Here is a 71,194-nt window from a genome sequence, read left to right as displayed (position 1 = left end):
GACTGAGCTCTCCTTGCCGCTAGCTCAACCCGACCTGCTAGTGTTCAGGTACATGAGTCTGAGGACTTGTTTTTAACCCGACAAGCTGACTTGGTTATACTAGAACGCCAGCAAACTTGAAGAAGGGCGATAGAAAAAGTGGCTGGACGAGTTGTTAGTCCATCCACCTTCCTGTCGCTTTGTCTATGTCTGCTTCTATTTTTTTTCCCCTTCAAGTTTCCTGGCATTTTTCTGGTATAACCATGTACCAACTAGCCCAACAAGCCATTCTTGTGAAGCTAACTTGACCCACCTTTGTCGGGCTCACATAAACATAGAAAATGTGAAGTACTCGCACGGTCCAAAGATGTCAAGTGTAAGCCATCATGGTTGAACAGGTGCCTAGAGAAAGCTGTTCATAAGGACCACCTGCTGAGCTGTCACTGCGTAGTATTACACAAGTTGTAAATGTCTTTACATTTTTTTCCCTTCACATGTGATGGGACCCTAGAAAACTGGCCTGCCCATGCAAGTCTGTGATGTCGGATGAGCAGCACAAATGGATGCTGCTTGGACTAGCACGCACTAGTGGGGGAGTGCGAGTTAATGTGGTGGATGTTTGCAGAAGGCTGAGGTTATCAGATTTCCGCTGTCTGGAAGTGTGCCTTAGGCCAAGGTTGCTCGCGAAGGTTTTAATGTTTCTGCTGAGATGCTGAATGGGTGCCTGTTTCCGTGCAGCCAATCGGTACTCCTGCCTGATTCTGCCTCACAGTCCAGGAGCAGTCCATGACCTCTGCGAGAACAAAGACTTGGGTCACATCCTCAGGCATTTCATCCAGGAGAAAAGTGAGTTCCTTGCTTTGGATTTGTGCTTAAACTTGAATGCCAAAGAGGGGCAGTGGAGGACACTTGAATGAGATTTATCCCCTTGTGTGTATCCTTTTATCCCAATAGAAAAAACAGTGGAAATTGGCTGCTGTCGGGGTGGATCGAGTTCAATAAGAATAGGGTATCTCTGTTAGTGTTCCTATCAGACACGGAAAGTTGGGTCATGTTATTAGTGGCCAGTAATTAAATGATTATGTGCTTTGTCACCCCATGATTCAGAGGTGAAAAACATTAGTTCGTACAATTTTTATGGGTGTTAACCGTTTTGTTGGACAACTTGGCGCCTTTGCATATGATGCATGAATGTCATTGAACAAGCACAGCAAACTGCGCACACATTTATAAGAAAATTAATAGACGTGGACAAATATTCAAAGTTTCAAATACGAATTGAATATTAAACACTACCTTTTCATATTCGAAAATGATCTATGGTATTCAGTATTTTCGAATCCTCAAAGCCAGCTGAATATTTCACAACTTACTCCTTGTCTTGCTCTGTTCTGTCTGCTAAACAAATTATTGCAAATTATCAGAAGTAAAACAATGGCAAATGTTTTGAAGCAGTGCGGATGAAAAATGTGTAATGCAAGCTTTATTTTCGGGATTGCGGTGGAGGCATGCACAATCGTAATTTTGGTTCGTAGTCAGCCTTTTAGCGTTTTTGAAATTCTACTCGTGCAGCAGTTTTTATCTTTTACGCTACAGCCAATGATGTTTTGCTTGCAACTAGCTTGTTTACTTGTGTTTGCGACAAAGGCCTTCAGCAGAGCAAGCGTGAGTTTATCTTTTTCCGCAACTCCAGATTTCTTAAGATTTTTTTTTTTTTTCGGTAACTATTTTTTCCACATTTTTGAAGAGCTAGTCATTCAGCAGCCATTTATTCTTGGGAGGCTTGCGTGTAATCAGGCTCTAAATATATTTAGAGGCCTTCATGCAGCTTTTTTAATAACAATTAGCGATCCTATGTTTAAAATTGATCCTTTGTCCCCAATAGTCGTTGTGGGATCGAATCCCGGCCACGGCGGCCGCATTTAGATGGGGCAAAATGTGAAACACCCGTGTACTTAGGTTTGGGTGCGTGTTAAAGAACCCCAGGTGGTCCAAATTTCCAGAGCCCCCATTATGGCGTGCCTAAAAAATAAGTATTCCTGCTGTAAATACTACATGCATACGTATCTGAGTATTCAACATTTTATTCAATATTTGAGACTATTTGTATTAGATTTGTATTTTAAAATGTTGATGTTTGTCTACCTCTAACAATTAATTTAGCAACATTAGTCTTGTGTAATGTATTGAATGTTTTATATGTGCAAACACTTCAGAGTAATATTATATAACCTAACAGTAAGAAGAAAACTTGTTTTATACTTGGACCAATTGTAAACTTGCAGTAGGGAAAACTTGCAATGAGTGTCAGACATTGTCATATTGTTCACACCGTGGCGTTAACACTGCTAAAAAAATGCAGAATATTTTTCTTTATCAGAATCTCAGTTACTTAGCATTACTGTGCTTCCTTTTTTATTGGGCTGTGATCTTTAGAGGCCATGCAAGGACCAAGGAAGCAAGCTTGCTGAATTTTATTTTTTATGTAGTAGACTCAGCAAAACTTTCTGTTTGGGCGCATTCTGTGAGGGAATATGGGACCAAATTTCTGTTTTAATTAATCTGATGTGAGATTTTGTAGCAGTATTTCTCTGTAATTGAGTATCACCACTGTGATGCCCATGGAAGCAGTTTGTCAGAGCCTGTGGTAACATTATAAATATGACTTTGACTAAGACTTCTTACCTAATTTCAGGTTGGGCCAGTGATTTTCTCATGTTAAGGTAATGTGTCTGATATATTTAGAAACACTGTCATTGTTGCACTGTTTTCATTGTTTGTGCTTGTTCCTAGGTATCTTGCGTTTGAGGCTGTTTTGGTAATGAATTGTGGCATAGGCTTTAGCACAAACGTCTCACTTGTTTAGGTAACCAAAGCTAACTACCTTGATATATACATGGGGTCCACCTGCTTGTGCATAAACCCGCCGCGGTTGCTCAGTGGCTATGGTGTTAGGCTGCTGAGCACAAGGTCGCGGGATCGAATCCCGGCCACGGCGGCCGCATTCCGACGGGGGCGAAATGCGAAAACACCCGAGTACTTAGATTTAGGTGCACATTAAAGAACCCCAGGTGGTCGAAATTTCCGTAGTCCTCCACTACGGTGTGCCTCATAATCAGAAAGTGGTTTTGGCACGTAAAACCCCATAATTTAATTTTAATTTTGCTTGTGCATAAGTGCTGCGGGTGGCATGGTTTTAACCATATGAATACTGTGCTAAAGCCATCATGTTACCTGCCAACCGTATTAAAGCTGTAAGCAGCCCTTTAGCTCCAGATTTTTGCTGAAGTTGTGTAGTCGTTAACTGAATTGGCCAGCCTGTAGATCCTCTGGTAACTGTAAAGCTAGCCTTCCCACAAGGCGCCAAACTAGTTGCAGCGCAGATGTGTTTCCTGTGATCATGCCATGCACATTTCACACTTTCTTTACATTTGAATGATGTCTGGTGGTACCATAAGTTTGGTAAATATGTGGAGTGGTGAAGTAGGCTGGCAGATTGGTAAAAGGGTCTGCTACACACCCTCCCTTTCTGATCCGGGAAAAACAACCCACTGTCCTTCATTTTATACTTGAGCCAGGAGATTGCCTGTGCTTTTGGGTATATGCAAGGACACTGTGCAACCATCTGCTCCTTCTGCTCTTTGTCAGAACCAATCTGTGCCATTGGTATGGGAGTTGCCGGTCTCTTCTCTGCTATGGATGACTCCGACGTGTGGAGCTTCCGCCGATGCACCTTGACCGCAGTGAGTGCCATTTCGCCCTTGAGCATATGCCTCCAATGATCAGTTATCCAGTCAAGCCATTTATCTCATTCGAATGTGCTAAATCCAATCCAAGTAAAATACATTGTAAAACGAATTAACATTGGTTTACTCTAGTAGTATGTGCCAAAGATATTTTGGTATACTGAAGGTGACGTTCATCCATTGAATAGCCGTGTCTGTTAACTTGGCTACAATGCCTTTCTGTTCTTCGTTATTACAGTCCCACTAATTATACTTCGTAAATGTGCACATGTACTCTCCGTCGACAGCTTTCATAAGCACTTGATTAGTGGTAACCGAATCTGTTGGTGTCCCATAGCACCTCTGCAGCGTTCACGATCATGCTGTCATCTCTTCACATACTTTCAGTATAGAATTTTAGTTTTTGTTTACTTCGCTGTACTATTCACTGGTGTGACCAAAGCTCAACTGGTGAGGTCTTTAGGCCTTTCCTTCAGTGCGAGAGAACATCCCTCTTCGGTTTGATGCGCAATAGTATAGGCATACATGCTGCTGCTGTCACCTGTGATTTCGAGTAGGTACCCAAGTGGGTTTTTAGCACACAGACCAGCAGTGGCATAGCCAAAAATTTTCTTTGGGGGGAAACACGCACTTGACCGGTAAGAGGGCTGGCCGTGCGGCATCCCCTCCTGGCTTACACCCCTGCAGACAAGGCACAGAGTTCTTTTGGGCACATGTTGCGGCCTTGTGAATGCACATGTTTGCACCCGTGAATGAAAGGAATGCCTGCACAGCAGAATAGATATACTTTGCTACAGAATGCACTACAGACCACAGAGTTGCAGCCAAGTGTGTGGAAAGCCGAAAGACTGCAATCCTGCTCCTTGTTTGCATGGCATGCGTTGCCGTGTAAGTAGTGCATGTGGTGGCTGGTTAGGACTCACCCTTTCTTCTTGTTTATTACATAACGAGGGTCTCGAATCTGGCAACATTGATGCCTTCATGTAGCATGTGTGGTTTTATTGACCGGCTGTCTTCACCCAGAAAGATCACATTCTCATGTGATGTTCCATTTCCGCCGCCAAGGTCTGTGAGTGGTGGCGCTGGCTAACACTCTCAGGGTTCTACAAGGAAACATAAACACCCAAGAAAGTGGACGAGGAAATGGTGCCACGATAGCTCAATTGGTAGCGTATCGCACGCGAAATGCTAAGGTTGTGAGTTCGTTCCCCATCTGCGGCAAGTTGTTTTTTCATGCACTTTCATTTCCATTAATTTATCGTTTCTTTAATTCATTTATTAAGCACAACTAATTTCCCCAATGTTGTCCTTGGTGTTAATGTTTGTTGGCTTCTTATGATAGAACTGTGGTAATGACAATTTAGATGGGAGGTGGGGGGTTGGTATGGTGGCCAGAGCATTTCACCGGAGCAACAGGCATCCTGTCCACTGGGTTAGCCAGTCAGTGTCCATTGGAAGTGGTAATCCCTGAGAGTTGACAGAGAACACTGGAGCAATTTATACTATGATCTTGGTCCTTCCCTTTTTTGAATAATTTAACTCTTCAAATAGGCAATTTTTTTTTTTATCTGGGGTACAGCAAGCGGGGCAGAACAGCAACGTAGAAGAGATGCCTGTGTTGGTTAATTGGTAGATGTAGGTAGTATGCCAAAAGTAATCCATTTTCCACAGAAAATCCTGTTCTCATTGATTGATCGCAATTTTATTTTAACACTGTTAGTAAATTTGCTTACTCTCTTTCAGATGCTTGCACACTCGCACACGTACTTGGTGCAAAAACTTAGTTCTCAGCAAACTATTATGCCATGTGGTGTTGCAGAGCCCTTGTCTGCAGCAGGTGGTGCAGTTTGGTCTTTGGTGTGCTTGTGCAGGTCTCTGTATTTGAGCTTGCCCGGAGCCCCGACTTTGCCAACCTTCCCGTGATCCCCGAGGATGTCATCAAGGATCGAGGGGCACTGTACAGCTGTGAGTAGCTTGCACGGCGTTAAATTCTGTACACTGTGTGTGTGTTTGTTTTTGTCAGGAGGACCAGCCTTGTTGTACCAGTTGTGCCTGAAATAAAAATTTAATATGTGCGTTACGGTTATATAAGTTAGAACATTCTTTTTTCTGTTCATTACAGTAGCAACATGTACACACAGACTGGTTAAACTGTATGCATCAAAGTTTCTGTTGTAGCCAGGAAGAAAGAGCGAGACGGCCAGATGAGGAGTCAGATATGCACACATTTAATGGTCTCTCAGACATGTTCTATCTCCAGAATAAGAGCACGCGCTGCCAAATCACCGACCACGAGCAGTCATGGGGAACTATTTCTCCCCGCTTTCACTAGATGGCAGCATATGCAACATCTCCCCAACACAGCAAGCAAAGTTCACTGCAGCAGGCGGCTTCACGCACCTCCAACTTCTAGTATGCATGTGGGAAGTGTCTTGGCATCATGAACGGGCGTCTGCTACACTGTCACTGATACAAACATTTTCTGCGTTGGTTTTAGCAGGGGAATAGCGAACTAGCTGGGTCCTGTTCCTGTGTACAGCACCAGTGTCGGTGTTAACCCAGTAGGACTGAGGCTCATTGGCTGGGGCTTGTACTGTCGCTTTGCACTTGAGGTCTTTCAACGAGACGTCGCCTCCGTAGAATAGCTCCGGCAGGTCGTGGACTCCAGCACGTCTGTCGAAGTCTTTCCTTTGACGTTTTCTGTACTGTTCCTTGAACTTCCGAAGGCTCTCTTGATCCGGCAGTTGGGGTGCCAGCTTGGTGGAACTAAAAGGACGCTTGGTTCTTAGCCGATGACCCATCAGTAGTTCCGCAGGGCTATACCCATTTTTCAAAGGAGTCTACCTGTAAGCTAGAAGTGTCAAGTAAGGGTCTGTCGTCTTTGTCATGGAAGTCTTGATGATTTTTACCACAGACTCAGCATGTCCATTGCTCTGAGGATAGTGAGGGCTAGAGGTAATGTGCTTGAAGGCGTAGTCGTGAGCGAAGAGTGAAAATTGGGTCGACGAAAACTGTGGACTGTTGTCGGAAACCACTTCCTCAGGAATCCTGTGGCGTGAAAAAAATGACTTGCAGTGGTTGACTACAGCTGCGGACGTAAGCTTCTCGAGCCGAGCTTGTTCAGGGTATCTTGAATAATAATCTGTTGCTATCAACCGCCACTGGCTCTTATAGTGAAACAAGTCCATTGTGATGCGTTGCCAGGTTCTTTCTGGAAATTCGGAACTTTTTAGTGGCATTTTCCTGTTACTTGTTGTTTCAATGCATTGCTGACATTGCTTCACCAGGGACGTGACATCATCTCTTATAGTCAGCCACCAGACACAATCTCTGGCTCGAGGAAATGCCTTTGTTATGCCGAAGTGTCCTTCATGTAAGAGTCATAGGACTTCGTTTTGGCAGGAGGCAGGAATGACAACTCGAGCAACATAGAGGAGTAAATCGTTCTCCAGAGTGAGCTGGTGTCGATGCTCGTAGAAGAGTTTTAGGGCCACTGGTAAATCTCGCCTGGAGGGCCACTTTTTTTCTTGCTCCACCGTTGAAGTTGTACACAAACATGGTCTGTTTGTTGGGATGCCTTTAACCACTGAAGGCAGTGGTCCTTTATGGGAAAAGAGGTTTTCAAAGAGCATACGAAAGCTTCCATGTTTTCTTCGAGCTCTGCGTCTTCTATGTTTTAGAGAGGCGCTCTGAAAAGAGTGTCTGCGGCTAGAAGGTCTTTGCCTGAAACGTGTGCAATCTCGTTCTGGTATCGCATCATTCTCATCTTTAGCCTCTGTAATCTCGGTGTTAGGTCGTCAAGGCTCTTTGAAGTGAAGATGGGAACCAACGGCTTATGGTTCGTTTCCAGCTTCAACAGCTTGCCGACAAGATAATCGCCGAACAAGATAATTGCTGAAAGCAAGAGCCTCTCTCTCGATTTGAACGTAATGCTTCTCGGTCTCTGAGAGTAATCGTGAAGCATAAGCGATGACAGAAAACTTGCCATTTGATTGCTTCTGCCGGATTAATGCACCAAGCCGAAGGACGATGCATCTTCAGTAATGATCGTTTCTCTTGATCGATCGTAAACTCCCAGGATAGGGTGAGACAAGAGCACAGACTTCCATCTGTTGAACGCCAGCTGATGTGGAGCATCCCATGCAAACTCTTGCTTCTTTGAAAGCAAAAGATTAAGTGGTTGCAGGACTTCAGAGAGATTGGGAACGAATCTGGCGAGGTAAGTTGCCATTCCGAGAATTCTCTGCAGCTCGGTCCTGTTTCTTGGGTTCTCCATTTTCATAATGGCTTCAACTTTCTTTTTGTCGGGTTGTATGCCATCTTGGTCTAGCCAGTGTCCAAGGAATGCGAGGTGCTGGACATTAAACAAGCATTTGGTTTCATTCAGTGTCAGTCCAGCCTTGACGAGTAGCTGCAGCACATTTCTGAGTGTCTCATTGTGCTCATGCTCATTTGAACCCCAGATAAGGATGTTGTCCATGTAACAGACAACCCTACTGACGCTTTGTAAAATACATGACATCTGTTTCTGGAAGTGTTCAGGAGCAGACGCAATTCCAAATGGTAACCGGTTGAAATAGGAAGCGTCCAAAAGGTGAGATGAATGTGGTGAGCTTTTTAGAACCCCTCACAAAGTGGAATTTGCCAAAATCCAGAGTTAGCGTCCAGTTTGGAGGACACTTTAGCTCCATGAAGTAGTCCGAGAGTGTGCTCCACTGAAGGGATAGGATGCGATTCTCTCAGAACGTGGCGGTTCAGTTCTGTGGAGTCCGCGCAGATTCTCACGTCTCCGGAGTGCTTTGGGACGGCTACCATTGGTGCACACCACTCAATTGGCTCAACAACAGGTGATATGACGCGGAGTTTCTGTATTCTTTGTAGTTCTAACTTTGTCCTTTCGTATAAAGAAATTGGAATGTGCCTCGAAGAGCTGAGCGCGAAAGGTTTCGCTTCTCCTTGCAGCTGAATTCAGTGTTCCTTGTGCAGCTTGCCGAGTCCCTGGAACAACGCTGGAAATTCTTTTTTTGAATTCACTTTCTCAGCACTGGCGTTTACAAGTGTCAACATCCGGAGTTCTTTGATCGCTGGCTTGCCTAGCAACTGAGTGCGGACCTCATCTAACACGTAGCCTGAACTGAAGTGTTAATTTCCTTTTCGCGTCGGAATGAAACAAAAAAAGAAATTGTTAAAGGGCCCCTCACCAGGTCTGGCCATTTTGAGCTGACAAGTGCACAGCATACAATGCGCGTTAACGAGCGTATTTGCCAAGAATTGCATCGCTACATGCCGCAGAAAGGTCTGAAATTTCAATCCGAACGCCGTTTTTTTTGCGGCAACCGCGCTCCAAGCCGAACGGTGACGTACTTGTGTCCCTGCACCTACGTACTCGTGTCTGCAGTGTGTTGTCACTCGTGGTGACATGTGACTTCGAGAATTAGTCAACATCTGTTATTTGTGTAATCTGTTGCTTGAATTGACGAATTGATGTTTAGAGAAATAATAAAACACACAAACAGAATGTCTGTGTGTTTTTTGTTTTACTTTGCACCGAAGCAAGAGAGATGTACTTCCACTTTGTCTGCTTGTTGCCAAGGGTGTGCAGTCACGTGTGCAGGTACTGAAACTATGTCATTTTCTACCGTGTTCCAGCGTATGATCACGCTCTGCAATCCACTTGTTCTGCCTCAGTATTCATGTAGCACTGAATTATACCGCTAGTCATGAGTCCTTGTGCACAGCGTGCAAAATCGTGCGCTGCGTGAAACAAGACATCACAACAGCTCGTGTGCAATGCCGTCAGCGGAAGTGCGCAGCACTGAAAAAAGTTTGGAGAAAAAAAACGCCAAGGCGGGGCCCGTGACGTATGCGTCACATGATCCTCGAGGTCCGGTATGGGAGAACACAGGGAGGGAAGGAATTTCGCTTGCGGAGGCTAGACGGGGCGAGTGGAGAGTCTCGCTGTGTAGTGGAGCTCGCCTTCTGAAATCTTGGGTTCGCAGCGCTGGTATATTTCTACCTCGGCTATTAATGAGCCGATCTGAAATAATTTTGCGGCAGGACGCTCCCTGGAGGACCCATAACAACTTCCAGTGTATAACCAAAATTTGCTATGGGGCCTAGTGAGGGGCCTTTAACTGTTTCCAGATCATCTGTTTGTTGCAATGTATTTAATTCGGGCACTGACTGCATTTGGCCTGTGAAAATTTAAGTTGTTTAATTCATAAATACAGCGGAATCATGATTATATGACTTTGAGAGGACCATGCAAAACCGTTGTATAATCCAGGTGTCGTGTAATCGAAAAACTAAGAATATAGGCGCGACGTTCAGTCTTGCCCAAAAAAGAGGTACAGATCACCTGAATACGCTTGGGGCACGAACCTGCACCGCTCCAAGGAAGATAGATTAAATAAATAAATAAAGACCCAAGCATTTAATTGAAGGTGTGAGTGAATCTTTATTCTCACCTTTAAAAAAGAAGAAAGATCGGGGATCCTTTTCCGGACGTTTGCCCAGCCATGACGCAGCAGCTTCCTTTAGAGAGCTGCAGCATCTGGCAGCAAGTTGCCAACATCGTCGTGTGCGCAAACAAGCCGCCAAATGTTGTCGACGCTACGGAACACATCCGCGTAAGTCGGAACGGATGGACAATTTGGAAACGAGTTCTCTTCACTTGGTGTCATTGTCTGAAGTAGAGACAGCTTACCTTGGGTGATATTCTTGGGCAAACTCTTTCGGAGATAGTTTCACTATCGCAAAATTTTGCGCGACTCTGTTTTGGAAGGGCCAAGCGCACTATTGGCCGTATGCTTTGAGGGGTTCGGTGTCAGCATGAGCTGTGTCTCGCGAAAGCGAAACTGCCTTTAAGTGATCACACAAGACCACGTCACCTTCAAGCTTGTTTGAGGTTATGTGCTTCTTTAGAGGCAGCACAAGCATTTAATTCGGGGATGGTACCAAACCACTGCGAGGTGCACTGAGCCCTTCTGACCAGCCTCGCATTTAAAGAGGGCCTCCTTCTGGCCCTGCCAACTGCGAATCGTTGTCATCAACATTCTTATGACGAATATTCAATATAACAAAGGTATTTTTGCGTCGTATGTGAATGGTTTGAAAACGCTGCAGTGCCTACTACAGTGTTTAATACTACTTCTGCTATTTTCACTCACTGTTTTTAACCTGGTGACTGGTCATCGAGCCACCAAGCCATGGCGGAGTTTCTGTCATTCTGGGCCATCATAATTGCTCGTCTCCTGAAGCGGGCGTCATATCAAATGCTCTCTATGTTGCCATAATGTCACGAATAAGCGAAGTTGAAACACAAAAGACCACAAGGTACTGCAGCACCGTAACCCTAACCCAAGTACAGCTAAAATGGTGTTGATTCCAACAAAAAGCAAGTTTCGAATGCGGCCAACTTGTCTATGGATTGGACTGAGACGTAAAGTTACAGGTGGCCAACGTAATGCTAAGAACTGTGGAATTTAGGATATTTGTTTTAAAGCTGTGAATTTTGCCATTATTCAAATGCAACGAGAGTTTCGAATTCAAGCATAGAAAATCATTAAAATACTCATGTTACAATTGAGTAAATACGGTATTGCACACCCATTATCAGCTGGCTACAGTGTGCTCACATGCCAGCCTGCATCTGTTTAGGGCTTTTTTTATTCTTTTTTCTTGGACGGTACCAGACAGGCGTTGTATGAGGTGTGGTCTGTTAAATTGTCGTATAATCAAGGGTTTTAATACATTATTTATATGGGGGTTTTACCTGGACCAAACCAATTTGTCGTAAAATGTGGTTCGTTGCATCACCGCAGGACGTATAATCGAGGTTCCACTGTAGAGCTTTGCAAATGCAATCTGCAGCAACACCAGAAGCACTGGCTTAGCTGTGGCTTTCGTAGTTCATTGCGAGTTAGGTACACTAAAGGCAAATATTGTCTAACTAAAGTAACAGATTAGTCCTAGAAACCTCCCAGCATCTGTTTTGCATCAAGTTGGCAAGATAATTACATTTGAAGACTGCAGATTGCCTGAGAAAATGGGTGACGATACGTCAGCCACACGTCATTTCATCGCAGGAATCTTGTAATGTGCCATGAATCTTGAAGGTCTTGCTTTGCCAGGCACTATCATTTCACATGAGGTAGAGAGTTGGCTGCAAAGCTTGGGTGGGTGCCAGAGTCTTGCAAGTACTATCGACAGAGGGGTCAAAGTTATTAGAACTGAGAGTATTTTCTGAGAGTATTTTAAATGTTGAAATGCAATTTAATTACCATTTCTGTCTGATTGACTGCTGTTCATCATTTATGAATGGGACATAGGATATCACTAAGAGTTGGTATCATATTTTCACAGCTGCGGTATGCCAGATCTGTCTCATATTTACTTCATGTTCTCACGAAAGTTCTGTTCTCAATGAAAGTAGTGCTTGGGACATTTTGGAGCCTTAATCTATCAAATGTGCTCCACTTGGTTTCTTTCATTGTTCTCGTGATTTGCGTCTATTCTGTGATGTATGTCTGACATGGATTTACCATACTGTTACAACTTGATTGTTATGCTACAGATTTGATTAGAAACAAGCTCTGCATATGCTAGCTGAACCACACCATTCTTGCAGGTAGCATGGATTAGCTAGTGTGCCTGAAGCTCATAGCAGTAATGGCAAAGTGGGAGTGGTACAATTGAATGTCGGGACAGAAAATGTGCACGTAACAAGCTATTGAATATACTGAAGTAAATGTAAAATGTTTCTCGTCGATATAAGCATGTAACGAATACATTCTTATGACGAATATTCAATATAACAAAGGTATTTTTGCGTCGTATGTGAATGGTTTGAAAACGCTGCAGTGCCTACTACAGTGTTTAATACTACTTCTGCTATTTTCACTCACTGTAATTTTAAGCTGTTGTCTTTGAAGAAGGCCCCTTGGCTTAGACACAATTCCGGCTTGTTTCCAGCGAGTGACCCTGACGAAGTGCACGTGGTGGTAGACCGGCACCTGGTGACTGGCCAGAACGAGCAGTCCACACTGACCGCAGTGCAGAACCTGGTGCTGCTGTGCAACCAGAAGCAGGCGGCCACACGCAAGGAACGGCATCAATGAAGCCTCTTGTTGTACCTACTCTACACCTCTTATCTTGTGCTTCTGAAAAATCATTCTTATCCCGTGATTTCTGTACAGTTGCCCAGCATTTGAGTCAGTGTGATTGTCCGGTGAGGTCCATACGGTGACTATGTAGAGTGGAGGGGGTAGGGCAAGAACCAGGAATTGTTTTTAATGGATCACATTTCTTTTGCTGGGTATAGCTATATGTGAGCTATAAATTGAGTTAAATGGATGGGTGGTATGGACACTTGCTTCTTGACATACTCGCATTGGGCCCGTTCTCGATGCAGAAGCAATGGATCATGTACGGGTGTTAAAACTTAACTGCAAATGCCTTAATCTTGCTGCGCGAAAGAACGTAAAGGAACAGGAAGAGAGGATGACAGGCATAAGCTGTTGTTTAGCCCTGTGGTTGCTGTTATTTCATCTATTTTGTCTTTTCTCTTTCTTTCTGGTGCTGCAAACAGTACTATGTGCTAGGATACACGAAAGTGCTTAGGACGCATGATTCACAACCTAATTACAGGCTAGGGTACCCAAGGGCATCCAGTGTGGGTGCCCTTGTGGACTGCCCCCCCGTGGATGCCCTTGCGGGTGTGCCTGTTCTGTCTCACTAACTCCCTGTGGTACAGTGAAGGCACAGGGATCGTGTGGGGTAGAATGACGAGAGCCAGTTGCTGACGAGAGGATTAGCAGCGCACAATGATCGAGCCACTCTTTCTTTAGAACAGGAAGGAGTGGCTCACCCATTGTGCGCTGCTAATCCTCTCGTGAAGCTTCAGTTCAGTTGGTGTTATGCCAGAGATTGGAGCCAGCCAATTGAGGAACCCTTCTTCTGGGCCTCTATTCTGGTTGGCTCGCGTAACCCTACACGGTGAAGAGTTGGCAAGACAAAGTATTGTATGGTCCTAGGTACCTTTGTTCACAATAGTACACTGAGAGTAGTGCGTCCACATAGCTGAATGCAGTTGCCTAATAGAAATTTTATCCGGGTTTTTAATTGCTGCCTGCTATTCTTCAGGTCTGGTCCCCTCTTCCTGTCTAGAAAGCAAATGCTACCTCCTGCTTGTGTCTCCTTCTAATTTCCCCGCATCCTGTAGACCCTGTAGTCTCTGTGCTCCCCACTGTTTGTACATGCAAAGTGCACTAATATATTTTTTTACAATTCTATCCCTCCCATTTGTTTGCTGGCTTGTTTACATGTAGGAATAACTCGGTTGCAGTTCTTCTATGCCTGTCCTGTCTTTAAAGCATTGCTGCAGATGCTTTCATTGATTGCATCGCGATGAATCAAAGCAGATAATTAAAGAGAATGGCATGAAGTGCCCTATACCTGTGTGCCAAGTGTCTTGCAAAAAGAAAGTTGAGGAAATAACCAACAAAGGTGTACTTGGTTGTGCTGGCTTAAGTAGTTACGTGCAGGGAGACGTCTATTTGGTTCTCATTGCTGCTGAAGGTGGCTTGCAGGCTGCTTGAAGAACTTCTAATTTGTTGTAGTGCGGGCACAATGACACGAACATGAAAAGCATACAAGGTAACACACAGATACTGCTTTGTGCAGTGTCGCATGCCTTCTATGTTCTTGTTGTTCTGCCCAACGTTATTAGACTAGCTTCAGTTGTAAAACTCTCCGCCCGCGCGCTTACAGCCGCTCTCGCCATAGAGTTTCCTACAAGAATTACTAGAGGGAACTCTGGCGCTAGTGTCTACGGGAGCTGCAATGGGAGCGGTTGTCCTAGCATGGGAATTATGGGAAGTACATGGATTTGCCTAAACTTCGTCCTTTTGGCTTCAAACCGGCTTTGTGACTTTGTAAGCTCATCATTTTCAACAGTATAATCCGGAATAAATAATTAAAGATAATTAAAATTGCCCTACGGGAAGATTCGAACACAGGGACTCTAGCACAGAAGCCTGATATTGAAACCATTAAGCCACAAACGCATGTATTGACAAGCGAATGAAACGCCCTTATGAATTTATCGCGGGCATGCCAGTGCCTTGAGACGCTTGGCGCGTTTCGATTTGGCCACCTGGACAAGCTCAATCGTTGCAATTAATAGCAATTGTACGCGTTCCCGGCGTCTTCTGCACTTCGAAGAATATAGATTGCGCTGAAATATACGACGATAAGATTTATATAGCGTAATATACAAAGCCACAAGAACGTTTGAATCCACAAGCACGAAGATCAGACAAATCCATGTACTTCCCATCATTCCCATGGTAGGACAACGACTGCAGTGCCAGAGTTCCCTCTAGTAATTTTTGTAGGAAACTCTATGGCTGTCGCCACTTACAGCCGCCAGATGGCAGCGCTGTTCCATCGAGCTCCACTGCAGACGCCTCGCCGCAGCCTTGAGCTCGTGCAAATGGGCAGTTTGCGCTTGTTTCACGCTCGCTGGCGTTCTCCCTGGTCCGAATTAGTGATACCATGAGAAAACTGTATCCACCTACAGCAATAAGATTTATCGGGCCATTTGGTTCATACTGAAAGAAGGGTAAACTGCACGAAAGGAAGAAACGCATGCAGTGAAGTGCAGAAGCTGCATTTCTAAATGTGTGTTTCTTCCTGTCGTCTTAACGTTTCGCGCAGCTTCTTAACATTTCACGCAGTTTAGGCTGAGGAGCCTGAAGATCTGGCCAAAGTGCGCGATTGTAGGATGATCTTCATCCCCACCGAAGCTTCTCACCACGCCAAAGAAGCGCTACAAAAAGAAAGATGAGGTCAGCCTTTGAACAGACAAGCCAAAAAAAAAAAAAGGCTTTTCGATTTCGTGAAGTTGGTTAACCAGCGAAGCTGAAACGTGCGGCCCTTGTGTTTATCACTGGGTTAATCCAGAGGGTTCATTAAAGTATTTCTCAATTATGAGGTTACACACACAGTCGGCTGCAACGGAGAACGACGTCGCTAACGGTATGTCCACAGTCCGCCGTTGTCACTTGCGTTCAGTGTCTTGAGTTTGCTTGGCGGCGTAGTTAGCCTTCTCCCACCATTTGCCGCTTGTGATTCTTTGAAATGAAATTTTTTCAAAATTAAATCTGTCCGTTACGTAAGACAACGAGTGGCTCATACTCCCTTAAGCAATGGCTCATGCCCCTGTAAACGCGGCCTCCTCATAAACGACGGCAGAAGTGGAATTCTAGGCTGCAATGATGAATGGCAACGCAGCCAGCTGTGGACGACGACGACGAACGCGGGAGCAGTTGCACGAGCGCGTGCCGTGGATATCACGGGGAGTTCCCAGTCGGCACGAGAAATCTCTCTGTTCCATGACGAGCGAGCATCGCATTGCTGGCAGCACAGAAAAAGTGGCGCACCGAACTGTCGACATCGTTCCGATAGCCGCCTATGCAGCCAGGAACGCAGCACGCCGGCATCGTCTGCTCATATTCTGAACAAACTCGGCGAAGGCTACAGTTTCGCACATGACATGCTTGCTGAAATTCGCCGTCAACAACGAACCATGGAATACACCAAGGCTGCACCGCATGCTTAGTTCGGCCTGACGTAGCCGGCTAGTGAGGAAGTGAAGCTGGGCGCGACTGCAGCGCCACGAAGGTGCGGGCGGGTGATGATTCCGCGCATCAGCGGCTAGATTTAAAACTGAAACTAGTCTAGTAACGTTGGTTCTGCCTGCATTACAACAAATTAGTAGGTGACCTACCAAAAAGTGCACATAGCTACCCTCATCGATTGCTTGAAGAAAATTTTGTTGCTTATGAAGCTGGGAAACATTTGCACGGCTGCAAATTGTAACAATGGCCTGCATGACTGCAGCCATCTAAACAAAGTGTCAGTACACTGCTCTGCGCGTGAAATTAACGAGTATGCTTTAGATGTTCCAAATGGTAAGAGCAGGTTAACCTGTTTGCTGCAGCTGCTGGTTTCTTTAGCTGCGAAAAAGGAAAAAAGGAAAGAGTAGCAGCTACTCGCAGCACATGTGCAAATATACTGGGCACTGTTTGTACAAAGGGGCCCTTGAACACTTTTCAAGCCGCCATCTTTTTGTTGCAGGTTGCATAGGCTGACGACTAGAGATGTCTTTAGCATAGGTCAAAGCACCAATATCGAAATGTTGAATATTTTAGTTACGCAAACAGATCACTGCATCGCTGCTGACTGCATCATCGCCTAATGGCATTCACCGGAAGCATCGACGACATCGCTATTCCCTCCTCTGCGATTGGTTAAAAACAGAGTTGCGGATAACCACTGCATTGCAGCAAGAACATAAATTAAGATTTCATTTAAGTTTTGTTTGCTTTTCTACTTAAATTAATGCAAGCAGGTGCAGTCGTAAAAAAGAAAAAAAAATTCTCTACAACTACAAAACACTGTAGGGGCACTATCTGTTCTCTGGCCACTGGCCTCTGAGCAAAGAAGCTCCTTTGGTGCCTCGTTTTGTGTGAGCAATACCCTCCCGAGTGTTGATCACGCAGGGCATTGTTGTCGCCGCGCGCTGTTTCTTGTTTGTGGTGTTGTGCAGAACTGAAGAAAAGAGACGTTGCACAGTCCCAGGATGCTTGACCAGTTGTGGAAAACATTAAAGGTGCACACCGGATAGGTCAAACTACATATTACACCTGAGTATCCGCCGTCGGTGAACATCGAACATGTAGGCAACGATGGAGTGCTAAGTTCTGCTATGTAGGTGCATTGAGCTCTTACTATCAGCAGCAAGGGTTTGTCAGTGGGCGAGAGAAATGGTGACAAGACTGCAACATTTGAGTTGAGAGCTTGCATATTTCTTTCTTAATTTTTTTTAATTCATCTGCCGAATAACTTCGGACTGTGTACCACAATCCTTGCCATTCTTGTTGCATTTATCTCTCCAACCGTCCGTCTACCCAACCCGTGACCTAAAAACAGTGGCTTGAAAAATGTTCAAGGGCCCCTTTAATATGCTGAATGCAAAAATAAGAGATCCAGGCATGAAGGGCTTTTAATGCGAAACCTCTGACTCGTCCTTGCTCAACTTTCACCCTGAGGTGTGGCACTCCACAGTACACTTCTTTCACTACAATGTTTGGATGCGGTAGTTGCCTGTTCTGCCCAGAAAGTCATAATCGTGTGTCTCCTGCAGTGATGCGAGTCCATGAATCAATTATCCCAATGAAGAGAATGGCAGTGCCATCTGTCACTGCTTAGACAAAATTTGGTGCGCGCCATGTTTTGCCATAAGTTGCGGCTGATGGCACCTCCACTTCGTTAGAAAAAAATGTACACTATTTGCCTACCATTTGTACAGGTAAAATGCCAGCTTTGCATGCAATTTGCATGTGTGTGAACTTAACGGTTTAGCCATATAAAGGTCAACTGAACTTAAATTTCGCTTTGGATAAATTTGTTATAAATGAGTAGTATACACCACTTAACCACTCTAGGAAAAACCACAGGGCTGATAATCGTATAGTTTTCTTGTTAGCAGCCTCTAAACAGCACCTAAGCAGATGATGTGTGCACCTGGTGCTTGTCGCTACGCTGTAAATCCCAACACGCTGCCTCCGATATTTCTCAACATGCCGAGGGCAGCTGCTAGCTCTGGGCGCTCGGGCTGGCTCGCACTGCCATGCCCCTGCGGCTAAGTCACCCACAGAGACAAAGTGGAGCATGCAGTTGCTCGAGCATCTGGTCAACAAACAGTCTCGTCACGGCACTCTGCGACGACTGCGGTATCTAGGCTATGCGCAGACGCAGCTACGCTCTACTACTGGGGTACGCCCTTGTGTGCTCCAGTCTGACCGTGCTACGTAGTGCGGACCGGCTTTGCTTCGCACAAGCTTCACTGACGGATAGTAGCCAAATTCAGATAACACATTTTGAAGCGCTATCAATGACAAAGGTGTGTTTGGACCGGGCTTTGGTAGGGTAGCCACCCCAGCTTGGGTGCCACGCGTTAGGTCATGGATCACTTTTGGCAAGCAGTAATGGCAGCATTTTTCTCGGTTTCGGTATCAAAAATGATCATTTTTGCAAGCTTTTCGTGTCATTACATGTCAAATGTAACATTTTGCACGGAGGCTCCTTTATATCTACACTACCTTAAACTTGGCTTTTTACGTGGTCCAAAATTTCGTTGCAGTTGGCCTTTTAACTTTCACGCTTAGTTATTCAACATTCAGTGCTAGTCCCTTTGTCATGCTGCTAGTAACAATATTTGGACTTCTCTGTGTCCCAGAAAGTAATTTTCATGTTTATGGCATAAGGCAACACGTTAAAGTAGTACCTTTTGCTCATAGTTTCACAGGTCAGTGTCCTCGTGTTTTTTTTTTTTTCTATCTCTTGTTTTGACATGTCCACCACATATACTGAGACATCATTTATGTTGTTCTTTAATTTTGGGATCTAAAATTTCAATTACCTGAGCAGAGTGCCACAGACATAGAAACTTCATGCACACACACTGTATTTTCATGCGTTTGACCAGCCCCTGCGTGTAACCCACTCTCTTAACTACAAAGCTTGGAAAGATCATGTGCCTGCTGCGTTTCTTTATGGTTACCAGTTGCAGCGGGACCTATTTCGTAGTGGATTTAACCAGCTGTACTCAAGGCAATTTTCGTGATGAAGATTGTTGAACCTCATGCATCAGAGGCTCTTTTTTTCAAAGCTTATTGAGCTGAGTAGAAAACTTTAGGCTCTTCGTAAAACTATTAGTTTACGGAATACTGGAACACTGGATACATACAGCATCAGCGCAGGTAGTGCCATTTTGTGACACTTTCTTCAACTACACTATGTTAAAAGCACTCTTCTATTGCATAATTTTTCTCGTAGAGCCTCAAGAAAAACGTTGCCTATACAAAGCTAATTGCTGCTGGTGCTTTTGCACCAGTGGATAGATAAGACACCATAATTGCAGTCATAGCTATGCGTGTCTAGTTTACGTTAGCACCACAAGGTGACGTAAACAGTGCTAAAGCGAATGTGTTCATGAACTCTTCTATATTCATTAACTGCTCTTGTGACCAATTGCAGATGTGTTGTGCACCTCAATGTATGCACACATCTGTGATGTCTCCTTATTTCATTATATTTTCCAGTTCTCCTGTGTTCAGGAAACATGATTTGCATTTACTTGGTATCCTTGCTTTTCTTATTTTTCTCAGGAAAATCAGAGTTCATGCATAGAAGCCATGCAGATGTCCATATACAGCTACTATCAAGCCCTTGCATAAGCATGCCCTTGCAGTTTACAAGTTCCTGAAACATCTGTTTGATTCTTTCCTCATCTGTACCTTGATGCATTACTACTGCTCTCAGTTTTGCTTCCTGCTGAAGCGTGAGGCGATTTCTTTGCCACAAGGCTCTGCGTTGCCGCGAAGCCACCCCTTCCAGAGAGTGCTTCACTGCAGTACGAGGCAGATTGCCGTGAAGCCACATGAGACAGAGTTATCATTTAAGTCGCAGTCATGGCTTTGTGCTCCTTGGAATTTCTTGTGCTGCTAACTTGTGCTGGAAATCGGTACCCATGAAAACAAAAGCAAGTTGCCACTATAAGCAGAAAGGCTGGAAAAGTCTGCGAAGTACTTTTTATTCGACTCATTAGTATTCCTGCCTTGATCGCTGCTCAGTTTTGACATCAAAAATCTGGATAATTTAGACGTGACATGTCTTTCAGTTTGGTCACCATATGGGGGTCATTTGTTAAAACTGCATGTAACAGAATCATTTTATTCTGTTATCACTTTTGTCTTTGTAACTATGCTGCCCACGTGCCTTGTGCACAGGTACAGCTCAAGGGCTTAACAAATCAGTTCGTAGAATCTGTTGCTCAAATGACGCATTGAAAATAATCAATACCGTAAGAACCGGAATATAAGTCGAACTTTTTTTCAAAAAACCATTGCAAGAAGTCGACCCTCGTCTTATATACCGGACATTGGCAGAAAAACTACGGAAGTCTTGCAACAATGGGCGGATGAAGTAAAGAGCCGCCATCGTCATCGGCAGTAGCGCCTCTTTATTCTATTACAGAGGCTAGAAGGTTTTAGCCTCTGTAATTCTATGGTAGCGCAGCGTGGCGACATTGTGGCACCGCCAATTTGCGTTTACATTGTCGCAAAGTTATATTGGTTAAAGGCTGCTTTTTCACATTTTGTTTCAAAATGAGTGGAAGCGGACGGCAATTCACCGTCGCCTTCAAGAAAAAGGCGATTGAGTGCGCGGAAGCCCACGGCAACCTGATGGCACAGTATCCGAAAAGAGCATTCGGTACTGGCGGAGCAGAAGCAGCAAACCAACAGAAAACGTCATTCCGTGGGCGGACCGCAGAACTGGAAGACAAGGTTGCGGAGTTCGTCCGAGAGCTGCGTGTAAGATCGCTGCCTGTGACTGCCGAATGCATACGTTTGAAAGTGGTAGAGATCGCGCACGCCTCTGGACTGGGCAGCGAGAAGCACTCGTCATCCGACTCTAGTTCGGACGACTCTGATCAAAGGCGTTGCTCTGATTTGGAGTAGTGCTTGCGCACTTCGTGCCCTTCTGTGTACTGTACACCCGGCCAATTTTTAACAGTATCGCGCGACCATCAACCTGCGTGTTTGTCAGCATCTTATCATCACGGCACAGAGCGGCGAAATAGCAAAAGTAAGCGCACGTGTAAACATGCACGTATCTCATTTGTTTCGCCGCTCAGCACCGTTAATAAGGTGCTGACAAGCACGCGGGTTGATGGTCGCGCGATGCTGTTAAAAATTGGCCGGGTGCACATGCCAGCAGCATTTAAATAAATACTGTCACTATTGTGCATGAGTCGCATTTGTTTCAAGGTAAGGGTGTCTTTCGGTACTTTTGCCATTGAAAAAGATATTTTTCATTTTTAGAATTCGTTAGTTGGGGGATCGACCTATATTCCTGTCTGACCTATAGTGCGGTTTTTACGGTAGTTGGCCACCCAATCTACGTAATGTTTCATGCATTCGTTTGGTATACTATCAGGCCCAGTGGGCTTTTTTTCTATTGATGTTAAGCAGAAGCAGAAATATTCCTTGTTCTGATAATACATCTGGCATGATTTACGCTTTATTAATGTTTTCTGTAGTGGGATGCACAGGAAACTGCTCCAAGGGTGAAAATACTGAATGAAATTTCAAGGAATAACTTTGTCAAAAATGTAAGACAAGGTATGAGCCACTTCAGTGATCGATTGGTGTGACAATATAACCTGCATATACCGCATGCCGTAGAGCCAGGCGTGGCATACACTGATACCTAAATATATATGGAAATTTTCACTCACAGATAACTCCGCTGACACCAATGCCAAATTTCCTGCAAAATGCAGGGTTAAAGTGCCTACGGCAGGCATTACAAAATCTGGACTGGGAGCTTACCACTGTTGTTGAAAAGGGAAAGTGTACAATCATTTACTTGCAATTTCTGAAGAGATTGTAATAACGGAGTCATCATCAATCTGTCGTACAATGTCATGCAAGAGAGCAAGGTAACGCTAAATGCATTGCAGAGAAGCTTTCAAGAGGTTGTTCAGTGTATGTGTGTAGTAGGTTTCTTTTGCGGCTACCAGTTTCTCGTTGAATGCCGACAATAGGAGTGGTATCTACTTTTGCGCTTTGTCTTCTCCTCTAGCTGTATAATTTCACAATCACCTGTATTGCTCTTTTTTTTTTTTTTCTGCTGTATAATTCATTCTGGAGCAAACTTTTCTGAGCAGTAGAATATTCTTAAATTGATCCCACAACATGTTGACGTCCGCCACCCCATCAAATGAGTATAGGCCCATTTTTAAATAATCTAGGAAGCTGGAATTGACTGCTTTGGAAAAACCTCTCGCATTAAGAGTTTCTCTCTTCCCATTTTCGATTGGCAAAAACAGTTCTACAGAAGCATTACAAGTTTGGGATCAGAAAGCTTTTCATAGACGGTCACTTCAGAAATGGTTGTTAAAGAGTCTGTATTCGTTCCTCTCCAATCTAGCACAATCTCTCCGATGCTATTCACTGCATGCTTGGAAGAAGTATTCAAGCTCTTGGACAGGGAAGGCTTAGGAGTGAGGATCAACGGCGAATATCTCGGCAACCTTAGGTTTGCACGACATTGTCCTGTTCGGCAGCACTGGAGATGAGCTACAGCAAATGATTGAGGACCTTAACCAAGAAACTAAGAGTAGAGTTGAAGATTAATATGCAGAATACTAGGATAATGTTCTATAGGGAACAGCAATTCATGATCGCCAGTCAGCCTCTATAGTCTATACAGGAGTACATTTATTTAGGTTGATTACTTGCAGGGCACCCTGGTCGTGAGAAGGAAATTTACAGAATAACAATAAAAAAAAAACTTGGAGGACGCTTAAGCTTCGCCTTTAATAAGAGTGGAGCGCGAGAGCATTCAAAGATGCCCGATTGCTTCTCGCACTTCCCGGCAACTGCAGCTTATGTAACCGTAATTTTTGCTGGTTAACGCTGCTGGCGAACGCTATGCATGAAGGCGAGCTTTCTACTAGAAACGTGTCCTCTTGCGTAGGCCGATCCCGGAGGTTGTGCACAACCACGCCAAAACAATTACATCATTTTCAGGTTTCCGTTATTGTTTCGCACTTTTAATATTCAAGTCTTGGAAGATTTAACATAAACGTCATGTGCTGTCAGTGTTTTGTTTCATGGCGTTTGTGGGCTGCAATTTCAAAATTTCAAGGAATAACTTTGTCAAAAATGTAAGACAAGGTATGAGCCACTTCAGTGATCGATTGGTGTGACAATATAACCTGCATATACCGCATGCCGTAGAGCCAGGCGTGGCATACACGGATACCTAAATATATATGGAAATTTTCACTCACAGATAACTCCGCTGACACCAATGCCAAATTTCCTGCAAAATGCAGGGTTAGAGTGCCTACGGCAGGCATTACAAAATCTGGACTGGGAGCTTACCACTGTTGTTGAAAAGGGAAAGTGTACAATCATTGCGTTCTACCAGTGCTAACATATACGAAAGAAACTGAGTGTAACAAATACATTAGAGAACAAGTTAAGGATCGTGGAAAGAGCGATGGAATGAAAAATGTTGGCCATAACAAGACAGGAAGAGAGTGGTGTGGATCGGAGAGCAAGTGGGGATAGCCAATATTCTAGTTGACATTAAAATGAAAAAATGGACATAGGCAGGCCATGTAATGTGTAGGGTAGATAACCGGTGGACCATTAGAGAATGGGTACAAGGGAAGGGAAGCGCAGTTGAGGACGGCAGAAAACTAAAGAGTGATGAAATGAGAAAATTTGCAGGTGCAAGTTGGAATCTGCTAGTGCAAGACGGGGGGTAATTGGAGATCGCAGCGAGGGACCTTCGTCCTGCAATGGACATAAATATATGTTGATGATGCAGATATCTTTTACCTAATCTAGTTGCTTTGACGGCTTGTGTGAAGTCATTGTTGAAAGCAGTTTCAGTCTTTCGCGTCGGTTACACCTGGATCTAGTAAATCCCATTTGATTCTGGGAAGGTTGAAATCACCCGCAACGATAACACATATGTTGGCTAGCTGTTACATCAGTACGAAGATAATGTTGTATTGACACGGGTGTATTGGGAGACATCTATAAACAGCTCCACTCGCAAAAGAAGTTCCACCTGACGTTGCTTCTGCATAGTCTTTTATGATAACTAGTTCGATTTCTTTTTTTTATCTATATCTTTATCTATATCTATATCTTATCTATATCCCAGGATCTTTTTATCTTTATCTATCGCATTTCAAGAACTCAAACGACGCATGCAGTCGCCGCCCGTACTTGCGCACTTCGACGAGCACGCCGATACCGAAATCCACACTGACGCCAGTAGCCTAGGCCTCGGCGCCGTCCTGGTCCAGAGAAAAGATGGACATGAACACGTGATAGCTTACGCTAGCCGGTCGTTGTCAAAAGCGGAAGGCAATTATTCTACAACCGAAAAGGAATGCCTCGCCATCGTTTGGGCTACAGCGAAATTTCGCCCTTACCTATATGGCAGGCCATTCAAAGTCGTCAGCGACCATCACGCCTTGTGTTGGCTAGCGAATTTAAAGGATCCCTCAGGACGGCTGGCACGGTGGAGCCTGAGACTACAAGAATACGACATCACTGTAACATACAAGTCCGGACGAAAACACTCAGACGCCGATTGCCTATCACGCGCTCCCATTGACCCGCCGCCGCAAGATGACGAGGATGACGACGCCTTCCTTGGAATAATAAGCGCGGAAGACTTCGCCGAACAACAACGAGCGGACCCGGAGCTTAAAGGCCTCGTCGATTATTTGGATGGGCACACCGACGTTGTTCCCAGGGCATTTAAGCGCGGATTATCTTCCTTCACGCTTCAAGACAGTCTACTCGTGAGGAAGAACTTCTCGCCAGTCCGCGCCAGTTACCTTCTTGTTGTCCCGTCAGGACTTCGTCCAGAAGTATTGCACGCCCTACATGACGATCCGACCGCTGGACACCTCGGATTTTCCCGGACACTATCGAGGATACAAGAAAAGTATTATTGGCCGCGCCTGACCGCCGACGTCACCCGTTATGTCAGAACATGCTGAGACTGTCAGCGACGCAAGACACCGCCGACAAGGCCAGCCGGATTACTACAGCCAATCGAGCCTCCTTGCCGACCATTCCAGCAGATTGGGATGGACTTGTTGGGACCCTTTCCGACGTCAATAACCGGAAATAAGTGGATAGTCGTGGCGACGGACTACCTCACCCGCTTCGCTGAAACAAAAGCACTGCCGAAAGGTAGCGCAGCCGAAGTGGCGAAATTCTTTGTCGAAAACATTCTGCTGCGACATGGCGCCCCAGAAGTCCTCATCACCGACCGAGGAACGGCCTTTACAGCGGAGCTCACCCAAGCCATTCTGAAATACAGTCAGACAAGGCACAGGAGGACAACGGCTTACCACCCGCAGACGAATGGTCTTACGGAGCGGCTGAATAAGACCCTCGCCGACATGCTAGCGATGTACGTCGACGTCGAACACAAGACCTGGGATGCCGTCCTGCTGTACGTAACATTCGCTTATAACACGGCGGTACAAGAAACAACACAGATCACGCCGTTCAAGCTGGTCTACGGCAGGAACACGACGACGACGCTCGACGCCATGCTGCCTCACGTCACGGACGAGGAGAACTTTGACGTCCGTACCTACCTCCAGTGCGCCGAAGAAGCCCGACAGCTCGCCCGCCTGCGAATCAAGAACCAGCAGAGGGCCGACAGCCGACACTACAACCTCCGACGACGCTTCGTGGAGTACCAGCCCGGTGAACGTGTTTGGGTTTGGACCCCTATACGCCGACGAGGACTGAGCGAGAAGCTTTTGCGTCGCTATTTCGGACCGTACAAGATCATCCGACGTATTGGCGCACTGGACTATGAGGTCGTGCCAGACGGTATTTCGCTATCACAGCGGCGCCGCTCGCGACCTGAAATAGTCCACGTTGTGCGACTCAAGCCCTACTACCAGCGTTAACGAACCTTGTGGCTTCGCGTAACTGACCTTTGGACTTTATTTCTTTTTTGTTACTTATGTTTAAGAAGTGTCCTTTTGTGTTTCGCTCTCTTATATTTGTAGCATCGGGACGATGCTTTTTTAAGAGGGGGGTATTGACACGTGTACTTATCTTTATCGGGCAACCACGTTTCGCCGCCTAACAAATGTAATCGCACAGCATGGGACGCGCCTGCATGTATCCGAAGTTTCTGGAAAGTTATCGATGCTTCTATCCGCTGTCTGTTGTCGCCGAGACTTATGTTATCTGATTTCATCACCTGACGCGAATGGTGTAGAACTTTGTGGAAGGCACGCGGGTCCGAACGATTAGTCTGGAACATTCGACGACTGCTCTATAAAAGCCGACCCGCTTGACCCGCAGATCAGATTTTCGACGATCGCCGACTGTGTTCGCCGCTTTCGTTGTGCTATAAGTGTAGCCTGTTTTGTGGGCACAGGTTCGCCCAATAAAAGCTAGTTTTGTATTCCACCGTACTGCTTCTTTCTTCACCGTCACTACCACGTGACAATATAAATTATTGCTACAGCCAGCATAAGCTGGTCGACTGGGCGGAGTGGACGGCTCCGCGCCAAGGCTTCGAGCCTTCCTGGACTAAGGAGGCCTCCCACCGTAGGGAGAACATAACTGTTTGCTCAGTAAAAGTTGATCCCTCAACCACCAGTGCATGCATCATCATCGCTGTGAATTGCTTAGTATGAAGGAGGGATCATTTTACACAGTTGCTTATTTCAGGTTGCAGCCAGGTTTCTGTCACCACTACAATATTGGAATCGTACCACATCAGTAAGTGTTCCATTTGACTGTTTTATTCACAAGGCTTTGTGCATTTGTTTCCTTCATGACCCTTTACTTGAACTACTCCATTGTTTTTTTTTAAACTCCCCTTCCTCATCTCTTAAGCAGTACCCCACTACTCGCTAATGTCTAAAACCAGAGACTCACCAGAAGAAGAAAAGTTGTTTAAAGAAGAAGAAGATGTTGTTTAAAGTTAGATCGCCAACATTCTGCGCGGGCGTTAGTTGTCGCGCGAATTCACTACTATTTAGTCTGGTGTTTGCATCAAGCCTGACCCTGCACACTCTTTCATTATCCCAGGCGAATGCTTCACCGTCAATAAAAATTTTATCACGCAATAGTTGCACCGTCGAGGTCTTCCCTTATCCACTTTCCCACTCCGTGTCCCGGAGATTTTTGCGCTTACCCAACGGGGTGTTTGAAAAATCGTTCGATACCAAAATTGCTCTGCCTTTCCATTTCTTGGTTATCAAAATATTTTCCTTTTTTTCATTGAAATAAGAGTCCCGTAACAATTCTAGCCGGGTCTTGATCTTTTTGCCAAGTCTGTGTAATCTCTCAATCATGTTTATACTTTCACTCCTAGGCGCTCGTCAAATAACTAAAGAAAAACCTTTTTTTCAGTTCTTGTAGTTTCAGTGCAATTTTCAAGATTTCTGAGCTCTATTAAATTATTCTGATGATACTGGTCTTCCAGGTCGGCAATCTATTAGCTGCTGTAAATGGCAAACAGTACCTAAACCTTGTACCGTTGCTTCAAGTTATAGTCTGACCTCTAATTTCCTGGACATCCTTTGTAATATTCTTGAGTTGTGATATCTTTTGAGTTTGTAGTTTGTCTCTAATCATTTGGTAGAGTCATGACTTCCTTTGGCTTAACATCTTCAGCAGCATCTGTCCCCTCAAAGAACTCGTCCAGCATCGGGATCAGGATTTGACTCGACATCGCTGGCGAATATCAACAACATTAATTCACATTTCAACACGTCGTCAGTTCCACACTTCGGGCAATGCAGGAGAATAAAAAAATATATCGCTTCTGAAAGCTTTTCCGTACTTGCTAACCTGTAGAAAAAGATAATTGGTTGAGGTACCTTCATTCTTGCGACTTCAACGTGCTCACAAGTGGCTGGGTGTCGACGGTACTTAAGTAGCCTGTACGCTCTATTGTAGTTACTGCGGAGGGCGGATTTCCGCATGCATGCTCTATTCGATCTAGAGTACAAGCGTGCCACATGTTAGAGACCGCAGCTAGGGTGGCTAGCCACCCTACCGCAGCGCCAGAGCAGGTACCTGAAGCTTGCGTTGAAATCAGTGGACAGCACAGGAAGGCCCGTAAAAAAACGGGAGAATCAGTTGAGGCACCTTGATCCGTACGTCTTTGTTGTGCCCGCCTTTGGGACTGGTCCATATTTTCTGGTTAGATAGTGGAAGAAAAACTGGTCTGGCCATGCCAAGAATGCTATTGACATTATAAAAAGAAGACATTGAGCTTACTTTTATTCGCTAAAATATTCACCCTTTATTCGTGAAATAAGCGCATGCATTGTCTTGAGAGGGTACTACACTATGCTGAACATTTTTATTGGGATAGCGATTAAATAGAGACTCCAGGTAAATTTTCGGCGCTGCCGTGATGTTCAGCACGGGTGAGTTCAAGTGCGAGAAGATCCTATTGCGCCCCGCAAGCCGTATGCTGTGGGTGCGTGGGGAAGCGTGCGACGTGAACGGAGAAGGATGGTTGTGACGTGGGGGGGGTCCTGCCCTTTATATCGGGTCGCCGTAGTTGACCGTGTTGAAACAGGTGTGACTTTTCGTCTTTTCGTGAACTTCAAAAAAGAAACATGCGCAGTTTGCCCTAGTGGTGCAAGGCTGGAGTCAACAGTGGAGCTTGTGATCGCCTAGCTTTTACATGGCTTGCCTAAGTTTGTAAGTTTTGCGAGGTTATGCTAGGTTTTGCTAAGTTGTCTCAGCGGGCTTGACGCTCGAAGTTTTCAAGCAGTCGTAGGGCGGGATCGCTTTCTCGGCGACGTAGAGCGTTCAGGCGCCGACTCTCTCGTTCCCTGGACCGAAACTCTGGATCCTCGACTCGGCGTCGCCTCTTCCCAGCCGCCGCTTCGGCGCGGTGTTCCGGATCAGCTCGGCGCGACGCATCGCTTCTCGCCTGGCAGTACGGCGCTCTTCCTGGTAAACCGCTTCTTCGGGCGTCCGGACTTTCTTCGGTGTTCCCATGGCAGCAGCACGCACGCACGCACGGAGTAGAGCAGGCGAGAGGTGTGTCGCCGCGCCGGCTGTTCCGAGCTTTTACTTGCCTGTGACGTCACGACTCCGTCCTACGCGCATGGGGGGCGAGAAGGTTACATGGCGCGGTGCTCTCGCAGCTGGTTGCTAGGCAACGCGAGGCGGCGCACAGCTGGGCTGAGTTTTCTGGTAACGCTCCACTGCGGAACTAAAGCTTTAACAGCTCCTCTGCTAAACGTTCGCACAGCCATCGGGGCAACGCCCCGTGCTGCCGCCGAAACTCGTGGCGTCTCGGTCACCTCGACCGTCGCGACTTCCTTGTCGTGCTCCGTCTTGAACCCAAATGCGGTAGGCATATAGTAGGCAGCGTCGGCCTGACAATTCGTTCAACATTGGCGTTCTCTTCAGCGCGCACCAGACGAGAGTGGGCGTGGAGATCGCGCGTCTCCTTCTGTAGCCCAGCCTCCAGCTCTGACGTGCGCAAAGGTTCGGCGTGCGGGGATTGCTGGTCGCTGCACGTGCAGTTTGTTCGCGCACAGGCGCGCGAACAAATGCTGGAGGTTGCGCGTGCTCTCATTTCGGGGACCCGTTGAATGTATAGAAGCAGCAGAAGCGTTCTCCACCCCTCTGTTCCCGTTCTTTGTTGCGCCAGCGAGTGTTAGCAGTCACCGAGGGAGATGATGATGATGCTGAACCTGTCGTGGCCCGCACCCACCAAGGGGGATAGGCCAAGAATCGGGAGGCAGCTAAAGGAAATTCTTATTTCTGTTGATGTTTGCCTGTGTGCGCGTGACACCATGCCTGCTAAACTAGTAGTGAATGGTTACTTACTATCGAACCATACCTTGTGTAGTTGTGTAATACTGTGTAAAGATTTAGGGAGCCCTAGAATTGGGGCCTGAAGCCGCGTTGCGTTGGTTGCTCTTGGGTTCGGAGGAGCATCGCAGTTTTAGAATTGGGACAAGTGCAGCGTTGGATTGCGCGCTCGGAACGCCGCAGTGCTGGAAATTGAAGCCGCGCTTGAAAGCGAAAATAGTCTTTTTACAAGCGAAACCTAAAGGAATGTATATTTAAGAAGAGAGAGAGAAAATGCTAGGAATAATTTGTAATGAAAGATAATGACTATGTTATTATTAGACCTACTTGTTTCTGGTCATTAAGAGGAAGCTTTAGCTCGGGACCAGCTCCGACGCGGCCTATTCAAGTACATGTAAAACGCAAGAACGTGTTTCTGAGATAATCCCTGGACCGATTTTAATGAAATTTGTTGCATTTGAGAGAGAAAGTTTAATTATAGTGACTGTTGGAAGCGGAATTTTGATTTAGGGCCTGAGTTTTGTTTAAGACATCTTCAAAAATTCGGAAGTCTGACAAAAATTGAAGCACGAAGTTTACAAATTGATATCTCTGCACCAAAAACAGATATCGCAGTTTTATAAATGGCATCCATTAGATAATTGAAAGCGGACAAACTCCATATGTCATTTTATCTTACGTGAATTTGTTACGTTGTTTACAAGGGTTCTGCAAAAGCTGTATTTCCGCATTACAAAATTTGTTTAGGTTCATGTGTAACATATAAATTTTGTGCGCTTTTTATCTACTATTAGGTGCAGTTCACAGAATTGTATTATCATTTTTCGTTGCTGAGTTAGAGTTGTAAACTTGCTAGTGTCGTTTTTTAAAAAAATTTCGATTTATGCCAATTTTTAATAAAAAGTTGGCGATCTAAATAAAGGATTCGAAACCAACAGTCACTAGATTTTCAGTTTTTCTTTTAAATGCAACAAACCTCGTCAAATTTGGTGAAGTGGTTGCCGAGAAAAACGAATTCTCCTTTTACGTGTATTTACATGGGAGCACCCGAGCTAAAGCTTCCTCTTAAGCCGAGGGTGGTGAAATGACGCCGACCCGAGCTCAGACAGCGTCTTCTTGCGCTTCATTGAGTCTCTTGCCTCTAAAATGCCGAAAATCACCCGGAACACGGGAAGTTTGCTCTGCAACCAATTTGACTGAGCTATATAAGATTTGGATGGCTGCGGCTCGTATGTCTAGCTCTCTTAGCTATCTCGTGATTTCTCGTCGTTGAAGAGCCAGAACGCGGGCACTGAGTCGCAAAGAATCGCGACTGGGGTATCCGGGAGTTCCTACGCCAGCAAGTCCTACGCCAATGAGTGCGGGGGGGGGGGTGGGGGGGCTTTTTGTAAATGTCCACGAAGTGGACTGTCGGCCGTCGCTGATTGGTTGGATATGAACAAGCGAGAAGTAGACTGGCTGGGGGCGACCCAAGACGGCTTGGGGACCCACGCTAGTTTTCGATTTTTGGGTCTTGGGATCAACGCGAACGCAAGAACTCAAAACGGGCTTCGGATATGGGCATGTGCACTTGCGGCCCGCAATCTTCTTGGATCCCCAATTCTTTCTTTTTATGGTCTTAGTTCGGCTTACGGCATCAAAAGGAAGTGTTACACAATTACAAAACTGTCTATTATGGCTCTCTATTGGGAAACATGCGCCAGCGTCAACGTAACAGCTTTCTCATTTAAAGTTGCTCAAACATACAATTTCACCTGGCCACTCAGACTGGGTGTCCGCCCTCCTTCGAGCCAATCAAGGCCGTAGGAGCGGTCATCAGTGGCTCGAATCCGAAGCTCCACAGCCGGCTTCGCGCTCGGGCGGAGACCCTAAACCCATCATCGTGGTCGTGGTCAAGTGTTCTGAGTACGCGGATGCGTCTCGGGGATTGCACTGTAGAAATGATCCTATGAAGCACGATCTTAACTAGACTGAGCGCGACGATCCTACCCAACTTGCGTACTTTTCAAGCGTACAAGGAGTAGCGTTACTTTTATTGCGTATAATGAAAAAATAATTCGAAATTATTAGAAACTATAGGCGACTAGGTTTTTCTCACATTTAACCCATTACGTAAAAATTCTATTTTGTAAATTTTCAAATTCAGAAACTGCAATAGAGTTGCGGAGTAAGAGGAATTAACTCGTACATTATAACAAAATCAGTCGACGGTTTTAGCGATTTTATTGCCTCTGTTTTGCGCCATGCTTGTAAAAAAGATATCAACACTGCTCCCAGGTTTGGGCATCGCAAACAAACGCGCGATCCGCGGTTAACCACGCAGTGCCACACCTGCCTCCAGAGTATCGCACGGCACGAAAATAGCTGAAAGTTCAAGCGAAAGCCCGCGCGTCTCGAAGAAGCCCCGCTGCTTGCCGGAGAATCTATGGGAGAACCAAGGTCACGCGCATACGCACCTCTACGTAAGACGCATTGCCTACAACGTCAGCGATTATGTCGCGTGGCTTCAGTAAATCATACAAAGCCTCCACTGGACATGCCCCACGCAGCAAGAAAAGCGAGGGGAGACGGGAACATAAATATGGGGAGGCGGGCCTAGTGATGTGAACGTGACGGTGTCTCGGCTCGGCTATGGGAGAAAGCAGGGAAGGAGAGGAAGGAGATAGATACTGATTGTGGAGGGGAAGAGTGCGTTATTTTCCGCAACTCTTTGGGGAGCACGGGTAGGGGTAGGGGGACAAAAAGGGGAGGAGGCATACAAAAATTCACCGACGATTACGATACTCCCTAAAATTTAAGCGTAGCTATATACGTGTTTTCATTTCGGGATGTTTTGGCTGGCGCGGACAATGTCTCGTGCGGCACGTTGCAAACGGAGCGAAGCGTGGTGCGACTGCCTCACTAATCGGGAGATCGCGAGAGGAAGCGCGTGGGTGACGCGTGAGCGCGATTCACCGCAATCGCGGCAGACAACCTTCGCTCATGCATCGCTTTGTTTCCATACAGACGACGCGCGTTACTTTTTTTTTTATTAAGTGTAAGTGCTTTATTTTTCTTTACGTAATCATGGTTATACAGATATCTGGACCGATAGCCTGGGAAGGCTAGTTTCCGGTCCAGTGTCAAATTATATCAGACAGGTCAAGTGCAAATTTTAACAGCAGAGTATTCCGGAACACGTCATGAGCTATACAGACAAGAAACATTATGAAAATACTCCTACATAATCAATTCAAATAAGTTACAGATTCTGGTTATCAAGAAAAATGAATTTGCCACATTGCTTGAAATTACGTGCGTTTTTAACTTCTAGAGGTAAAATGTTCCAGATTTTTGTGCCACTGAATTCAATTAACCTTTCGCCGCATACATTGTAACACTTTGGTAAGTTGAGGTTGCCTTTTAAAGCATGTCTAGTACTGCGAGTTGGAAAAGAATAGCCGTTTCGAGGAATAGGAAAGTTAGTGCATCAAATATTATTAACTGAAATTGAGATCTTGTGATTAATAGTGCATTAGCGGATAATTCATGTTGCGTTTGGAAAATATCATTAAATGTATCACTGGTATAATTTGAAGCGCTAGTTATTTTCAGGGCCTTTTTCTGTAGTTTTTGTAAAGTTTGTAAGGATGTCATGTAAGTCACGCCCCATGATTCTAAACAATAACCAATATGGCTATGGCAAAACGCATAGTAAAGGGATTTGAGTACTTCGCGAGGGGAAATAATGCTTTGCTTTAATTAGGGATTAGCAACCCTATGCGACCTTCTTGCATACATTATGAATATGTGCAGGCGCTATCTTGTAGTCATTGTCGCCGCAAAGCCCCTTTGCGCGTGCTCACGCTCTCTTCGCTCTAGCCGCTTTTTTCATTTCCCCGATGGGCCCCGCGTTCGCTCTCATCTCGCTTTGCTCGTTCGCTCGGTTACGACGCCAAAGATCTGCGCTCTAAACAGACAGAATCGAGAGAGAAGGTTGTCGCGACGGCAGAAGCCACATGGCTGACAGCGACAGGCAGCGCATAAGTTGGACATCTATCAGCGTCCTCCACGAACGTGAGCAGGTGCCCGAAAGCGGGGCTGTGGTGCCGGCCGGGGAACAGCAGGTGAGGCGGCAGGAAGGCCCAGGCGTACAAGCTATATTGAGAGAGAAGCCCTCTCCTTGGAGTATGCGGGGCAGAGGCAAAGTAGGTGCTCAATATTCCCTGCCGTGCGCACGCGGAGCAGGCTAGGGATGGTGTCAGCCCCTTGCTGTACCTCCGTGATGCCATCCAGGAACAGCCGATCCGGAGGCGCAGCAGGAGATAGGGCTCCATGCGTGCCTTGTGAAGCCGTAATCAGGAAGGCGGTGCATGGAGGCGGTGCATGCAATAAGCGGTGCTTGGAACTTGCCGCGAAAGGGGCAGTCGGCACGCTCCTGAGCGCCGAATGGCCTGGATCATGCATTAGGCTGTGACCGTCCGTGTTGATGTGGAGGTGTCTGTCCTGCCGGTGCTGCATCAGGGACGCCGACGCCTAGTACAGGACGCAGGACGGGGACCGCCTTTTTCGAGAGGTTCTTCAGCGTATTGGACATCTCCAACGGTCGGTCGTGTGGAGGAGGCAGTGGGTGGCCAACGTGGGAGGAAGGTGGACAGGCTCCACGTATGACTGGCACAGGCTGCCCAAGCGCGAGTGGGGTCGGCTCAGCAACCTTGAGAGCAGAACCCTGCTATCTGGGACGCGCTGTAGCTTGTTGACGTGATGGAGGCCACGCTGAAACAGGAGCAGGGACAGCGGTCACGTCACGGCCTCGTCCAGAATGGCAGCATTGTGGGAGCTTTTCGACAGGCCAAGCACCATCCGGATGGCTTTCCGGAGCCTAAGTTTCAGACGGTCCACGCGAGACCATGGTGGCGCCGCTTGGGGATGCTATTCGAGGCAAATAGACAGTGCGTCCCTGTTGACAGTGGAACGCAGCGCCAGGCATCATGACGATGCAACGTTTAATTTCTCGTGTCTCCTATAATAACGAACCAATTTGATAAATATTTTGCGGCAAAACACCCCGTGGACGACATTTTACAACTTCTCCTATATAACCGAAATTTCCGATGGGGCATGGTGAGAGGCCTCTAAAGCTTGCCGTGCCCCCCCTCCCTTTCCCCTTTTACTAATAATAAACAACACGCTGCACAAACATAAATAGCGCATAAGATTACACGTTGCATAGCACGAAAATAAACGGAATTGCACACATCGCATTTAATTACCAATATGACGAATGCTTCGTATCTCACTGATTCCAAAATGTGCGTTAGATCTGCATCAGTAATTTTGCACCAACAATGTTGTTCTGTTGCCTGTAGAGCGTGCACTTCCGTATACATATCAGAGCTGCGGCGAAGCCATCACTAGGAAATTACTGAGGAGCAGGAACAATCATTTGCAGCAAAATAATAATAATAATAATAATAATAAATAATAAAAAAATAAAGCCATATAAACCGCACGACGTTCAGAGGTATAGTCTAAAAAAGCAGGAAATGTAAGTAAAACATTTCTGTGAAACTTGTATTTGTGCTTGACATTCTTTTTCAAGAGTGGAGTGGTGCTGGCCCGGTTATACATATATGTCATGCGTAGGGGAGGTGACCAGCGTTCTCTTATGGTATTTTCGACCGGTCTTCTCCAGCCTCCTAATCAGTCGGGCAGATCCGGCCTTCCTCGAACTCAGACAAGCAGGCAACTGCTTGTCTGAGTGACTTGCTCTCGAAGTGACTTGCTCTCGAATGACTTGCTCTCGGAAGAGGAAATGGCAGAGGCGAAAGCGCGTGACTATATCAAATATCCGATTTCGCGGATCCAAAGCTTCGGGTGCGGTGGTGGTCTAGAGCCGATGATGCCAATCAAGTAACAGAATATGGTAGCGTGGGAAGGAAAAAGCTGCCGAGAGTGGCAGAATATTAGGTGGGAGTGATGAGACCAGTTAAGTTCGCGGGCACAAGACAGAATAGAGTCCGCTGACGCAGAAGATGGGCGACTGGAGAAAGCTGGAAGGGGCCTTCGTCCTGCAGCAGACCCGAATGTGCGACTTCTGATTGAAGCTGCAGTGTACACGACTCTGTACGCAACTTGGTTTTGCCAGTTCTGTCTAGCCGTGGCAAAGGAAAAGCCACGGGGCCGAGTTCGATTTTCTTATTCAAATACATTTGAACGTTAAACGCAGGAATACTCTGATTAGACCACGACTAAATCGATCAGAAAAAAAAAATGCATTTAAAAAGGAAAGTTAAACTACACCGATTGTCGGGAGAAAATATTGGTTTAGTTAGAATCTCATATTTTTTTTTTTATTAAACTTGGGAAATAGTACCTACTAAAAAAAAAAATGATGCACAACTTCACAAATACACAACTTTGCGCCAAGAACATACATAGCATTTCTACTATAAACTGCATCTGCTAGAGCATTTAAAGCGGATGAATTTCATACACGGACTTACAACATACGTGAAACTTGTACAATTCTTACGAGAGTTTTGCAAAAGTCCTTATAAACAAATTAGTGGTGTATTTCGAAATGGTTTATAACGCATCAATTTTTTATCTTGTAGATGTCTTAATGGGTGAAGTTTACATAATGCGATATCGTTTTGTATTGTCAAGTTAGAGTTATAAACATGATTTTGCAAAGTTATACAGGGTGTTTCACGTAACCTAAACCAACCATTTCTAAAAAGTGGTTAACTGCTGCTGAATGAAACCAATGCCATTTGGTTTGCCGTCATGTGGCGCTCCTTAGGGTATATTTCGTATACCGCTAAATTAGTTAATTAACCAAGATCAATTATGCAAAATTTTTAATATTCACTTTTGGGCCAAGTGCGTTTCGTTGCGTTGTAGAGGGGGTTCACAAACGACCGATCCAATTATTTTGTTGCAACGTACGTGCTACGTGACGATTTTTTTTCGGCGTTTAAAGAAAGCCCGCGAAATATGAAATAAAACAACTTGACTGCGCTAGTGCGCTATCGTATTGCAACGCTCTCAACTGCGCGTCGAGCCTATCGCTTATCAGGGACGATCACGGCGCTTCCTTTCCGGGCGCCACCGTCAAAGATGCTGACGCACTGTGAAGGCGATGCCTAGAGCCGCGGTAGCTCACTTCGCCACGGTGCGCGCGCACGGTTCTTTCGCAATCTGCAAGATCTGCAATACGACAGCGCATGACCGCAGTCACGTGGTTTTATCTATAGAGCAGATTACAATACGTATATAAGCATGTCATTTTTTTTACAGAACAAAGAGAAGAAAGAAAAAGAAAACTCATGGTAAAAATAAAAAGCAATGCACATATTCGCAGTCCATCATAATAGACGAATTTTACGTTGCGTTTAACTGCGGTGCCCCAGTGCCGAAGGTGTGCCACCCACCGTGGTTGCCTAGTTGGCTAGGGCGTTGCGCTACTAGGCACGAGGCTGCGGGATCAAGTCCCGGCCGCGGCGGCTTCATTCCGATGCGGGCGAAATGCAAAAAACGCCCGTGTACCCAATGTCCGTTGTTGGGACGCCAGTTACTGGAACCTCGGTTGACTTCTACCGGTGTTTCTTCTGTGAACCGTGGCGTTGTGGGCAGGTCGCAGGCCTCCGGGAGACCATCGCAACCGCGCAAGGGCGAGTCGATTATTAGTGCGAAACCTGCACTGTTCAGTCCATAGTAACGGAGTAGGAAAGACGATAATAATAATAAAGAAACAATTGCGGGACCGCCTAAATAGGTCCGCTAAAATCGTAGGCGGGCGTTTGTTCACGCCAACGTCTTTGGTATGGACTCAGTACGGTCAGTCATTGGCGGCTGCGCAGGCGAAGATTTTGCCTCTGCTGGCGGTAACCCGTGGGTGGTTACCACAGGTGGTCAAAGTTAATCCGTAGTCCCCCCCCCCCCCCCCCCCCCTACTACGGCGTAGCTCAGCATCATATTGTGGTTATCGCACGTAAAACCCCAGAATTAAATTAATTTAAAGCATGCTGGTATAGTGCGAGTAGTTGTCCTTTGTTGCGGCTGAAAGGCAACTATGCTAACAGACGTGTTGTGTTTGTACCATGGCAAAACCGCTTCGTCATAAAGTGAGTGAGTAAAAACGTTGTTGAAAATAAATAAAGTAAGGCACGATGGTTAGGGCCCCTATTCCAGGGACCCACTGGCACGAGCGGCTTGCTAAGCTTGGTCCGGAAGAGCCAATTGGCTCTTCTGGATCAAATTAAAATTTGCTGCAAATATCCACAATGGCACTGTTCTGAGCATTCCCCTCAATATACACCTAGTACAGTGGGAAAGGGGCGATGGACTATACTGTCATCATGGCGCCAGCAAGGCGGTTGCGCGTGCGTTTTGAGCGGGGCGAGGTATACGCCCATTCGCGACTGAAGAGGTTAAAGTTCAGTTTGAAGCTATTCACTTCCATCGTTTACCGTACAAGTTTGTGCTTACCCCGCTATTGTTTTTCTTCTCATTTTTGACGCAATATGTACGTTTCAGTGAAAGTATTTTGGACGACACCGAACAAGAACGCGATAAAAGAATGGAAAATGAAAATAATCTTTCTAGAACAATCGCTGATCTTAGACTATAACATCGGCTGGTTAAATAATGCAACGGTTTTGCTCCCGCGGGTTGTGTGAGTGGCGGAAAGAGAAAAAACAAAAAACAAAGAAAAAGAAAACTGCTTTTTGGGCGAATGTGGTGCGCACGCATTGTGATTATAATTGGGGTCGTATTGGTATTTTAATGGATTGATAGGTTGACATAGTTTAACGTCGCAAAGTACAGAGGAGTTATCTGAGAAGTCGCACGGAGTATTCTGATTAATTTTGACCGCTTGGCGTTCCCCCTACATTATACACCTGGGCCCGGACGTCAGATGGCGCTCACACCAGTAAGCCAAGAAAAAAAGAACAAAGACAGTCACAAGGACGCGTGCCTAAGGGTCACAAAGTATGGCAGTCACTTTGAAACAAACATATCAGATTTAGCGTCAAGCTTTCAACTGCTAATATCGAAAGCTCTTAGAGCGTGCGACCATGTTCTCGGGCCAAGTTACCCGGTGTTGGTCTCACAACCGGCAGGATTATGCGGTTCAATTCAAGCTATATAAGGTTGCGTTCACGCAGTATCTTAGCAAAAATAAGTGCCGACCTATGACCAATTCAATGTATCAGTTCGGTTGAAGGTTGTAATAAATGTAAGATTGTTTCTCCAAACACTAGCCTATCATATTTTTTCATTCCACCTCATGTTAAAGAAATTCCGTTTCTCTGGATTTCCGGACATTGCGGACTACCGCATAGTGAGATTGCTGACAATTTGTAAAATATACGGCACTTAGTAGACATGTAGGTTTCTTTATATATCGAACCTCACCCTGCTGGCTGTGACCAGATTCTGCAGAGAAGACCAGTTTGTGTTGGTCGCATAAGTGAGCCCTTTCATGCTGCAGCGGTACACTGACATTTAGCGTTCCCTCCGGAATGTCCCGTCGCCCCCCTCACGACAGCGCGAAGCGCCGATGACCATTCTACGGCGTCGAAAGCCGCAATTAACCGTTATATGAGTGCTGATGTGTAGATTCGCACCATCGAACCTTCGTGCATCATGCGGGGAGGTAGAATCATTGGACCATTTCTTCCTCTTTTGCTGGAAATTCCGAAAGGAACACATACATAACACAAAATTTGTCGCGTATTGACCTTAGTCTATCAGTAATTTGTGCGAACGCCCATCGTTGTGCACACCAGGAAAAGGTTCCCAGGCGCTTCGTCGACGAGGAGGGCGCACGGGCGTTCGTTGCAATTTTTCTGCTGTTTTCGCGCCGTTCACACGAGAGCAAAAGTCTGCGGACCATGACAGCAGGAAAAAAAAAAAGAACTCCTTCTAGCACGGCCGGACAACGTAGAATTTCCGTAATGCATGACATTGTTTTGAACAGGCGCACGTAGGCTCTACCGCTTGAGTTGAGCCTTCATGCCTATTTATAGGCAGCGACCCAAAAAGACAAGCTTCGTGTCACCTGTCGTCCCCAGACTTCTTTGCTGGCGGCTGCACATGGGTGTAATACTTTACAGAAACAGTCCTCTGCATGCGTAGTGAGGGAGACCACCGAGTTGCGTCACGCATCAATCATGTAGCCTGAAAAGCAGAGATTGTTTTTCGGCCTGCGGCAGATTGGCTATCGCCGCGGAACGCAGATTCACATGCATGGATGGCAAAAGCGGCGGCCTGTGTTAAAAGGAATGGCTCCTTGTTGACTCTTTCGCCCATTTTTGTGGTTGGCGGCAGTTTTCGATCGGCGATCTGCGGTGGTCGATGCATAGTTGACTGTCGGTGGCCGGACTTGCGGTTCCAATACGCCGTGAGAAAGGGCATATGATCTCGCGCAACCGACTCGCGGCGAGGGTGGGAAGGAGGGAGGGAGGGAGGGAGGGAAGAGTGGGGAAGCGGGGGAACTGTCGAGCGTGTTGCGAGTAGAGAAGGAAGATTATCGCGCGCTCGCTCGTTCGTTTCTTCGTTCGTGCCATTCGCTTACATTGACGATCATTCTCGATTGTTCCCGCACACATTTATTTTACTACCGTTTCTTTCTGTTTTTTTTTCAGGAATACGAATCTATCTACATGTTTTACGGTGCTCAACCTAAATGCGCGTTCATAACGCGTGCAAAACTGCCGAGCACCCACGCAACACAGGCAGGGCAAGCAGCGGCGAGAAAGGTCAAACAAACAGACGGAACACAACTAAAGTCAGTGGAGCAACAGTTGCAAAAAAAAAAAAAAAAGGAAAGTCGATACCAGAGCACGTTTACGGTCGATGTCGCAAGTCTGCGACGACAACAGTCGAGACGCGCGCAGTATAGTTCTCGAAAGTCCTGAGAGAGCGACAGTTCTCGTCAGGATGCACGAGCGATGTAGTAAACACGCTGTCCCACGAGCGCGAACAAATGCCATTCGCCCCCTCCCCCGCTCGTGTGTTTGGGCGCTCGCACTACGCCACCGCCCTGCACGCGCCGTCGTGCCACCACTCGTGGACGCTCTGCGTGCGCCGCTTCGCCGGAGCTGGCGGCGCGTGCAGCATTGCGCACAGGCGGCACCAGAAGTACGTGTTCACGAACTCCCCGGTGCCCTTCCACTCGAAGTACTGGTTGTACAGCGTGCGGTTGCGGCTGAGCAGGTGCAGGTACTCGGCCAGCTCCTTGGGCGACGCGAAGTCGTCCACGTGGATGTACGAGTGGTACGGAGCCGCGGCCAGGTACTCCTCGCGGGAAGCGCCCATCACCACGGGGACCACGTTGTGCCTGCGAAGGGACGAGAGACGTTGGACCGTGCGTGTTATATAGGGCTGCGTGTCTCGCGCCGAGTCGGTGAGGCGGTGAGTCAACGGGGTCCCTCCCCTTTTTTGGGGGTAATGATTCCTCCCGATTTTTCGCACCCCGAACGAGTTGTATGAAAGTCGGGATAATACCCGATTTCTCTCTCCCCCCCCCCCCTTGTTTCGCCCTTTCGTAAAGGATAATAATAGATACCGGGGTACAAAAAGCAGCGAACGCTGTTTATCTCCAGCGTATTAGACACGGGCGAAAGAATAGACGCACACTGCGCTTATGAACGAACGCTGGCCGATCGTGAGCAAGAAGCCAATATATATATATATAATATTAACATCTGTAATATAAATATGACATACGCTTCCTTTTCGTTCAACACTCAAGCAATAAGACCTACATGTATAACCTGTGCTTTTATTCGCATTGAGCATGCGCGCACGATTGATGTAAGGCTTCAAAAAGCAACCGTGTTTATCCGATAAACGCAGTTGTAAGTCAGCGCCGTGTGTGTCCCATCCTCTTTTCTGTGTCCCGAGTCGTTAGCGCTGTTTTTAAACATTATGGATATACAAACAATTTAGTATATACGGTGGTTGTATAGTAAAAGGCGGCAAAAAAAGGCAACTAAATGCCTGACAATGTGCCAACGACCCCTCCCCCCCCCCCCCCACACACACATACATATACACTCGCCAAACACCAAATTTCACAACGCCCATCGCATTGGGCTTCAACAATATGGTAATGAGAGAATCGAGTTTGACAACTTGAAAGAAAAAGAAATCACACCGTAGAAAGCGTTTCGGAAACTGTTCATATAAGTACCTGTAAAATGGCAGTAACTTGATCCCAGAACCGTTAAATCAAAACTCTTCGAAATTTAGCGTGAGTTTCACGGAATATACACTTGTTTCGTGATCGAAAAACACGATGTTTAGTTTTTGTCATTGTTTATATAGCTCGAGTTTGTCTTTAGCCATACTGACAAATGACTAAACCATTTATTATAGGTGTGTGTGAACATTCGAAACTTCTGAATAACGAATCGGATATAGCGTCCCATTCGATTCGGTCTTCGAATCGAATAGTCCTATACGTAAATGCGAGTACTTTTCCAATACCTTTCGAATATTTCAGAATGTCAGCTGCGCCCAATTAAACGTAAAGTTGGAGCAAAAGTAGGTAAATTTTCACCCTTGCGGGCATAGGTAGACATAACATGAGAACTTGCCTAGTGGAGCAGGCTACGTCGCATAAGTACCCATACATAACACGCTATACAGCGATCATTCGCACTATCTGAAGAGTCATGTGCATGCGACGGACCTATCCGTGTGCTCCTAATGATCTATCTGTGCTTTTATTAAATAACGCTTCATAACATACAATGTAGTGAGAGAAACTTGCTAGCATTAAGAATGCTAGGGTGTGAACATTGTTTTAGATTAATTGTGATAACGGCTGTTCATTATGCGAAAAATATTCGAACGCTATTTGATATTCGATTCGATTCGCCACTGGCACTATTCGATTCGTATTCCGACTCGATCTCAAAGATAACTATTCGCACGCCTCTAATTTATTTGCTCGCTGCTTGAAACCATTGTTTGTGAAATAGTCACCGGGAAAATTCCGCACTTTGAGCTTCTAGGCAACAAAGCCCCCCCCCCCCCCCCCCGATTTCTCCGGAATAACGGCGAATGCCGACGCAGAAACGAGGCGTGTTTGCTAAGCTCTTATATCACCTGTATGTTCACCTGCATTGCGGTTAATAACACCGTTCTGTGTTGTGCTTTTCACTTGTGAGCACTGTGTAAGGGTGCATTCATCTCGTCAGGGCCACTTATTCTTAATTTAGGGGAAGCGTTTCCCACTTACATAGGTAGCGGACTTCAGTAAACACAATGCGGGCCTCGTAGCAGACGATAAAGCACTCGCGTGCTTCTGTTAACAGTGTGAAGGGCTGTACAGAACGCTATGCATAGCGGGCACGTGTGTACCTTAGAGAAATGGGTGGCCGCGCTTCTTTCTTTCTTTCTTTCTTTCGGAACCCATATGCTAGAGCAATCGCTTAACCACTATGTGTTTAGACCACGCGCAATAACTTCATCATGTCTCGCCGCTAGACGTTTCGCGTTTTGTTTGCTGCATGATACTTTTCGTACGTTTTAGTACCCATTCCTTCTGCCTGGAACGGATGTGTTTAGTCCATTCAATCCTGCTGCTGCGAGGCTGAAGCTTTTCCATCTACTTGCTGCTGCAGTGGTTGCTGGCGCTTAATTTCCTGTCCGTACGCTTCCCCGTCTGCCTGTCAGTTATGTACCAACGGAACTGTCTGCGTACGATTTTCAATCATATACGCTTCGTGCACGTTTATTATATCTCTATATACGCGTACTGCGATGCCGACTCCACTTTCAGAAATTAACGTTCTCGTTCAGGACGTCATCTCAATTTATTCAGCTCACGTCTCTGTAATCTTGTTGTGGTTTTTACAAACAGTGAAATCATGGTTATCGGCTCGTCTATCTGTGGAGAAAAGGTGAGACACCTGTGTTTTGTAAGTTTTGTTTGAACGATCGACTCTGCAGTGGCGGCGGCCTGATTCACTCGGTTTTGTCATTTTTGTTTGAACGATTTTGTTGAACCGTGTGGGGCGCCTGATTCACTCGGTTTTGTTGCTTGGTCTTTCATTAACTTAATGCGCCCGCTACGACTTATTATTGGCGTCCATTTCTGTCTTTCCCACTTGATTAAGGCCGCCCAATTTACTTTTCTTCCTTTGCTTCTGTTCCGTTTGGTTATTCTTTAACGTCTACAGCTGCTATAGGGAGCGAGCGTGCCGGGGTGCTTACTGGTTTTTATAAGCGACCGGTCGCGTTGGTTTGTTAACAGTGTGGCCATACACCCAACAAACACGAAGGTAAAGAGAAATTCTTCTCAGATGTGTATAGGCCAGTCCGAGCAATTCGTACATCGAAGGCAGTGAAACTGCGTATAGTATAGCTGGTGCTCCCACCATTCGCAAAGCTTGGGAATCTGCTTTGACGCTCAGATGATTTCGTTCTAATCAAGAGCTCCACTGTATACATCCTGCGCGAATAATTCGCTTGACCCGAGGGTATTTGAAACGTTTCACTATACATATATACCAACTGTACTCGTTCGTTATACGCGACGTGTGCACAGTTTTAAGGAACTGCCCGACGTCTGTTTCAGTCTTTCAGGACGCTTCACCATATCTGACGCAATTAGTTCGCTACGGCCAAGGAATTTCCGTTTCTTACTGTATCTGAGCTGCACTTTTACAGCTGTTTTTAAGGCTCCGTGTGTGCTGCGGGAGCTGCGGTTCCGCACTGTCAATTACTTCACTGCATCCAGAGCAACCGATTAACTGTGACCGAGCTGTAGTGAAAAGTTTCTATAGTGACCATATGTTAAGCTCACCATATTCACTGTACTCCTTCGTTGCACTCCAGGTGCGCTAGTGGCCAAGCTATAAGAAGGGAAAAAACAGTTCTAAATCTACCCAAGACTCTGCAAACGCTTGCCTATAACCGGTTCAGTTCTTTCACTATATACGCGACTCTTTTCAAACATATTCGCTATAATCGGGCTTAGTACTGCTATGTGTACTCTCCGCTAATACTCAATGCGTGTTTCCTGCCTTCTGTGCCATATGTGCTGCGGCCAGCCCCGTTCTGCCAGCGTCCCGTCGCACGAAAAAAATGTGCTAAAACTCACTAATCCCCATTAGACGTGCATTATGCTGCACTGCCGATGAATGCGCTAAAGTTACGCAATTTTATTACGAGGCTTTGCACACTTCATTGAAAGAGAGTCAAGGTGGTATAAGGTGATGCATCGCTCATATCTTAGAGAGTCCACATAATTACATATATAGATAACGATTTAGGGCGCAGCCATTCACGTCTCGTTTTTTTTTTTTTCATGGACGAATATAATCACCAGCTCAAAAAAAAAGAAAAGCGCTCGCAGGTTGCGTACTGTCCGCATGCATTACGAGAAAGAAAAAAAAAAATTCGGAAGGCGATCGATTCAATCTCCAGCTAAAGTTGGCGGAAGACAACGTTGGTGACTTGGGAGTGAGAATGGGGGCCGGAGTAACTGCGCACGGCACTCTATCGCGCCACCCCTCGCGTGAGCATAGTAGGATGAGCGTCGTCGGACTGTATGAAATTTTTTTCTTGCTGCACTATTTTCGGGATCGGCCCCCACCTTTTGACCTATGACGACGTGCGAATTAATTTTGTATAATTTCTGGGGTTTCACATGCCAGAACTACGGTCCGATTATGAGGTACGTCGCAGCGGGGGAGTGGGCATCCCTTGCGTAAAGGGTACAGTATGAATTAGCGAACTGATCAATTAACTAATTAATTGTTAATTATGTAATTGTCCTCTGCTTGAATCCGGCCGTCGGACAATCATATTTAATATATATATATATATATATATATATATATATATAATTAAATTTCTGGCGCGCGGACGCGTAATCACGCGGCTATTTTCATATTGCGCATTTTTCGTCATAGCGCGAAAAAAGATAATTACGCCAGACATAGCACGCTGAAAACAAGTGAATCGGGTGTTTTAAAACACAATTATTGCTTTGCTATCAAAATTCTCACCCTTAATTCAATAATGAGGAAGTTCGTTAATTAATCTCACATAATTATCGATAGTTCAGTTACGAAAAAAAAAAAAAAAAACGTCCTGATGCGGTATGTCACTGCTGACAGAATACCATCCCTCAATTGCGTCCTCGTATATTCTATATTTTATTTTTAAGAGCTTGGCTAACGTTAGCTGGGGACAACCTTTGTGACGCAGTCGCCAGCTGATCAGCAGCGGTCAAATTGGAGAGGCTAACAGGGGGAATTACACTGCAAAAGTATATTATGCAATGTTTATAACTGAGAAACGATGCCAATAATACAACAACAAAAAAGAAATATAAGAGAGAGAGAGAGAGAAGGTAATAAATGTTAGACTAATTGGGATAGATAATTATGACTGGTACCGCCTGGTGTTGTCTACCCGAATAATAAACTTAAGTAAACCGTCCTGCGGCCACATGTGGCAATTTTCCGCTCTATTAGTGAACCGCGGCTACCGTTGTAAGACAATTTGTGACGGCCACATTTTGACCCGCGTCGACCACGAGAATCAGGGCCAGGTATTTTTTTTAAATGTTCCAAAGGTCATTGCGATTGCGAGGTATAACGTTATTGCTTTATCGATATGACGTTATAGATTGCTTTTCACGTTAAATCGCGTACACAGTTGGCTGTACACTCGCCGCAGCCCTAGTCTTGTGGCTTGGGGCAGGCATAAAAAACAAACAAAAAGAAAGAAAGAATGGAAGAAATAAACAAAAAACAAACAATTTGCCACAGCTAAAAAAATTATGTAAAACTTACGAGTTTCTAACAACAAATGGATCGCCGATGTCTAAGATGTTAAGATGTTCTTGTAAGTTGATGCAAGAGGTTTCTAACAAATGTCCAGTTCAGGATTCCCGGACTGTCCTGCAACGACTGAGGAGTGTGGAAACAATACGAGACAAATAAAAGAAATGCATACGCGCAGTGAAAAAGGCCTACTAACAAAGAAGGAGCGTTCGCCGTCCTTTCGTTTAGTTTGTCTGACGCTAAAGTGCATATGTTCCTGTCGCATCTGTGCGTGTTTAATTGTTACGATCAGGTTTGTATTTCAAAAGTGAAAGCCGAAGTTAAGAAACTTTGTAAAAAAGTTCAACCTTCACCAAGTTCTCGGTGGAATTTCTGAATGTAGAAACGACTTTCTTTTAAGCGGCAGATTCGAATCGCGGCGCCTGCCAGACACCCACCGGCTCGTCAAGAGAACAAATGGATGCAAAAGGGGCCGCCCGCGTTCAACGCCCGGCATTTGCGTGGCTTTACGCGCCGTGGTGGCTACGACGTTACTCTGCTAAGCTCTCGGACGTGGCGTGCCTCACGATAAGATCGTGGTTCTGGCACCGTAAAACCGTGGAGCTTGCTTGGTTTGCGCTTGGGACGGGGCCTTCGGCATTTGTTAGGGCACTCAGCCTGTGCCAAGGATCACGTGATCGCAAAACAGTCAAAAGCGACTTCTCACTGTTCTAGTCGAGTGACAACCGTGAGTCGAAGCAGAAGTGACGCCAGTGCCACTCGAGCGCGCTTCCGTTTGTCGCGAAACTTTGAAAAGTCATTTTCTGTTGCCGACAATTTTCTTTTTCTTTCTTTCTTCTTTAAATTGGAAGCGCCTTTTTTGTGTCTCCGTATTCCACAATAATTTCTGCGAGGATCAGTAACGAAACTACTTCCTACGGGCACACTGGATGATCAACGCTGATCTATAAACGGGGCAGGGCGACCAGGTGAGTTAGGGCGAGCAACGAGATGGTGTCCTCGAAAGAATCGTATATGCGCGGCATGGCTCTTCAAAAGCTTTCCAGAACAAGAGCTGTTATCGCCATAAGAATCTAGTTAAATATTCAGTTCTGTTGAAATTTGGTTTACGCACACATTTTCACGCACGATTGGAAATACGGCTTAACTTGTAAACAAGAAATGCTTGAAAAGTGGTTATAATTAGGGGCTACAACAATACATGTCTATAGCGCACAGCAGTGAATATTAAATCTTTGCAGTATAGCTAATTTAAGTCACCAGAATTTTCACCGCCAGGTTGGACACACGAAGGCGACAATCTACGCAAACCAGCTTATCTTCAGCATTGTTTGGCATCAATAGACTCAAATACCAACAAGGTCAAACGTATTCGTTGGGCGGCACTAATAACCCCGGTTGAATCAGGCATCCGTTGGTTATCCCCTCCGCAACATCGCCTTGTACTTGGCTCAAAACAAAAGTCCTCGAACGCGCTAGTGCAGACTGGAAAAGTAATCATTGCGAGTCGGTAAATGTGGGACTGTATTCGAGGCAAAAGCCTGCGATCATTCCCGGCTTGATCTTGTCGCAGCTGATTAAGACACACTTACTTATTTCGAAACCTTTGGTAACTGGAATGGGATGCAGTTCTCGCCTCGGGAAAGTCAAAGTCCTTCGCGTAACATAGAGATGGCTGCGCCCATATCCACCAGTGAGAATGTTCGAAATACTTCAACGACGTTGTCGGGGTTATTTCGAGACCTTTGGTAAATCGAAGGCGGTGCAGTCCTCGTCTCGGGAAGTGCGACGATTCCCTGAGGCAGAGGGCTTGACCGGCACGTCATCGGTGAGAGGGAGTGGCGGTGTGTGGATGGAGAATGACGAGCAGTATTAAGAACGTGGATTCCATCCGGCGACACAGAAGATCGTGACTGTCGAGAAGCGTTGGTGCTCATGAGTCGGCGGTAATTAAAAAAAAAAGGCACTGTACGGCGTCGCGACATAACCGGGCAACGTGTTCCGGAATACCACAATTGTAACAAATCGGGTGCTTGTCTGGTGTGCGCCAAGGATCTGGCTGGCGTGGCAAGTGCAGATGGCGAAGTTCCAACGTTGACGGAGTCGTACCCCGCACCTCCGCCAATTGTTAAGGTGTTTATTTACAGGGTACGCGAGAAGGCAGAGGTCGAACTTGTTGTGGAGGTTTTAACACTGTGAGCAGCCGGAACCGTCCCCGTGCGTAAACGCTGGTGATTAGCCTTGCTGACCGGCAGTTATTCTTCGTTACAGAAGGAACGAAAGAGAGAAGTAGAGAGGGAAGGAAGGAAAGAAAGAATCTACAAAGTATCGAAAAGAAAAAGGAAGAAAGAAATTAAAAATAAGAATGAATAAAAGAAAGAATGTAGGCAACGAAACAAGAAATGAATGAAGAAAGTCGGCAGGAGGAAAACAAGGAAGACAAAAGCGGAAACGAAGAGCCTACGGAAGGGAACAGATATAAAAGAAAGAAGCAAATAAAAAGAAGGAGAGAAAGAAATAGTGCAACACATACCGTAGAGCATTGAAGAATTTTTCGGTGATGTAGTCCTTACAGTTGGCGTTCTCGAAAGACAGGTAAAAATAGTAGTCATTGTCCAACATCTGATAGCACCTCTCGTTCTCGGAGCGAGGGCAGTCGAGCGTGCCGCACAAACCGTAGATGTCCACCTATTCGTGTGAAGAAAAAAAAAAAAAGGTAATCTCCATCAGAGTTGCGAAGTGGGGCCCTCCATTTCATTAGAATAAATGAAACGCTTTCTCTCTAGTCCTTCACTACTTGTGTTTGAATGCCTATATTTATGAAATGTGAGAAACGTTACAAATAACATTACGTAGAATTTTTTTTTCTGCATCTGCAGCGCGTTGTTGGCTGTTAATCCCTCACATATCTGTTTAAAAAAGAAAGCCTTCTGTCAATTTTGGTTCTCTCAAAGATCTCTCTGCCTATGGGCTGTGAAAACGGTCGAGAGCCTTCAAACGAAGCGTTGCGCATTAAACCGCTTCCATACAGTTCCGAATGCATCAGACTTCATATACAGGATGAATATCTTCCGTAGTAATCGCTTCTGCGTTAACTTTGAGTAGGACAGAAGTCAACGTGAAATAAAATGCACAAGGGACAAATGTACAAATGATAACGGTCTCTGCCATTCTCGTGTCCAATCTAAGAAGAAGCCGAATTGAAACGAGCACCGCCGCGTAGCTGATGTTGGCTCCATTAGTTTCGAAATAGGTGTGACCGGCCCCCGCTTACCTCTATGTGTTTCTGCAGCTGGTGCGCGTAATCGAGGCGCCGGTTCGAGGCGGCGCAGTTGGAGACGAACCACGCGATCATTTTGCTCTTGTTCTGGGAGTAGTCGAAGTTGCGCTTGATGGTCTTCACCAGCGGGTCGAAAAGCACGAATTTCTCGTACGGCGTCACAATCTCCGAGTCCTTTCTGCGAGCGGGAAGGGAGAAAAAAAAAAGCTGATGAGGGACGACTGTTCTGTCCCAGTTTCTTTTTCGCGATTCCACTAATACATTCGCAGTCGAGAGCGACACCGCTTTGCATTTCCTAGGTAACTTCTTCAACGAGTGAGCAACACCGCCCCGCAATGTTTGTGGCGTATTCTGAAATACTGTCCCCAGTAAATGGATACAGAGAGGCACCCTGCAGAAGGCCTTCTGGATCGAGTGGATGCATCGAATATGTAGGTCCGTCTGATGTGCGACGCTTAGGTCCTCATTGCAGTCCGTAGTTTGTCAGCGAGAAGGACATGTTGTTTAGCAGAGAAGCACGAGCGTCCCCGGAAATTGTTTCTACTGAAAGGCAGCAACGATTTTTGTGGCTACGGCAGGGTGATATCTTAGACAATGACACGAAGTATCGTTTGCTTTCGCAGCACCATGGGGACTTTCTTAAATGTTCAAACTGTTGTTGTACCTACTCCTTCTCTAACGATCTTTTGGGCCCTGAGGGTACTGTAATGAATGAATAAATAAATAAATAAATAAATAAATAAAAAGCTGAAGATCCTAAAGCCGCATAATAACGCGGTTCTCTCAACGGAGTGATACATTTCTGTTATTGAACCAGTTATAGCCTTGCGATTAAAGATACTGGCCCAAATTATCCTTCAGGAGGATGTCTCACTGCGGTGACGCAGTTTTCTTCACGTTTTCTGTACACTTCGAATTTACCCGAACGACTTAACCTAATGGTCTTTTGGCCGTCCGACATAAAATGTGTCCAAACGCTTTCGAGCTCTTCCTTCCTCCTTGAATTCGTCAAGGTCTACGACAAGTTTGGCGGGAGCAGGGATGGGAGGGAGGAGAAGAGACCGGAGCAGAGACGAAGGAAACTCACTTGCTAAACGAACCGGGCCAGTATTCACAACAACGTTTTTATATATAGGTTACAACTGTTAACAGATACCAGTCACTGGTGATGTACATATTATTAGCGAAGGAGGTCGGCCAATGCCAAACAGCACTCGCGAACGAAAATTTTCTGAATTCGGTCCACAATGAACACGTCGTATGCAGAACACACGTCAATAATATATCAACCCTAAGCTCTAGCGAGTTTACATTAATATACATGTTGGCCCTGAGGATTGCTCCAATATGCATTCAACGTGGCGGCTTTCGGGTACCCCAATCGAAGTCGTCGTCTGCGTACCGGTAGGTGGCCATCCAGTCGATTCCCGCGTCTCTGCTCGGGACGAATGTGTGCATCGGGTTTTCGAGCAGGTACATGATCTTCACTTGGCGTCCCGTGATGTGTGGGACCACAGGGTCGTAGTAGTAGTCCTTGTAGATGAAGGCATCCACGACGGCGCTTTTTCGCTCCCTCATGTCCGATCCATGGTAGACGACGCACTTGTCCACTGGACACCGGTCCCTCAGAAACAGCTCGCGTCCAACCAGGAAGTCGTACCAGCCGCCGTACAGGACGATGGTCTTCACGGCCGCCGTCTCTGCGCATCCACCAAAGCGGCTCAACGGCGACAACGTTCCACTGCTCAACATCAGGTGGATTCCAGGCCGCGACAGCGGCATTTCGATGGGAGCAACACGCAAGAGTGCTCCTATACATATATTGAGAGATCTGCGTCTGTTCAAGACTGATGCGGGCGGACACTCTGATATTGGCGTCTTTCGTGTTGATTTAGGGCACTAAGATAAATAAATAAATAAATAAATAAATAAATAAATAAATAAATCGTCTTTCTCTTTTCCTGTTCGTGCCTGTCGTGTCCATTGCGACAGCTGCACACGTCACAGCTACCACATGCTTCATAATAGCATTAGCCAATACGCGGCGTGCACGCCGATGGCCGCGCCACTGGTGGCGGCCTTGCGCAGAACGCATGGGAGAGGAGCGAGCCGCGCGCCGTAGCACGCCGTAGTTTGTTGCGTCGCTGATAGTGCTTCTCCGTCTTATGCGTGTTTTCAGAGCAAAATAAGCAACACCCTTCGCATGTGTGGGATGGCCAAAGCTTCCGAAGAATGTCGAAGAAGAATTGTTGCAGGGTGGGGGGGCTCAAATACCGGCGAAAACGTGCCGGTGATACGGTTCTAATTATTCCCCGCAAAGCCTCATCAGCAGGAGCAACGGTGGCAATGGATCGTAGCTTCGGCGCGAAATTTCTTGTTCTCATCCTTTCCTTTGTCGCTTCGGTGTTTTTTCTTTTTTATTATTATTATTTTACTCAATTGTAGTTAGACGGGTAAGCGACGAAGTTCGTCTGCAGTGCAACATGCGGTTGAAAGGCATTTCGCTAAAGTTCGGAATGCCGTTTGCCGCTTATATTGTTTTCCGCTTCTTTACCGCGTTGGGCTAGCTCGGCAGCACGACTACATGAGCGCATTGTCTTGCATGTTAAAGCTACAGAAGTTTGCAAGAACTGAAATTGTTAGTTTTATGTGGCCCGGTAAATCCTCGCACCAGCTGTCGCGCACTTCATGTTTTTACATTTATTTTATGCGTGGCTTCGCCCGTGTTTAACTGTTGCTAGTTGCTTCATGCATAACTCTTGTTTCTTTTGAGCTGCGAGGTTTTCACCCTGCCTCGTTTGTAAAGGGTATAAATCACGCTGTGTCTTATCGGAATGACACCAAGCAAGTGCTTCTTTAACAGCTTTATTCATTTCGCCCGAGGGTACCTTAGATATTGTGGTTTTTTGGGAAATGTGTTTAGAAAATAGGTAGCTCAGGGCGAGAATTGCTAATAGTTACTGCATATGGTATTTTTGTTCTATTTTTCGCCGATCCATTTTTCGCTGAGTAGTTCGCGTCACGTCATCATACCTTGATGCTGTCTGAGCAGACTTAACACGCCGAGTGATTTGTTTGTTTCACAACGTAGTCGCTTCTTGCAAGTGAATTTTGCACTCAGCTGAATTATTTCTTATTATGCTTACGCCGCATAGGACTAAACCCGGCCTTGCCGCCAGCGCTGTATCTAATTTGACTGGCGCTGCTCTGCCTTTAAATATATCATGTGGCCCTTCTCTCTAGTAACATTTAAAAAAAGTACTGCAATGTTAGTCACACTATAGCTTTGTACGTTTCCAAGCAGTTCCCTTAGGGAATTTAAAATTGCAAAAACTGCAGCGCGAACGGCAGTTCATCGGCGGTACAGCGCTAACACGCGCTTTTATTAACCCGTGCGTTTGGTGGCTTCGTTGACTATAGTGTACGCGTTTCTATCAATAAATTCGCAATTATTCTACTTCAGGCGACTTTCACTACACTTATTCGGCGGCGTCACATGTATTCATCGGCAGAAAAATCACAACGGTATATGCAGACATCGCACCGTGCGGATTTGTTATCTAAGTCTGCACTAACGACGGGTGCTTATTATTGAGGTACAGAAGCAGCATTACGGCAAGGGTAGAATTAAAGAAAAAAAAAACGGTCGAGACATCACATTAGTCAACAAAATTTGTCGGCTAGTTTACATGAGCTCCACTTCATGTAAATGGTCTTCATGGCGTTTGTCTGCGGGACGCACCTGGCGCGTATGTGGACCATGTTGCCCCAAACACCGGTAACATCTTGTTCATACCCGCTCCCACAGAGGTCTGCGTCTTCCCTACAGCTGTCACCGCAGAAGAAGCAGTCTGGCGCCCGAACCAAGGACAAATCGCAGCCGCGAACTTCAGTCACCCTTGCTGCAAAGCGTTGTCGTCTGCTACTGCTCCCACGCGTATTGTTGGAAGCGCCCGCTAGGTGGCTATCAGTGGCGCCTCCATAGGCGGTGCACGCGGCCTATAGAGCTAACCGAAAATTGCCCGAGCTGCATATCTCAAAACACCTAGAACGTATCACGACTTTGACAATCACCCTCGCATAATTTCTGCTCAACATTTTTGCACAATTTCTCACTGCAGCCAACCAGAAGTAGATTTTCCCCCGTCCGTATGCCACGACCATTGAGCTGAGGGTCAAGTGAATCCTCTGCGTACCCAATTTGGCTTCAATTCACTTTAGATTGCTGAATACTGCTACACTCGAACACGTTACTAAAGGCTCGGCCACGTCGATGTGCCCCATTCTGTCAGCAATGGCAAAGGAACAGTTTTGCATCCCCCCCCCCCCCCCCCGTTTCTCGTAATACCTCGTCAAATAACTTGCGCATATGGTTTGCAACGGTGATCGAAATCTTAAAAAAAGAAAAGAAAACAGGAAAGAGAAGCCTTTGTGACATGAATGGCTAAATTTAATCAAAATCTAATTACACTGTAATTACGAGGATTATATAGAAAATGCAAGAAGTAACATGCAACGACCTCAACTTTCTTTCAGTGGAGTCTGCAACACCTCAGACTGAAAATTATGTAACTTAGACGCAATTATTGACAGTGCATCGCAATTCTGACTCAGTGGCTTGTAGCACCAGCGAACAAATAAGCCCATTCGCGTATTGACGCGATAGCGTTAAGGTCCTCGTGTCGCAAAAAATCCTATGTCGACGTCGATGTCAATTCGCGTAAAATCATTTCGAACCACAACCATGCAGCCCCTCCGCGTGGCGCAGAGGCGTTACTGAACTAATTCCTCAAAGTAACATGCGTCAGAAAAAATCGTGAAGTAGGACCTAAACGCAACCTACAGACATGATAGCATCGAATTGTAAATTGAATGTACCAGAAAACGAAATTCGGTTACGCGGAAACCCAAACACAAAACCCTTTTCCAGCGTTTCCACCATTCATAGAGCGTCGCGGCTCGCCCGGTTCCTTGCAACAACACTATCCAGATGGCGCTCGCCTCCGCGCATCCGCAGGAAAGCTGCGGCTACCGGGAAGCATGGCACGCAATCAGGGATCTTTGGATGCTATCGCGTTCCACTCTAAAAGACGAAGCTTAAGCGTCCTCCAAACTGTTGTGTTCGTACCGAACATACTGGCTCGAGGCCGACGTCGCCACATTATACGCGCATGCACGCACGCACGCACGCACGCACGCACGCACGCACGCACGCACGCACGCACGCACGCACGCACGCACGCACGCACTGATGGATGCGCCGTACGTTGGCCCACCCCTACCAAAATCTTCATGCATTTTCTAAGGAGCCCTGGGTATCTCTACGCGTATTCCGTGCGCATGATGGTCTGCCGCCGGGCACTGGAACGATAGCTTTCATTCTCGAGTCAGGTCTACAGTTAGTGCTCGCTTCGCATCAGGTTAGAGCGAGGCGTTGTGTGGTTTTCGCATAGGGGGCAAAAAAGAAGAAAAAAGAAAAGAACGGAGCATTGCAGTGGAAGCTTGTGCTTCTTAATGCGTTTTGATGAAACCTAACGTACTACACCAAAGAAAAGCTTCTGAAAAATAAAAAAACGGCATCTTTTCTTGACCCTCTAAAAATATTTGCCTTGGCTCGTCAAAAAGCATCGAACATTACCACACCATGCTTTAATCATCGAACCGCCGTTGAAGTCTCAATCATGCCACCTTTATAGTCTCGCTGGTTCTCCCGACACATTTCAGTGACAGAAAATGTTGCGCGGATAGCGCAGCGGGATCGGAAATGATATGCGCTAAGATAATTGGTTTCAGTCGTTTCTGGATAATTTATTTTTATCCTGCGTTCGGGTGCATGTGCTCTAGCAAAGCGAGTCGTGTTCGACAGAACGCCGTGTGGGGTGTACGCGGAACACTAGTTCTACATTCACATTCTCTCTCTCTCTCTCTCTCTCCCTCGCGCGCGCGCGCGCGTAGGCGAGCGAGTGGGGTCGGAGTGTTCGTGTAATTTCTATAGTAAAAAGTGCAACGAAGCAAATCGGTGTGTCTGACAACACTGTTAAAAAAACAACATTGTTCACAATGTAACACGTATAACTTCGAGAGGTCTCACCGTTCGATGCATCACGCAACCTGAGGTCATTCGTATCATAAGTGGTATCTGAAAAACATAGAATTACATGCATGACTTAGAAAGAAAAAAAAATGAAACGATAGAATGAAACAAGACGTCTCCGATTTCTGGCGAATTTGGCAAGAGCGTCAGAAACCGTAATCAAGGTACAGGCTCCATCTACTTCTGGACTCTTGATCACATGTGAAACGTTATAGCCATTTAGGCCTCGACATTGTTTCCCTATGTGTTCTGTCTTGCTGTTCGTCCTTTTGTTTGTCTCCGTGTCGTCATTGATGTGTTTTTCGGGGGTGCTTTTTCATACACCTGTGTTTGTCCACCATCTGTCTCTTCAGTGAGTCAGTCTACCGATCCCAGCATAGGCATGTCAGATGATTACTGCCTACCCGCCTGCGTGCCTGCTTGCCTGCGGTAGTACACTCAGCTTCCCGATCAAGAAGTCACTACAAGTGCTGTAGATTACCTCTACGAATCCGGGTATTCGGACATTTCGTAAGACGTGTTTCTCAATTGATTTTAATTCTTGACTTCATGCAAAAAAAAAAAAAGAAAGAGAAACAATGGGGGCTGGCAGGGACAACTCTTTTCATGTGACAGCAATTTGATGGAGTCCGTGCTGATGGTGATGATGATCGATGTGACCTTTTCCTTTGTATCGGGTGATCTACGGGAGGATGAAACTCGCATCTGACCTCTAATATATGAAAAAAGCATGCTTGCAAGAAGCTTTTATACCCTTACAGGCAAACATTTGTTAGTTGCGAATCAAGGCTTCATTAGCACAGATAATATATATTGGCCAAGCGTCACAAACGAAACGATGAAATCACACTAAAGACAATATGTATAACAATTATTATCTTGCTGTTGCACAAAAAGAGGCTGTAACTGTAATGTTACATTCCCGCCTCGTACGATACGTACAATACAGCGGATCATTGGCGATGTGTTTGAAAGTGAAGCGATGACTCACTGATGCTCTTGGGCTGGCCCTTGTAACCGGGCGGCAGGTACATGAGCTGCGACACGATGCGGTCGTCGTGCGGCGACTGCGGGTCGGGCCACACGTTCGGGAGCCTCGACAGCCTGCTCGACGGACGAGGCCATTCGGTGCCGTTGGTGAAGAACCAGGGCAACTTGCTGCGCGACCACGACGGGGCCGGGTCGTCGTGTCGGTGGTCGGCTTGCTCGTTGTCCCTGCACGTAGGTGCACGCGGATAGTGACCCGTCGGCCGCGTTCGGTTGTTTTAGTGTGCGACGACAACGCGCGTTTTCCTCTCTGACCATTCTATGCACCCTCCCACCCCCCACCCCCCCACGAAATAAAATAAAAATAAAAAAAGAATTACCCCGCCTGATGCCACGTAAAACTGTAACGGGTTGCAGTTACGCGATGGCACGACACTTATCCTGCAACCAATAGCTTGAATGAATTTGACATGGATGAGTCAGTAGAAGCCGTTAATTATTAGGCGATCTCTTTAACGCGCGCTCACGGGTGAACAAACATCCGTCCGCTGACAACATGCTACTTGCTGCTGCAAATGGGATTGCCATTTGCGATAACGAAGAAGCGTGTTCTACATCTGTCGCTATCGCAGCATTGATATGGTGCGTCATGACCCCGATAGGGGTCATCGAGTCTCCATCTACTTCTGGATTCCGTGTGCGAGCGTGTGGCTTTTGATTCTTTTGCTTCGCATTCGCCAAGTCTGCTCTGTTGTTACCTTCATGCGTGCGCAGGTTATTCGGTTTGAGGGAGCGGTGAGCTGGCAGAAACGTTACCCCTTGGTAACCACTGGGGTCGTCGCCATCGCTGTCACGAAAGCTACGGTCTTCTCGGGCGACGTTGACTCTTCGGGATAATTTGGCACGCCTGTGACGTTCCTGTCCCGGTACACAGTAGCGATGCCAGTGCCGTCCTGCTTGATGTGCCCTTTCTGCTTGCCTTTCTCCCAAGCCCAGGCAATCCTTAGGTGTAACCTCCATAGCTGGTTTCTTCGCGCTCACTTCGTTCAACTTCCTTTTGACCTTTAGTTTTGTTTTTCGGTGGCGTCGACGTCTGCGCCGTTGCTGCTTGCTGAAAGAGATACCACAGCAACTGTCGGAAGCTGCCCAGGCACCGGCTCAGATACGCGGCACCTCCTTGCACACCGTCCTGCAGCCTTTCACCTTCGGCCCGTCCTGGCTTGTAGACGTCCGTCCGCTTGTTCGTTTTGAATGCTTGTGTGGTTCTCAGAAATGGTTTGCTCTAGGGGATCTACATTCTGTCTGGCGTCAACTGCAGAAGTCGCGAAGCATCACTTCGACGCTATAGCTTAATTGTTGCTATTGGTCAGTCTCCCACTGCCTCCCCCAGCGCGCTCGTCATGTCGTCCTTAAGTTCCTCCATTGTTCGAATATATATATATATATATATATATATATATATATATATATATATATATATATATATATAAATTATAACGGAGTGAGGTTAAGGATATAGGACGGTAATTCTGTACTAATCTTTTACTGCCAGCCTTATGCACAGGCACGAGACTTCATGTCCAAATCTTTCGGTTCCAAGCCTGTTTGAAGAGGCAGATTGTACATAACGCCTAAGTTTTGAGGAACAATACTGCGGGACTTCTCAAGTACATATAACGACATGCCGTCCGGTCCTGTATCCTTGGAGTTGTCTATAAGACCACACAGAAAGCGATCCAAGCCAGCATAGTCGATTTCGATATCAGCCATCTCATCACCAGGTTTTGCCGACTGAAAATAAGTGTTAACTGTTTCTATTTCTTCTATGTCATTCGTTATGCTTTTAGCTGCTGATATTAAATATGGAATAGCTGTGTCATCTTTTCTGTCGTTTTTAACGTACTTGGATTACGGTGAAGGTCTATATATGTTAAGCTTGGCAAAAAAAAAAAAAAAAGAATGTCTTGCCTGTTTTAGTTGTACCTTTAGGTGTTTGTTCGCACTCTTAAGCCTTATCTCATTAACGAATAATTTTTTATGCAACGCGTAGGGCAGATAACCGGTATTATAGCTACAGCATGGGTGCCACGAGAATAAAAGCGCAGTCGGCGGCGACAAGGAACTAAGTGTTCCAACGAAATTAGGAAGTATGCACGCATATAAGATGAGGTCAGCTGTCACAGGACGGAGCTATAAAGTGAGATCGTTGGAAGAGGCCCAAGTTCTGGCAGTGTACATAAAGAAGAAGAAGAAGAAGAAGAAGAAGAAGAAAAAGAAGAAGAAGAAGAAGAAGAAGAAGAAGAGGATGATGATGATGATGATGATGATGATTATGATGATGATGATGATGATGCCTTGGCGCGAACCAACCTGAAAATCTGGCGCTCCATGATCCTGCGGTCCCGCTCCGTCCGGCTCTCACGCCCGTCGTGCTCGTCTCCGTGGCCCTCTTGGCCGCTGACCTCGGCGGCCCTCAGTCGCCCCTGCCTCCAGGGCGGCCGCCAGGCGCTCGAGGAGGTCATCAACTTCATCTGGAAGCCGATCAGCATGGCGCAGCTGGCCAGCGCCAGGGCCATGGCGCAGCGGCGAAGGAACCGCATGCGTCGGAAAGGCTGCCACAGGACCATGGCACAGGCTGGCTCTGCTACAGGTCTTCGCAGTTCTTCACAGTTCTTCACAGAGCTGTCCGCGGGCATGAACGAGGATTCAGCGATGAAGCGCGCAATGAGAAAAAGAAAAAGAGGTGAGAGGAAAAAGAAATGGCCGAGTATTGTCCTTTATTATTGATTGCAATGGTAACTTGAGGTAGTACCATTCGTTCCGAAGGTAACACGAAGCTATAAAGGAAACCCTATACGTGTCTGTTTCTTTTAGAAAGAAACATCCTCAGTTGAAAACGTTGTCCTGATCCGAGTATCGAACACGGGCGTTGGTGCTGAATTTAATTGATGCCTGGGCCTTACCTTCCTTTTTGAGGAAACTATGCGGGTAGCCTTTGCACAGCTTCTTGCTACCCCAAATGGCAGTATTTCTCTTTCACGAAGCTTTTTCCGCCTTGCGCGCTTTAGCAAAAGCTGATTCATCTTAATGGTACCCTTCCGTGAAGCAAGGATGATGATGGTAGCCTTTGGGCCGTCACGAATACAGAATAATGTTTCGAACCAGTCAATGTGGAATACTGACAGTACGAAGAGACACGTGAATTCGAACATTTAGATCAAATTGCCTTCTTTTTCTTGGACAAGGGTGGGCTTCAAGAAGCTCCTATTAGCAAAATCACCACGCCGATTCCATACCAATTCACAACATTCTTAAAATTACACCATATATTGTATACACACAAGGAGTGACTTTTGTTTTAGCCGTAGTATGTAGTAAAGGACGTGCACGAAATCAATGGAAATCACTACAGGCTTTGCGGCTAGACAGGAGGTAGTTTCTAATGTGCACCGAGTATCGCACAACTAGAATAAAGTTGTTAACTCCCGTGGAATCGCTGTGGTGATTTCTGTACTACGAAAACAAGCACGTTTGTGAGCGTGTATTTGAGTGAAAATATGTGTGTGGAGGACAATGTGGCGAAGCACGGGAAGGCGTAAATGCGTGAGAAAAGCTTGGATGCTCGCCTTTATAGAACATGTGTGGCGTGGTATGCGAATGGGCGAAATCTGTTTCCGCGAATATGTTCAGTGCAGATGCATTACTTATGCATGTAGAGAGTAACTGTTTCCTCATGTTTCTTGTCGCAAAAACTATTTCCTTTTTGCTTAGACGCAGAGATAAATGTTTAATGTGGTTTGACAGGTGTGGTGTCACGTGTTCAGTTGCCGTTTCAGTTAGGATGATTATTATTATTATTGACTTCTCCCATGAAACGGAGCAGCGACAAATAGCGATATAGCCTGTTCGGGCTAATTATATGGTATTACATACGTCCATAGCATTCTAGCGTATTGCCGGTCTCTTCTTGATCTTTTCTCTATCCATTACAACCTCTATATTTCTATATTGTACAGTTAGCTAAGCCTGTAACGACTCCGGTTTCATCAATCTCTTCGCTGATTTTTTTTTCCACCTATGCTTTAACCTGTCTTACTTATCTCGACTGCCGGCCAGTTAACGCTTCTATTTGCTTTGCCTTTCAGCGCGTCTAGAACATACACGTTCCCTGCAGGTTTTGCTGGGTAAATATCTTGGCATTCTATTACAATGCGCTAAGTCGATTCCGGACTTTTGCCGTAACAGACGCATGTCTCTTCATGTGGCGAATGTTTGTGCCAGTATGTTTTTGTACTTGGCCAGCCAGCTGAGGCCTCAATAGCAAGATCTGTGTTATCACACAGAATACCAGACAGATCATACTTCCAGTATGCTGTATGTAAGGCGCCCCTAGTGACCACCTAGAGAGGCATATGCCTGACGTCAGCCAGTTATATTAGGGCTATTTTTTCACCTACACTGGCTACACCAGTGTAGCTAGCGTAGGAAGCGCCATTTTTTTACTTTGTGTAGAATAGTGTAGCTCCGCCCATCTACACAAAGCCATTCTTTATAGCTGTAGTGTAGCATGAAAACTACACTTTCTACACTGTGGTCTCGATGAGTGTAGGCAGCAGATGTCAAACAAGCAGGCTGGCGTTGCAAACGCGTGGCGCCATTTTGTCTGCGACTGTCGGCGCTGATATAGCGACGACAGTGAGTATTCGCTGCAAGGCCGGTAGCGGAGTGCTGCGCGTGACCATGTGTCACAGAAGAACGTGAGCTAATATTCTAAGATGATAAAATTATCTTACAGATGGTGCGGGCTGTTTCAGACTACACGCTGTCTTATACACATTGGGAAGTTGTCTTCGTGCACTGCGCATTCGGGATGTATTTCGCTGCAGTTTGTCCAGATTTTTTGATGAAATGAAATTTGTAAATTGGCGTTTAGTTTCACTGGCAAGGGCATACACGCCGTCAGAAAGCGCGGAGTCAGCCAAAGTGCTGAGTCAGGCTCTTTTCGTCTGCTGATCATGCAGAAGACGCGCTGTCTGCTCTGATTGGCTACAGCCCAGCGAGCCAAATGCAGCGCACGAGGTCACAGCCTCTGCCCGGCACTACACTCGTCTACACGAGCCTGCACGTAGTGTAGTTGAAAAAAAAAATAGCCCTATTGGCAGACATTTTGAAAAAAACATCGTCCTTCGCTCTTCCCTCGCTCTTGACAAGTCTGCGAATTCGCGTCGCCGCTGGGCGCGTTCCTTTGCTCGCCGGCCGGCGTCCCTGGCGCCCATGGAGTTTCTCGCTATGGGCATGTTCCAATTCTGGCCAGCATCGGAGACAGTCTACGCAGACAGCTAAGGAAACAGCCGGAGACAGCTTCGAGGCCACGTAATGGCGCACACTTCGAGCCATCTAGAAGACGGATGGATGGATGTTATGAGTGTCCCCTTTGGAACGGGACTGTTGGTTGCGCCACCAAGCTCTTGCTATTATACTGCCTAATGACCTACCTAGGTTACAACACAAAACAAAGAAGAAAAAAAAAACGCACGATGAATTCTCATAACCAAATTTTCTGACCCCCTATTGTGAACTTTGTTTTTGTATGTCTCCGTTTTTTGTCGTTTCCCTACTTTTCTTCCACCACTCTTCCAATCGCCTCCTACTAATCTCTACTGCGGACATGTTTACTTTACGCCTGCTCTCGCTGAACCAAGGGCTTCAAGGAGGCCAGTGGTGCCTAAATCGACAGCTGTGCAGATGTCTTCACATTCTAATAAAACATGCTCCACCGTTTGCCTAGCTTTACCGCAGCAAGCACACACTTCTTCTTCCTTCTTATATCTCGCTTTATAGGTGCGCGTTCTAAGGCATCCTGATCTCACTTCGAAAAGTAATGAGCTTCCTTCTGAGTTATCATAAATTGTTTCTTTCCTAATTTCGTTTTTTCCTCTTAAGTAGTTACTCATGGCAGGTTTCTATTTCCATTGCCGCCACCCATGAGATTTTTTCAGCCTCTCTGACTTTCCGCTTGACGTTCTTTGTTGCTGTGTTGCCCACCTTAGAGGCCGCATACGTACTGGTTCTTCTCCTCCACTGTGAATCAATGTTTTTCCTGTACAGATACCTGAACACTCTCCCAGCCCATTTACTTTCTTCCATATTCCTCACTCGTTTTTCATAATGTTACCGTGAACCTCCCTCACTTCAAAACTTGCCCAGCCCATATCACCCTGTAGAGCTTCGTTTGTAGTCTTCCCGTGAGCGCCCAATGCGAGGCGTCCCATTGACCTTTGGTTGCCATCAAGTCCTGATTTTACCCCTGATTTAAAGCAAACAACCGCCTTCCCAAAAGTAAGTCCCGGAGCCATTACACCTCTCCACTTACCCCCGAGCACCTCGTACCTATTGTATCCCCATAGAGCTCTGTGCTTCATTATGGCTGGATTTCTCTTCCCCTTCACTGTTGTTTTTTCCTGCATTTCCATATATCTATTGCCTTCTTTTATCCGTACACAGAGATATTTATATTCTTTTACCCGAGGTATTTCCTGGCCCTGTATTGCCACTGTCTGTTCACTGTTTTCATTGAATACCATAACACCTGATTTTCTAACGCTAGATTTCAAACCTAAATTCTCACCTTTCTGTCCACAGACGCTGCAAATCACTTTGCTCTTTAACTAGCAACACAATGTTGTCCGCATAAATGTGGACGAATTCTGCGACGTGACGCCACCTCGCGGCGACAACAGAAAGTTGAGAAAAGCACACATTATTTCTGTATTTTAAGCCTTTACGCCTGCCAACCTATGAAAAGCACGAGGCAGCTTGTATTAAGGGCGCAGGATAGCGTGTCTACGTTTACTTGTGCGCAGACAACCTCCCTGTCGCTTTCCAAGCGTGCTGCTCAGTCGCCATCTTGTTTGGACAAGAAAGTAGCCTGCATCGGTTTTGACTTCGATGCTGTCTTCGCGAAGCTGTCTGCTTTGACGTCTTTGTGAGTATTGGAATCAAGACTTAAGATGGCCGCTGTACGCTTAGCTGTCTACTTCGACGTCTGAGTATTGGAACACATCTTATACGGTGCCGCCCGCATCGGCAACACTGCAGCAGGTTGGCGTGTTGGCGCTGCATCACGGTTTTCGTGTCAACCCGCGCTATTCAGAGGTGATTTTCATCACCTCTTCATCGTCCATATCCATTTAGTGTCAATTCGTATGAAAGATGACGAAGACCAAACTGTTAAAACCACTTTCATACTGTTACGCATGCATTGGGTATTATATTCGAGAGGAATACTTTACCTAATCGCTTCCGAGTTAACATTAAAAAAAAGTTTCAGTGGCACTTAAGTCTCGCTAGTGTTGTGGCTTGGGCTAGTTGGTTCCTGGTGCGAAAGCAGGGAGGCAGCGCAAAATATACTATATACGAGACGAAGAAACGACGGGCACTGTCTTTTTTCGCACGTATTCGTCCTTTCTTCGTCTTGTGTTCCGTTAATTTTTGCGCTGTCCCTCTACTTTCCCACTTAAAACTCCTTAGGTGCATTGAATGCGAAAGCATTCTGACTCTTCCGCGCGGCACTTTTCACTTGGTCATGCGCTAGAATTGGGCAAAGTCAATTTTGGGGGTGGGCCACCGAAGTTTTGGGGGTGGGCCAAGTCAATTTTGTGCGTGTCCAGGTCGGTTTTGAACGGGGGTGAACTCAATTTTCGAATTGGGCAAAATCAATGCTTTTTTTTTTTTGGGGGGGGGGGGGTGTGGGCCACGGCGTTGGACGGACGCTGTGGCCCACACCCAAAGAACTGACTTAGCCCGTCAGGTGAGTTTTCTTGCCTTCGGATGTTAACACCGGACGCTCGCCAACTTGTCTACTTATAGGGCATGTAAGGCGTTCGCCTTAATGATTTAAGGCAGTGAGCGCAATAATGTACCATGAGCCGCAGGAGGATGTATTACATGCGGTGTGGCTCTATTCACAGCGTTCCACTAAGAGCTTGCTTGCGCCCACACAGTGCTGACGCAAACGCATTTGAACTATACGCTGCCTGTAGTTATGAACTCCCCGACAATGACATTACTCACCCTTTGGTGGCGTCGGTTCTGCCCTTGGATGTGTGAGGCACGCTCCAAGGTGTGGTCTCAAAGGCGTCGACGTGCAACCTTCAATGTTTAGATGGTGTAAACTCGTGCCGCCGAGTTCGAAAAGAAGAAGACAACTTGTCACTCCGCTTCTTCTTCTTCTTCTATACTTCTTCTGCACTGACGCACGTGGCAGGTACACCCATGGCCGTGGATGTCCCCGGGGAGGCACTGGTAAAGAATCCCAAAGATTTGAGCACATGTTAGTTCTTACGGGATCATACGTAGCTAGCCGGGAAGCCAGCCCCAAGCTGATTCTCTAAATCGCAAAACCGGTGGCCACACAACTCTTATGCATCACCATCATCATCATCATCATCATCGTCGTCGTCGTCATTATCATCATCATCATCAGCAGCAGCAGCAGCCTTTATTTATGTCCCCTCCATGACGAAGGCCTCTTCCTGCGATCTCCAATTACCCCTGTCCTGCACCAACTGATTCCAACCTATGCCTGCAAGTTTACTAATTTCATCACCCCACTTAGTTTTCTGCCGTCCTCGACTGCACTTCCATTCTCTCGGCACCCATTCTGTAACTCTAATGGTCCACCAGTTATCAATCCTATGGCCTATTACATGGCCTGCCCAGCTCCTTTTTTTTTCTCGTAATGTCAATTAGGATATCGGCTATTCCCGTTTGCTTTCTGATCCACGCCGCTTTCTTCCTGCCTCTTAACGTCACGCCTAACAGTTTTCGTTCCATCGCTCTTTGAGCAGTCCTTAACTTGTTCTTGAGCTTCTTTGTCAACCTCCAAGTTTCTGCCCCATATGTCAGCATCGGTAGAATGCATTCATTGTACACCTTCCTTTTCAATGACAATGGTAAGCCTCCAGTCAGGATCTGACAGTGCCTGCTATATGCACTCCAGCCCATTTTTATTCTTCTGTAAATTTCCTTCTCATGATCAGGGTCCCCTGTGAGTAACAGACCTAGATAAACGTACTCCTTTAGAGGCTCTATAGGATCCCGAACTCTTGTTTCCTTGCCAGGTTATTGATTATTATCTTTGTCTTCTGCCATATTAATATTCGACCTCACTCTTACACTTTCTCTGTCAAGGTCCTCAATCATTTATTGTAAATCGTCCCAAGCGTCGCTGAACAGGACAACGTCATCTACAAACCGAAGGTTGCTGAGATATTCGCCGTTGATCCTCACTCCTAAGCCTTCCCAGTTTAATAGCTTGAATACTTCTTCCAAGAATGCAGCGAATAGCGTTGGAGAGATCGTGCTCCTTGCCTGACCCCTTTCCTTATAGGTAGCAATCTACTTTTCTTGCGGAGAACCGAGGTAGGTGTGGAATCTTTGCAGATATTTCTCGAGATATACTTATGCATACGCAGTTTGTTTACTCCGAGGCCATTAAGCTGGTTTTGCGACGCAGACTGATAAGTTCACGTGGATGCCCCTGCTACGTCCTTGGTGGTTAACGATTGCTCTACAGCATTCATCGCAGCGTACGTGCGTTGTATAAATGACCCTTGCAGCGCAGAACCTTTGACGTTTCAGTGACTCCGGGGTGATTAACGCTTATACCACAGTAATGCGTTAGGAGTACATAAAAGGTACAGTGCTTACCAACCTCGGTGGTTTTTCATCGGGCACACTACTATACTCCGGTGTGGAGATTCAACGACTCGTAGCGTTTCTTTACGCGGGTCCTTCCCAAAGCCAGTGAGCAACGCGCGAACCCCGAAACCAGCGATACGAGGGCTCAGTCGAAGGCGCCACGGCATGGACTCGGGACACCGACGAAGATCGAGCACGCTTGAAAGTCGTGTACAACTATTTGCCGTAAAAGAGGCCGCAGAGTGCGTGCTCGTGCCATTCGATACTGCACGTTTGCGCGTATCGCTTTACTCTAGCAAAATCTAGCCGCGTTCTCAGGTTCGACCTGCTTCATTGCACGTCTGCCGCGCGAGCAGGCGGGCACGGTTCCGGACTAGGCACATGTTGAGCGCGTTCTAACGCCTGAAGGGCCATGTTCTAGTTAACACTAAACGCAAGCATTAGTTGGGTAGATCACGCAATGCCCAAAGCCCGAGTTGTGTGCGACTGTATCCAGTCGAATTTACTTCAACTGGTCCTGGTCCACTGATTCGCGTCTGAGCTGTATATATAAACAAAAGGTGATAGCTGACTACTCGAGTAATCGGTGTACAAATGCAATATTGTTACAAGCCATTCCCGTACATTGGAGAAGGCGCAAGCGAAGGGATGAAGACGAGGATCGAAGAAGCGCTCGTGTGGTTGTTCCTCCATCTCGGCTTCTCTCTGTATATATTACCTAAATACGTTTTCCTTTTTGTTTTGCCTAGTCTTATCGCCGTGATAATATATTCACGAGACTTCCCTTACGTCAGAGCACTTCGCGATCCTCCGAAGCTCGGATACTTAGAGAGTAACAGAGATTATACTAAGCGAAAGTGTTGGCAGAAGGAATGTCGTATCCCTTCTGCTAATTCGGAGTAGGGACAACTGGGAACGGAAACATTTTTCACTGATATGGGTTTATGGTTGATGGGTGCGGTTCATCTTAACTTCATACTCTCGATATCAAAGTGTGTCCGCCTTAAAGAAATTGCTCAATCTCCCTTCTCTTGACATGCGCAGGAAATTATCACGGTTGTCATAGCCTTTACCACAGCAACATTGTATTCGCTCGAGCCCATATTCTTCCCGCTCCCCACATCTCGACCCACACAGACCATATTCATAAAGTAAAATTTATATTTGTCAGGACTAACGCTTACCAAATTCGCCTCTAGTTTTATCTATTGCCGAGTGGAACTCGCTACCTTCAAACATTGTCTCGCTTACGGAATCATCATCATTTCATGCAGCACTGCTAACCTTTTTAGAGTGTATCAACCTGTCCGAACCCACATTTGCTTGAATATTTACTTGAACAGTGTTTTCATGTGCTTGACATTGTATAAAATTCATTCCGTTTCATCTGATATGTATCTGTGTAGGTTGTTTACCTAAATCATCATTCGACTGTATCCTTAAACTCATGTTCTGATGGGTACTGGTTCTCTACATTGTATTTTAGGTTATTATGCATTTTTCACGCTAACAAATGTTGTATAAACTCCGTTTCTGTTTTCGTTCTTTCTTTCATTCTATTTTGTTTGTTTCTGCTCGACGTTTAGATCACTTTTTTTTTTATTGTTCCTAATGCCTTCACATATTATTTGCATTGTACACATTCCACTTACGCTTGAACTTTTTCGTCCGCCCCTATGTATTGCCCTAACGGGCCCTTAGGGTACTCAAATAAATAAATAAATAAATAAATAAATAAATAAATAAATAAATAAATAAATAAATAAATAAATAAATAAATAAATGACCTTTACGGAGCAAGTAGTTGCGGTCTTCAGTTTTTCTGCTGAAGGCTGAAGTTCCCGTAATAATGAGCGACAGTTTTGAGACGAAAGCTTCGTCTTTCAGGAAGGGCACGTGTGCCATGGGTATATGCGTCTTGGTCGACAAATCCTCTCTCAAATAATCATTCAGGGCGCTGTAAGGTAGTGGACGTAGTGTCACAAAGTGCGTGACCCCTCTCGGCGTTGCTGCTACTCCTGCCTAACGATCAAGGTCAACTGGAAAGGGAGCCTCCTTTTTTGCGAGCCACCGGATCGGTTCTGATGTAATTGTCGGCGCTCAGCGAGGAGCAAGGTTGGTTTAAGTAGTCTGGGCGAACGGATGTGCCTCGGGTGTCAGCCAAGTAGTAGCCGGCAGGCTATAACAGCGACGGGCTATAACATTCCCCCAAGCCTCGACAAGAAGACCGACGCGCAGCCCGAGTCCGTCACCGTCTTCGGCCTCGAACACCGCAGCGAGGAGTCGGCAGCCCGGTACCCGGACTGTCGTCTCACACTGCGAAGACGAGTCCAAGTCGCCCACCTACCCTCAGACTTTCCGTCTGACTTTTCTATCGCGTTTCATCGTTCATGTTAGCCATCACGTGCTCACTTTTAAAATGTTTTTTCTAATGCGGTGTTTGTCGTGTTTGTTGCCCTTCGTAGCTTCACTTGCCAGACTCTATTTTGTTATCTATGGTAAATCAACACGTGGTGGGCTTTGTTGTACGCTTTGCAGGGTAGTTATTTGTTATTGCTTGTCAACATCACTCGCCTTAAGCTAAACTTTCCGTGTGGGCGTATTCTGTTTGTAATGTCGAGTGTCGCCGCACTGAGCTCCTTCGATTGAAGTCGTAAGTGGTTCACGCCACTTCCCGTCTCGTGCCTCTGGTGCGCGGTTGATCAGGCGTGGCTACCTATATCGCCGCTCAAACAGTCGAGCCACTCGTTAAACGCTCGCGCGGTGGGTTTTCTGCCGCCCCCTCCACTCCGTTCCTGAAAGTGCCGTAAATTAACCGCCATCTTTTGATAGGCAGGAATCGCCGTGTCGAACGTGTCGTCTTCCCTGAGAAGATGTTGCCCCCCGAAAACGTACCACAGCTTTAGAGCGCATGTATCTAGGCTTGTGGAAGCGGCGCCTTTCCACACGAGAATTTATTTTGTCTGCCAAAAGCGCTAAAGCCCGTACAAATACGCAACAATAAGGGCACTATACAGAGTGTTCCAGCTAACTTTAGTCAGAGTTTGAAAATATGCGAATGCCACGCAGCTGGACAGAACCACGGTAATGTTGTTTGCCGTCGCTTGGAGATACTCAAACTGCTTTTTTTTTTTTTCATTCCGCATAATTAGAACATGAAAGAAGCCCGCGATACACGCAAAGTGCCTCTAGCGCCCAGTGACGCGGTGTGAGAGCGTCGGATGAGAGAAGCGCCTGCGCGTGGGAGGAGATGTGTATAGGAGGCTGAACTTGATTGGCAGGAGCGAACGGAGATTCGCGGGTTTCTCTGAGTCGAGCGCAGTGCTCGGCTTGGCAAGCCCTTGAATGCACGACACATCTGGCCATCTGACATTTTCCTTTCCCACGAAGTAGGCTAAGTTGCCGTACCTTAAGAAATGAAATTATGGACATAGCCAGAGGAGGCGACCCATAGCTTGCACCGTTTTTCTTTTTTTAAAGAAAGAGCAAAAAAAAGTTCTTGGTAAATCGTCTTTAGGTACCTTAAACCATAATCTGAATAGATCTGGTCTGGCGCACCCTTCCATGTGCTCACGTTGTGGTGAGCATTCGATGCTGGAGCATTTGTTATTATCATGATTCTCATAATAAAACGTGCTTGCTATGGAAAAGCATATTAAAGCGTATGAGCTATGGAAAGAAGAATGATGGGTGTAATAATAATAATATATGGGGTTTTACGTGCCAAAACCACTTTCTGATTATGAGGCACGCCTTAGTGGGGGACTCCGGAAATTTTGACCACCTGGGGTTCTTTAACGTGCACCTAAATCTAAGTACACGGGTGTTTTCGCATTTCGCCCCCATCGAAATGCGGCCGCCGTGGCCGGGATTCGATCCCGCGACCTCGTGCTCAGCAGCCTAACACCATAGCCACTGAGCAACCACGGCGGGTATGGGTGTAACGTTAAGGGATAAGAAAAGAGCAGATTGGGTGAGGGAACAAATGCGAGTTAATGACATCTTAGTTGAAATCAAGAAAAAGAAATGGGCATGGGCAGGACATGTAATGAGGATGGAAGATCACCGATGGTCATTAAGGGTTACGGACTGGATTCCAAGGGAAGGGAAGCGTAGCAGGG

The 71,194-nt window shown here is 46.2% G+C and overlaps 3 protein-coding genes and 1 non-coding gene across 5 annotated transcripts in view; 1 reads left to right on the top strand and 3 right to left on the bottom strand.

Annotated features, from left to right (window-relative positions):
• LOC126537588 (glutamine amidotransferase-like class 1 domain-containing protein 1) overlaps positions 1-14,179 on the top strand; it is a 20,347-nt gene extending 6,168 nt beyond the window's left edge. For both annotated transcript variants that reach the window (XM_050184718.3, XM_055074370.1), the window contains exons 4-7: positions 718-825; positions 3,628-3,722; positions 5,597-5,690; positions 12,699-14,179. In XM_050184718.3, the coding sequence (XP_050040675.1) occupies positions 718-825; positions 3,628-3,722; positions 5,597-5,690; positions 12,699-12,844 (443 nt within the window). In that variant the 3' untranslated portion in view covers positions 12,845-14,179. The remainder of the gene's footprint in view (positions 1-717; positions 826-3,627; positions 3,723-5,596; positions 5,691-12,698) is intronic.
• Positions 14,180-31,971: 17,792 nt separating this feature from the next.
• LOC126537640 (small nucleolar RNA U3) lies at positions 31,972-32,177 on the bottom strand. The gene has a single exon (XR_007600816.1). It is a non-coding gene; the product is annotated as a small nucleolar RNA U3 (small nucleolar RNA).
• A 7,831-nt stretch (positions 32,178-40,008) lies between these two features.
• Positions 40,009-51,952, bottom strand: LOC129386391 (glycoprotein 3-alpha-L-fucosyltransferase A-like). The gene is made up of 4 exons (XM_055074251.2): positions 51,693-51,952; positions 50,285-50,468; positions 49,544-49,698; positions 40,009-41,543 (listed from the first exon to the last, which is right to left on the bottom strand). Exons 1-4 carry the CDS (start codon positions 51,866-51,868, stop codon positions 41,234-41,236), a joined length of 825 nt encoding a protein of 274 aa, XP_054930226.2. The 5' UTR covers positions 51,869-51,952; the 3' UTR covers positions 40,009-41,233.
• A 2,513-nt stretch (positions 51,953-54,465) lies between these two features.
• LOC129386390 (uncharacterized) lies at positions 54,466-60,067 on the bottom strand. Its single transcript, XM_072287641.1, has 4 exons — positions 59,742-60,067; positions 57,376-57,599; positions 56,321-56,429; positions 54,466-54,478 (listed from the first exon to the last, which is right to left on the bottom strand). The coding sequence occupies exons 1-4, from the start codon at positions 60,065-60,067 to the stop codon at positions 54,466-54,468; spliced, it is 672 nt and encodes a 223-aa protein (XP_072143742.1).
• Positions 60,068-71,194: the final 11,127 nt, after the last annotated feature.

Source organism: Dermacentor andersoni, chromosome 4 (genome assembly GCF_023375885.2).
Source record: "Dermacentor andersoni chromosome 4, qqDerAnde1_hic_scaffold, whole genome shotgun sequence".
NCBI classification, from domain to species: Eukaryota; Metazoa; Arthropoda; class Arachnida; order Ixodida; family Ixodidae; genus Dermacentor; species Dermacentor andersoni.
The sequence above is the reverse complement of the archived record's forward strand: the minus strand, read 5'-3'. Positions and strand labels throughout refer to the sequence as shown.

Coding starts and splice junctions, on each gene's coding strand:
- LOC129386390 (XM_072287641.1), bottom strand. CDS start 60,067: ATGCCCGCGGACAGCTCTGTGAAGAACTGTGAAGAACTGCGAAGACCT. Junction 57,600..59,741: donor ATGGAGCGCCAGATTTTCAG/GTTGGTTCGCGC, acceptor ACCTACGTGCAG/GGACAACGAGCAAGCCGACC. Junction 56,430..57,375: donor GGGCCAGCCCAAGAGCATCA/GTGAGTCATCGC, acceptor TATGTTTTTCAG/ATACCACTTATGATACGAAT.
- LOC129386391 (XM_055074251.2), bottom strand. CDS start 51,868: ATGAGGGAGCGAAAAAGCGCCGTCGTGGATGCCTTCATCTACAAGGAC. Junction 50,469..51,692: donor GACTGGATGGCCACCTACCG/GTACGCAGACGA, acceptor TCCCGCTCGCAG/AAAGGACTCGGAGATTGTGA. Junction 49,699..50,284: donor AGCTGCAGAAACACATAGAG/GTAAGCGGGGGC, acceptor TCACACGAATAG/GTGGACATCTACGGTTTGTG.